General features: G+C 42.8%; 1 protein-coding gene across 1 annotated transcript; it reads right to left on the reverse strand.

Moving 5' to 3' along the window:
• Window positions 1-21849: 21849 nt before the first annotated feature.
• On the reverse strand, window positions 21850-41538 carry LOC129826807 (Golgi phosphoprotein 3-like). The gene is made up of 2 exons (XM_055887893.1): window positions 41055-41538; window positions 21850-22035 (listed from the first exon to the last, which is right to left on the reverse strand). The coding sequence occupies exons 1-2, from the start codon at window positions 41265-41267 to the stop codon at window positions 21865-21867; spliced, it is 384 nt and encodes a 127-aa protein (XP_055743868.1). The 5' UTR covers window positions 41268-41538; the 3' UTR covers window positions 21850-21864.
• Window positions 41539-52054: the final 10516 nt, after the last annotated feature.

The raw sequence follows: 52054 nt of genomic DNA on the forward strand, positions 1-52054 counted from the left end.
GAAAGAACGTTAGCCCGATTGTGCGGCGTTCAACTGCAAAAGTAGCTTATAAATATTAGGTTGTAGGAAAAACGTTTGCCCGATTGTGCGGCGTTCAACTGCAAAAGTAGTTAATAAGGTCAAAACATAAATCAGTAGTTAAATAAATATTTAATGGTTAACGCTCTGAAAGGAGGACTGTACGGATGAATATTTAGAACGTTTGCCCGATTGTGCGGCGTTCAAATACAAAAGAAAATCCTGCGAATAAAAAACCGCTCTGTCTAGCTAACAGGGTTTTGTAATTCAGTAGGTCACGCCACAATACTACTCTAACAAAAGAAGAAAAGATCAGTATTGGGGGTTTGGGTAGGATATATGAAGACAAGCTGATCCGATTAGACAGTAGTCTCTCGTCATATCGTAGAAATCCAATTAGCCTAGGCTTATGTTGAAGAAAGGGATTAAGTCAATAAAGACAGACTGCAAGTTGTTTTTAGGTGAAAACAAAGTGATTGAATGAACGAATGGAAAAATAAACGAATGTATGAAAATACTGTAAGAAAAATGAGTGTATCTGTGTAGACAGAACATAAGGAAAGACAGGTTGTGTGTGTGTGTAGGCAAACGTCCAGAAGAGGGAGCGCGCAGCCTTTCTGTGACAGAGTAGAAGGTTGAGGAAGGGTGCCTCTAACTACTTAGATAGAGGGAGCTGAATTAAGAAACGTTGAAGTAAAATAAGTTGTAAATCAAGGATAAAAACACAGATGTGACAAAGTAATAAGCGACCATAGTAGAATACTAAAAAAGGTGTCAAAACAAATAATAAATAAAAATACTTAAAAAGGCGTTAACCGAATATTATAAATACGGTTAGTACAGTGGGTAACAAAAGAGAAAACAGAATCGCCGATAAATTGAAAGTATACTATAAAGTTAAAAACGAATCTAGGTAGGTTAAGATAAATAGTGGAATCCAGGACATAAAGAATTCACGTACGGTGAAACAGGCCATAAATCACTCTGTGTCTACAGAAGTTACAGTCTAAAAATAGCCTGAAGAGCAGAGAGGGGTGCAAAATCGAGTGGCCAGAATATACAGGGGAGGCTTGACTCACTAATCAATTGAATATAGAATCAACCAATAAGGAACATGAAGTAGAGGTAAGAAAGTATAAACAATATAAATAAATAAAGGTAAAGATAAGGTATTAAAAAGAAATCATAAAAATTGATTAGAACTATAATAAAATGAATAGAACACCAGTAGAGATCTTAGGGGCAAGGCATCCCTTGAGTAAAAAAGAAATAATAAAAACTTCAATGAAATGGGAGAAACGCACAAGAAAACTAAGTACCAAATGGCCAGCGGTGGGAACATTGGATGTCTCTGTGTGTGAGGAAATGGAGACACTAATAAAGAACCACAAACCAAATGACAAGAAACAAAAAAGAAGAAATAAACGAGAAAGAGAGAATGAAATACTGAAAATGTTCAAAGAAGAAGGATCTGGTTTGTTGAAAAGCATGAAAACGGCAAGAGAAATGCTGAAGAAAGATGACAAAACAATGAAAAAGAAAAAAGAATGGATGCCTAACCCCCCACCTTATTTCAATGGACAATTTCCAATGATAAAGGGTCATTTGGATATACAAGGTGACATAGAAGTAACAGAAGGAGAAGAAAGTGAGGAGTCTGAAGCAGCATGTGCATCATCTTATTCAACAGAAAAGGACCAGAAAAAGACTACAAAAGAGTCTAGGATTGAGGGAGATGGCTTCAATTGTTATGGGGGTTTAAGAAAGGCTCTGGCAGCATTAGAAACAGCAAGAGTAGATAAGGAGTTATCGGAAGAAGAAGAGGAATATAGTGACAGACACTATAGGGACGGACTAGAAGAAGAGGGTCAATTACTTGGACAAAAAATAGATAAGGAATTGGAACTATTAAAGTCAAAACTAGAAGAAAGTAAGAGAAGACTAAAAAAACAAGAAAAAGCTCGGGCCCGCAGCACAAATAAGGACATAACTGATGATTTGTCTGAAGACTACCCCAGGGCTCGTAGAGAAGGGTCAAGAAAAGAATCTGGCTTTTATGGAAAACAATGTCCGATTCTGATAAAAGGCGATCAGGGACATTATACGCCATGGGCTACACAGGATTTAGAAGGTTTGGTTGTTCGTCTACCAGATTTACATGAGGGGGCAGGTAAATGGATCAGAACCTTTGAAGAACATACAGTGGGGAAATTGCTGGCGGTGGGGGACATAAGGGCACTACTGGCCAGGGTGACGAGTATGCATACTATGGGAGAGATCATGCAGGACGGTGGCATCGATGGTGCAGGTGGGGGAGTGATAAATGATGGATTACTGTTCGACAGATACAGACCAGCCATCTGGCGTGCTTTAAGAGAAACATATCCAACAAAAGTGGATCCCAAAGCACTAAGAGGTGAAGATATCGGAGCCACAGAAAACCCAGCTACCTACCTACATGGACAGTTGAAAAGGTGGAGGATGGAAACAGAGCAAGACCCTGAGGGCAATGAACTAATGACAACTATGTTCCGAAATTCAATAATAGAAGCCATGCCCCAGCCAGTAAAGAGCAGGCTGGAGGATGTGGTGGGACTCACATCAAAACCCTACAGGGAATTCTGTGACTACGTGGTCCATGCAGTAGAGAAACACAGAAAAGATGAACAGAGACAGATGGATCAAGGAAAAGACATTCAGAGAAAACTGATCCAGCTGCAGTTGGATGAACTAACCAACAAAGGGAAGAAGAAAGTCCAGGCTGTCGTCACTACCCCTGGGCCAAAGATGGGAACAATGGCTGCTGATTCCCCAGGAGAGCCACAGCTGTTCGGCCCTGGGCAGGCCCAAGTGTCAACTGCACCGCCAGTAGTAAATGTGTACACACAGCCCCCGATTTGGAATGGGGGGAAAAAACAACAGAAAACTGTACAATGTGATAAAGGCAAGGGATCTGTAGACTCTCGAGGGCCACCTGGCACCTGTTGGGGATGTAGGCAAACAGGACACAACAGGCGAGAGTGCCCTACACGCCCATGGCAGAATCGGACTGAGGGAAATAGAAATAGTAGATCGCCACCGACGAATAATGCCCCAAACTTCCAACAAAATCAGAATAGTTGGAATCAAAATAACGACTGGCGGGGCAACCCTAACCAACCTTCAGGTCCTGTGAACACATGGTCAGGGCCTAATCAACAAAACTAGGGATGCCCAGGGAATCCCAAAGGGGAGGGTCAGTTTCCAATAATAACAACAAGGGCTGATCAAGAACCTATACTGCAGGTTCAAATAGAAAACAGAGGTACACCCATGATGATAGATACTGGAGCTACTTACACATGTGTGAGTCCAAATTATGCCTCTCATCTCCCCATGTCTGGTAAATATGCCAAAACAATAGGATTCTCGGGAAATACGCAGTTAATTCCAATGACCGCTCCAGTTCGGCTAACGACTGATGGTAAATCAGTCACAATTCCAATTTTAGTGTCAGATCAAACACCAGTTAATCTATTAGGAAGAGACGCACTATGCAAGATGGGCCTACAAATTAAATGTTCTCCTGATGGAGTAATAATTGAAAAAACAGGATTACAATTACCGGTGATGGGTACAGAAGGAACAGCCAATGTATATTGGCTAGGAGGCATTGAAGCAGATGTAGATAGAACTGTCAGGAAATGGGGTAAATTCATCCAGGCCCAAATACCTAAAGCAGTTAGAGCTAAATCTGAGTATCATTGCACAATGCAATTTGACCCACATCAGGACCCATTGCTTGAACAACTTTGGGTTATGGGGGCATATGGAAGGAAAGCACCAATAATGTCTCAAATCATAGTTATTGGAAAGCAGGGAGCCGCAATGGATGTGATGGATGGAGACGGGTCTGAATTTGTGCAGAAATGGTTCAATGTCTCTGACTCTGTTCCTCACATTACATTACTGGTAAATCAGGGTTATACATCTAAAGATCTAGGATCGATGATGAAGGAAGTTGGGAAAAAGAAGTGGGATAAAACTGACAATCCACTAATCTTTCATTCAAAAGATAAATCATTCATCAAAATAGTTACCACTACTATGTTGATAGGTGATCCAAGGGAGGTAGAGGTTAGTGCAGGCCAGCAGGTAGTGTTAGGTGAAGGAATAGGATTAATCAGTGAACTTAGAGCAGAAATGGAGAAAACCATACCAACTGAGGTATGGTCGCAACACGATACAGACGTAGGACTAGTTAAATCTGCTAGTCCCGTTTCTGTCAAAATAAAGCCTAATGCCAAACTTCCATGGAAAACCCAGTATCCTATGAAGCCTGAGGCTGAAGAAGGAATAAGATTGACAATAGAAGGACTGCTCAAGGCAGGAGTATTGATAGAGATGCCCAGTGGTTGCAATACACCCTTGCTACCTGTTCTTAAAGCCGATGGTAAAAAATGGAGACTGGTCCATGACTTAAGAGCTGTTAACGATATAGTGCAGGATTGTCCTGCTGAAGTCCCAAACCCTCACACACTGCTGACTAATTTTCCCCCGGAGGCCAAATACTTCACGGTTATTGACCTATGTGGAGCGTTTTTTAGTATACCCCTGGCGGAGGAGTGCAGACATTTGTTTGCATTTAGATATAGGGGCAAAACTCTGTCTTATACTCGGACCCCACAGGGTTTTAAGGATAGTCCGCATTTTTTCAATCAGATATTGAGAGCAGACCTGGAGGAATTAATGTTAGATGGTACATTGATCCAATATGTGGATGACCTGTTGATCTGTGCTTCAACTTTGGAACAATGTCACTCTGACTCACTAAAAGTACTGCGGCGACTAGCTGAGGGGGGACACAAAGTCTCTAAAACAAAACTACAGTACTGTCAACCACAGGTTGAGTACTTAGGCAGAACAATAGCTCATGGAACTAAGGCAATAGCTCCTGGACAGCTAGAGGGTATTAGCAAAGCACCGTTACCACAAACAGTAGCCCAAATGATGACCTTTTTGGGAATGACAGGATTTAGTTCTGATTGGATAGAAGAGTATGTAGTTAAAACAGCTCCTCTGAGAGAAATAATGAAAGAAGCAGGACAGCTTAATCTAAGAGCAAGACTAGATTGGAACACTGATGCGTTGGTTGCATTTGAAACACTTAAAACAGAAATGCAAACCGCACCAGCTCTAGCCACCCCAGATTACACTAAACCATTCTTGTTATACGTCTCAAACAGGTGCAACAATTATGCAGCAGCTGTTCTTATGCAAGAAACTTGTAGTGGTAGGAAGAAACAACCTATTGCCTATTATAGCTCTAAATTAGATCCGGTAGCTCAGGGATACCCACCGTGTTATCAGGGATTAGCTGCATTGCATTATGCATATGACAAAGCATCAACTATAACCATGGGGTATCCGGTAATTATCAGCACCCATCATAAAATAGTGGAGTTGATAGAACAGGGTAAATTTGTGTTAACTAATGCAAGGACGATGGATTATATGAGCTTACTCACGTATCCAGACGTTCTCATTAAAAGATGTAGCACTGTGAATCCAGCAGAAAGGGTTCCATTTGATTTTGAAGGAGAAGCACATGATTGTGTAGCTGAGGCTTTAACTTTTACCAAACTACGTCCTGACTTAGAATCAATTCCATTAATAGATCAAGAGGGATATAATCTGGAAAATTACTTTGTAGATGGTTCTTGTTTTAAAGATTATATGGGTAATCATGCAGGGTTTGCAGTAGTTAAGCAAAAGGGGAAAGCTTTCACTGAGGAAATATTAGAGCATTGTCCTCAGCCTTGCTCTGCCCAGCTAGCTGAATTGCAGGCTCTGACTGCAGCATGTGGGCTGGGAAGAGGTAAAACCGTTAATATCTATACTGATTCCGCTTACGCACACGGCGTATGCCATTTGTTTGGTACAGTCTGGAAACAGAGAGGATTTCAAAAGAGTGATGGAACTCCCATCCAACATCATGCACAAATTGTTAAATTAATGACAGCATTAATGTATCCTCGGAAACTAGCAATAATCAAGTGTCAAGCGCACAGAAAAGGCAATGATTTTGTAATTAGGGGCAATAATGCAGCAGATGAAGCTGCCAAGAAAGCATCCAAATGCATTGTCCCAATTCTCATTGCACCATTAATGGACATGGTTGCTATTGCACCTATTACATCTCCTACTGAGCTAATTCAAATTCAGGCTCGTGCTGGAATTACTGAACAAAATACCTGGCTACAGAGGGGGGCCTCTGTAGATAGACATGGGATATGGAGAACACATGATGGTGCCATATTAGCTACCACCACTCTACTGACGCTACTTATTAATGATGCACATGATCTAGATCATTGTGCAAGGGGGGAGGTGATAAGAAAAATCACAAAACAAGGTTTTTGGTCACCTTATCTACAGGCAACAGTAGATGAGATTTTGTCAAAATGTGAAATATGTGCAAAAAACAATATACGTAAAGGTATAGCTACGCCTATAGGTCACATACCGGTTCCAGAAGGCCCGTTTAGACATATTGTGATGGACTATGTAGACATGATAAAACCTATACGGGGTAAAAGGTACATGTTAGTTATCATAGACAGGTTCAGCAGATGGGTAGAAGCAGTACCATCGGTGGATCAGGGGTCAGGAACAGTGATAAAATTCTTATCAACAGAAGTAATTCCCAGATTCGGGATTCCGTCCGAAATTAGCTCAGACAATGGTTCAGCGTTTATACAAAAAGTTGTAAAAACAATAATACAGCAGCTAAGGATGAAACAAAGGCTGGGATGTGTTTATCATCCCCAATCGCAGGGGATGGTTGAGAGAGTTAACGGTTTTCTGAAAAACAAGATAACAAAGATTTGTAGATCTACAGGGCTTAATTGGGTGGATGCTTTACCGCTTGCACTAATGAGTTGCCGCATGGAAACTAACAGAAACACGCATCTATCGCCGCATGAAATGCTTACGGGTCGACCCATGCCTATACCAATGTTAGGAGGACTGTATAAAGGTCCCTCCTTGGATATATTGCAAAGTGAATTAAAATCGTATGTGATGTACCTAACCAAAATACACAAAGCTATATATTCACAGGAGAAAAAGACGGTGCCGGAGCCTGGACCTGAGGGACCTCTCCCAGTGATACCAGGGGATCTGGTCTACGTTCGAGTGTTTCGAAGGAAGTGGGATCAGCCGAGGAGAGAAGGACCCTACGAAGTGGCCGCAGCCACAAAAACAGCAGTCCAAGTGAAAGGAAGCAAGACGTGGTACCATCTAAACCACTGCACACGAGTCCCAACAGAGAAAAGGATACAACCACATAGAGATGAGAACACAGAGGATGCTGATACACCAGGCGGGAGCCCGGAGGGAGCAGGAGCAGAGGAAACGATCGAAACGCCAGGGAGGAGTCAAGAAAATGGCAGACCAGATACAAGCCAAGATACGACGAGTGCATCAACTAAAGCTCTCAGAAGAAGTACCAGGGGAAAAAAGTCTGAACAGGAAAGGGAAAAACAACCAAAGCTTCCTCAGGTATGGTCAGAAAGCCCAGAAATGGGGGGGAGTAACATGCCTGTTGCTCCTGATGACATACCTGCTGTGGCAGACCTCTTTGACAGAAGCCCTCCACAGTGGGATCCCGAAGTACCACTTGCAGAATGGGAACATCTCTTCCCTGAAATTGATACCCTTCCAGATGAAAGCCCAGTCCGGCCTGAGGAGGGAGCCTCAGGGGAAGAAAGAGGAAGAGAAGCCTCACGAGAAAGGGAAGGGGATTTCCCCACAATTGACTTGTCAACTCTTGAAGGGTCCCCCTAACAAACAATTGAAGTTAGAATGGCAGAAAAAAGACATTGACATAGCAAAAGTAATAATGAATACTAGTACAAAAATAACAGACTCACACATGATCAAGAAGTATGGTGGAAGCAGGAAAAGAAGAGAGGAATCAGCTGAACAATTAAAAAGGACTGACCAGGTTAGAATCTCTGTTCCACCTCAACTCATAACTGAAATAGGAGAGCAGAAGACAATCTCAATCAAAAGGATCAAGCCTCTACCTGAGATTGCATTCTGTGGATGGACACATCACCAAACAAAGGGAGAAGTCATTTGGGACCCAAAAGGATGTGACCTGACAGTAACCAAAGAAGCAGACGAGTGGGTGCTCACCATGAATCAGATTGAACCAGTTGAAGGTGAAGAATTAATAGTTGAAATAACAAGAACCAGATGGACCGAAGGGAGTAGCACCACAGTCATTAGAATTGGTCCTACGCCAATACCTAAACAGGAAGAGCCGGTGATAACTAAAACGACAACAACAGTGGAAACTGCTGCAAGGATTACAGCAGTTACTACCAAGGTATCATCCATTGCCATTAACAAACAGTCCAATGTACCCACAAAGAAACCTGAGGCATCAGAACCAGAAGGGTTTTTTACTGACATTTGGAACTTTCTAAAAAACACTAACAATCGGCCTCGAGAAAAGGACAATGTGAATTCAACTGATGCTTTAACTTCAGAACTATACAAGGACAAATCATTGAAGAAATTAGTAGGAAATGAATGGTATGAATGGGCTCAATATACAGCAATGAAATTAAAATTGACAAATTGCTTACTATGTGCACCCTCTCCGCTGACAGAATTAGTGGTGGTACCAAGTCCTTATGATTACAAGGATTGTGCTGATTTTAATAAGAACTTTTGTCATTTGAGTAGACCAGAAAGGCCTTATTGCCCAGCTGAATGTTTGTCATATTTGGGTAATCCATATTATCATCAGTATTACAATCAAACTGGTTGGGGTAAGTGGTGTAAAGAATTGGATATAAGAATGGAAGTACAGAAGCTAGAGGTCCCACATAAATATCGGATAGATTATCAACAAACATATGAATGTTTTAACAGCACAAAAGGACAGAATGGGATAGGGAAGTTTAAAGGTAAGTGTGAGATCACATGGCACTTAACTACGGATACCACATGGAATGCAGACACTCCAAGAAGGGCTACTTATCAAGCAGCTGGAAGTTGGGTGGGAAAAGTAGTCATTCATGATAGTTGTCAAAATCAAACTCTAGCACTACCCTTAATTGCACCGTATGAAGAACAGACCAAGGTAGTTGCAGATTTCTTCTGGATATGTGCGGGGAATAGATTAAGGGCAACATTGCCAAAGGGATGGACAGGCCTCTGTGCAAGAGTTAGGTTGATTCAACAGATAACTATCACTGAATGGGATCCTAGTGATGCTAGGCAACTAAATACTAAAAATAGAGTAAAAAGAGAATATAAGTCTGACCCCAAGGTCTATTTGGATGCAATAGGTCAACCTAGAGGTGTTCCTAATGAGTACAAAGCAAGAGATGAGATTAAATCAGGATTTGAATCAATCTTTTTGTGGATAACACCAAATAAGAATTTAGAGTGGATTAATTATATTTACTATAACCAACAGAGATTCATTAATTATACTGACTCGGCTCTAACAGCATTAGGGGAACAGGTACAGGCTACCAGTAAAATGACTTGGCAAAACAGACAGGCTCTCAATTGGCTATTAGCAGAGAAGGGTGGAGTTTGTGTTATGTTTGGAGATGATTGTTGCACTTTTATTCCCAATAACACTGCGCCTAATGGATCCTTCGCAATTGCTATGGCTAAACTTAAAGGTTTACGAGCAGAGGTTAAGGCAAATGCTGGGTTTGACTCTCATGTTTGGGATTGGTTGGATCTAGCATTAGGAAAGTGGGGAGCTATGTTTGCTAAAATGGCTATTATGCTGGGAGGAGGGTTATTGGCTCTGGGTATTGTATTTTGTTGTGTTTTACCCTTGGTAAAATCACTTGTGGTCCAGACAACAGTCAAACAGATGTCTGTAAGGAGTGCTGACCCTCCTGTGGTAATTAATCCTGTACCTGGAAGCCCAGGTCATTATACTAATAGATATGGAAAGCCATGTAATGCGGTTGGTGGACCTCTGGACTGCCCCTTTGGCAATCCAAACTGTCTTTATGGAGTGATGCCGGGAGGTGGTTATGCTTGCCATGATTTCAGTAAGGATGGTCTACCTGTATATGCTGTATTCCCAAATTCAGACGAATGTCTAATTGGTACATGTCCACAAAGAGTGTCATTTGCGCCGTAAGTGCAAGTGGTGCACAAAATTTAATGTGGAAGGCCATAACCATCACGGAGACCCCGTGTTTTGCGCAAAATGTCAAAGAGGTGATTGTAGAATCTGTCAGGATGAGGATTGTGCTCCTATGTAAGGATTTTAGTATATCTATTTTTGTTTAAGGCCTTGTGTTTTTGTATGTTTGGTTGAATTTTTAGATATGTATATCAATGAATATATATATGGTTTCTTTAATTAAAGCTAGTTATGCCTTCTAAAAACTAGGTTAATTTCAAAAACATGTTAGGTAACAGAGGGTATTCCGGTTACAAGTGTCTATGGACCATGTCCTTAATCTTCTAAACAAAGGTTGATATCATTGATATCACTTTATTAGAGAGGTGTCTGCGAGGGAGGATCATGTTGAAATGCTTAAATTTAGAATGATGTTGTGTCAATTTTCTTTTGTAACTGCATGTAGGTCTTTGATTTTTTTTTATTATGTTTTTATTATCATATTCATTGTATTATTTTCTTTATTCCACATAACTGAGATAACCTCAGGCAAGGCTACATACTACATGCTCATTGCTTCGTCAAAATATAATGGTTGATTATAAGTGTTTCTATACTAACTGGATCTTTTACTCCTATCTGTATTCACGTTTGGAGATGTTTGGTCCAGTTGACCTATATGCTTTATTCACAGTTAACCTGTATGCTTTATTTACATTTGATAATCTTTTTGCCCATCTTTGGTATTGGCTTTCACTCTTTATATGTCTCTTTAGTGAAGTATTTGAGGCTAATTAGCCTCAAGAGGGAGGATTTGTAGGAGTAAATGCTTAGACATATAAAAAAACATATCACACTATTGAGTAAGGAGGAGAAGGAGAAGGGAACACGTGAATGCATTTGCCATTCTGGTAAAATACAGGAAACCAAAGATTAGCAGATGGCCAAAGTCATACGTGCTGTAACGTGTATGTATGGAAAAAGCAGGACACCATTATGAAGATAAAATTGACAGGAACAGCCATAAGTGCTTAGGGTAAAGGTCATAAGTGCTTAGGGCAAGATAGACATATATTAAATTTAGGGGACAAGGGGGTCCTGCCCCCATTATAATCTAATCAAGAGCGGATACAGGCGTTATTGGGCGTAGACAAGCAGGAAGCCTGAAATGAAGGATAATGGTGGCAGATGACCATAGGAGAAGTAATTTAATTAATGTATGTAATGATCTCATGTGTGTGGATGGGTATAAATAGCGAACCAGTGCTCTGGGAAGGTGTGTGTTCCGCGGACATTCCAGATTGCAATACAATTGTAATAAAAACATTTATTTGAGTTCACAAAAGTTCTTGTAAGAGTTATATTTGAAGTGATTTTCCACGACAGGTTATATACAGTCAGAATCCAGCTAGGGTATAGGTTATATACAGTCAGAATCCAAATAGGGTATAGGTTATATACAGTCAGAATCCAGCTAGGGTATAGGTTACATACAGTCAAAATCCAGCTAGGGTATAGGTTATATACAGTCAGAATCAGAATCCAACTAGGGTAGAAGCTACATACAGTCAGAATCAGAATCCAACTAAGGTATAGGTTACATACAGTCAGAATCCAACTAGGGTATAGGTTATATACAGTCAGAATCAGAATCCAGCTAGGGTATAGGCTACATACAGTCAGAATCCAACTAGGGTATAGGTTATATACAGTCAGAATCCAGCTAGGGTATAGGTTACATACAGTCAGAATCCAGCTAGGGTATAGGTTATATACAGTCAGAATCAGAATCCAACTAGGGTAGAGGCTACATACAGTCAGAATCAGAATCCAACTAGGGTATAGGTTACATACAGTCAGAATCCAACTAGGGTAGAGGCTACATACAGTCAGGATCAGAATCCAACTAGGGTATAGGTTATATACAGTCAGAATCCAACTAGGGTATAGGTTACATACAATCAGAATCCAGCTAGGGTATAGGTTACATACAATCAGAATCCAGCTAGGGTATAGGTTACATACAGTCAGAATCCAGCTAGGGTATAGGTTACATACAGTCAGGATCAGAATCCAACTAGGGTATAGGTTACATACAGTCAGAATCCAGCTAGGGTATAGGTTACATACAGTCAGGATCAGAATCCAACTAGGGTATAGGCTACATACAGTCAGAATCAGAATCCAACTAGGGTATAGGTTACATACAGTCAGAATCCAGCTAGGGTATAGGCTACATACAGTCAGAATCCAACTAGGGTATAGGTTACATACAGTCAGAATCCAACTAGGGTATAGGCTACATACAGTCAGAATCAGAATCCAACTAGGGTATAGGTTACATACAGTCAGAATCCAGCTAGGGTATAGGTAACATACAGTCAGGATCAGAATCCAACTAGGGTATAGGCTACATACAGTCAGAATCAGAATCCAACTAGGGTATAGGTTACATACAGTCAGAATCAGAATCCAGCTAGGGTATAGGTTACATACAGTCAGAATCCAACTAGGGTATAGGCTACATACAGTCAGAATCCAACTAGGGTATAGGTTATATACAGTCAGAATCAGAATCCAACTAGGGTATAGGTTACATACAGTCAGAATCCAGCTAGGGTATAGGTTATATACAGTCAGAATCAGAATCCAACTAGGGTATAGGTTACATACAGTCAGAATCCAGCTAGGGTATAGGTTGTATACAGTCAGAATCAGAATCCAACTAGGGTATAGGTTACATACAGTCAGAATCCAACTAGGGTATAGGTTACATACAGTCAGAATCCAACTAGGGTATAGGCTGCATACAGTCAGAATCCAACTAGGGTATAGGCTGCATACAGTCAGAATCCAACTAGGGTATAGGTTATATACAGTCAGAATCCAGCTAGGGTATAGGTTACATACAGTCAGAATCCAACTAGGGTATAGGCTACATACAGTCAGAATCCAGCTAGGGTATAGGTTACATACAGTCAGAATCAGAATCCAACTAGGGTATAGGTTATATACAGTCAGAATCCAACTAGGGTATAGGTTATATACAGTCAGAATCAGAATCCAACTAGGGTATAGGTTATATACAGTCAGAATCAGAATCCAACTAGGGTAGAGGCTACATACAGTCAGAATCCAACTAGGGTATAGGTTATATACAGTCAGAATCCAGCTAGGGTATAGGTTATATACAGTCAGAATCCAACTAGGGTATAGGTTACATACAGTCAGAATCCAACTAGGGTATAGGCTACATACAGTCAGAATCCAACTAGGGTATAGGTTATATACAGTCAGAATCCAACTAGGGTATAGGTTACATACAGTCAGAATCCAGCTAGGGTATAGGTTACATACAGTCAGAATCAGAATCCAGCTAGGGTATAGGTTACATACAGTCAGAATCAGAATCCAACTAGGGTATAAGTTACATACAGTCAGAATCCAACTAGGGTATAGGCTACATACAGTCAGAATCAGAATCCAACTAGGGTATAGGTTACATACAGTCAGAATCCAACTAGGGTATAGGTTATATACAGTCAGAATCAGAATCCAACTAGGGTATAGGTTACATACAGTCAGAATCCAACTAGGGTAGAGGCTACATACAGTCAGAATCAGAATACAACTAGGGTATAGGCTACATACAGTCAGAATCCAACTAGGGTATAGGTTATATACAGTCAGAATCCAACTAGGGTATAGGTTATATACAGTCAGAATCCAACTAGGGTAGAGGCTACATACAGTCAGAATCCAACTAGGGTATAGGTTACATACAGTCAGAATCAGAATCCAACTAGGGTATAGGCTACATACAGTCAGAATCAGAATCCAACTAGGGTATAGGTTATATACAGTCAGAATCCAACTAGGGTATAGGTTATATACAGTCAGAATCCAACTAGGGTAGAGGCTACATACAGTCAGAATCCAACTAGGGTATAGGTTACATACAGTCAGAATCAGAATCCAACTAGGGTATAGGTTATATACAGTCAGAATCCAACTAGGGTAGAGGCTACATACAGTCAGGATCAGAATCCAACTAGGGTATAGGCTACATACAGTCAGAATCCAACTAGGGTATAGGCTACATACAGTCAGAATCAGAATCCAACTAGGGTATAGGTTATATACAGTCAGAATCCAACTAGGGTAGAGGCTACATACAGTCAGAAACAGAATCCAACTAGGGTATAGGTTATATACAGTCAGAATCAGAATCCAACTAGGGTATAGGTTATATACAGTCAGAATCCAACTAGGGTAGAGGCTACATACAGTCAGAAACAGAATCCAACTACGGTATAGGTTATATACAGTCAGAATCAGAATCCAACTAGGGTATAGGTTACATACAGTCAGAATCCAGCTAGGGTATAGGTTATATACAGTCAGAATCAGAATCCAACTAGGGTATAGGTTACATACAGTCAGAATCCAACTAGGGTATAGGCTACATACAGTCAGAATCCAGCTAGGGTATAGGTTATATACAGTCAGAATCAGAATCCAACTAGGGTATAGGCTACATACAGTCAGAATCCAGCTAGGGTATAGGTTATATACAGTCAGAATCAGAATCCAACTAGGGTATAGGCTATATACAGTCAGAATCCAACTAGGGTATAGGCTACATACAGTCAGAATCAGAATCCAACTAGGGTATAGGCTACATACAGTCAGAATCAGAATCCAACTAGGGTATAGGTTACATACAGTCAGAATCAGAATCCAACTAGGGTATAGGTTATATACAGTCAGAATCCAACTAGGGTATAGGTTATATACAGTCAGAATCCAACTAGGGTATAGGTTACATAGTCAGAATCCAACTAGGGTATAGGTTATATACAGTCAGAATCCAATTAGGGTATAGGTTATATACAGTCAGAATCCAACTAGGGTATAGGTTATATACAGTCAGAATCCAGCTAGGGTATAGGTTATATACAGTCAGAATCCAACTAGGGTATAGGTTACATACAGTCAGAATCCAACTAGGGTATAGGTTATATACAGTCAGAATCCAGCTAGGGTATAGGTTATATACAGTCAGAATCCAGCTAGGGTATAGGTTATATACAGTCAGAATCCAGCTAGGGTATAGGTTATATACAGTCAGAATCCAACTAGGGTATAGGTTATATACAGTCAGAATCCAACTAGGGTATGGGTTACATACAGTCAGAATCCAACTAGGGTATAGGTTATATACAGTCAGAATCCAATTAGGGTATAGGTTATATACAGTCAGAATCCAACTAGGGTATAGGTTATATACAGTCAGAATCCAGCTAGGGTATAGGTTATATACAGTCAGAATCCAACTAGGGTATAGGTTACATACAGTCAGAATCCAACTAGGGTATAGGTTATATACAGTCAGAATCCAGCTAGGGTATAGGTTATATACAGTCAGAATCCAGCTAGGGTATAGGTTATATACAGTCAGAATCCAAATAGGGTATAGGTTATATACAGTCAGAATCCAGCTAGGGTATAGGTTACATACAGTCAAAATCCAGCTAGGGTATAGGTTATATACAGTCAGAATCAGAATCCAACTAGGGTAGAAGCTACATACAGTCAGAATCAGAATCCAACTAAAGTATAGGTTACATACAGTCAGAATCCAACTAGGGTATAGGTTATATACAGTCAGAATCAGAATCCAGCTAGGGTATAGGCTACATACAGTCAGAATCCAACTAGGGTATAGGTTATATACAGTCAGAATCCAGCTAGGGTATAGGTTACATACAGTCAGAATCCAGCTAGGGTATAGGTTATATACAGTCAGAATCAGAATCCAACTAGGGTAGAGGCTACATACAGTCAGAATCAGAATCCAACTAGGGTATAGGTTACATACAGTCAGAATCCAACTAGGGTAGAGGCTACATACAGTCAGGATCAGAATCCAACTAGGGTATAGGTTATATACAGTCAGAATCCAACTAGGGTATAGGTTACATACAATCAGAATCCAGCTAGGGTATAGGTTACATACAATCAGAATCCAGCTAGGGTATAGGTTACATACAGTCAGAATCCAGCTAGGGTATAGGTTACATACAGTCAGGATCAGAATCCAACTAGGGTATAGGTTACATACAGTCAGAATCCAGCTAGGGTATAGGTTACATACAGTCAGGATCAGAATCCAACTAGGGTATAGGCTACATACAGTCAGAATCAGAATCCAACTAGGGTATAGGTTATATACAGTCAGGATCAGAATCCAACTAGGGTATAGGCTACATACAGTCAGAATCCAACTAGGGTATAGGTTATATACAGTCAGAATCAGAATCCAACTAGGGTATAGGTTACATACAGTCAGAATCCAACTAGGGTATAGGCTACATAGTCAGAATCAGAATCCAACTAGGGTATAGGTTACATACAGTCAGAATCCAGCTAGGGTATAGGTTACATACAGTCAGGATCAGAATCCAACTAGGGTATAGGCTACATACAGTCAGAATCAGAATCCAACTAGGGTATAGGTTACATACAGTCAGAATCAGAATCCAGCTAGGGTATAGGTTACATACAGTCAGAATCCAACTAGGGTATAGGCTACATACAGTCAGAATCCAACTAGGGTATAGGTTATATACAGTCAGAATCAGAATCCAACTAGGGTATAGGTTACATACAGTCAGAATCCAGCTAGGGTATAGGTTATATACAGTCAGAATCAGAATCCAACTAGGGTATAGGTTACATACAGTCAGAATCCAGCTAGGGTATAGGTTACATACAGTCAGAATCAGAATCCAACTAGGGTATAGGTTACATACAGTCAGAATCCAACTAGGGTATAGGCTGCATACAGTCAGAATCCAACTAGGGTATAGGTTATATACAGTCAGAATCCAACTAGGGTATAGGTTACATACAGTCAGAATCAGAATCCAACTAGGGTATAGGCTACATACAGTCAGAATCCAACTAGGGTATAGGCTGCATACAGTCAGAATCCAACTAGGGTATAGGCTGCATACAGTCAGAATCCAACTAGGGTATAGGCTACATACAGTCAGAATCCAACTAGGGTATAGGTTACATACAGTCAGAATCCAACTAGGGTATAGGCTGCATACAGTCAGAATCCAACTAGGGTATAGGCTGCATACAGTCAGAATCCAACTAGGGTATAGGCTACATACAGTCAGAATCCAGCTAGGGTATAGGTTGCATACAGTCAGAATCCAACTAGGGTATAGGTTACATACAGTCAGAATCAGAATCCAACTAGGGTATAGGTTATATACAGTCAGAATCCAACTAGGGTATAGGTTATATACAGTCAGAATCCAACTAGGGTATAGGTTACATACTGTCAGAATCCAACTAGGGTATAGGCTACATACAGTCAGAATCCAACTAGGGTATAGGTTACATACAGTCAGAATCCAACTAGGGTATAGGTTATATACAGTCAGAATCAGAATCCAACTAGGGTATAGGTTACATACTGTCAGAATCCAACTAGGGTATAGGTTATATACAGTCAGAATCAGAATCCAACTAGGGTATAGGTTACATACAGTCAGAATCCAACTAGGGTATAGGTTACATACAGTCAGAATCCAACTAGGGTATAGGTTACATACAGTCAGAATCAGAATCCAACTAGGGTATAGGTTATATACAGTCAGAATCAGAATCCAACTAGGGTATAGGTTATATACAGTCAGAATCAGAATCCAACTAGGGTATAGGTTATATACAGTCAGAATCAGAATCCAACTAGGGTATAGGTTATATACAGTCAGAATCCAACTAGGGTATAGGTTACATACAGTCAGAATCAGAATCCAACTAGGGTATAGGTTATATACAGTCAGAATCCAACTAGGGTATAGGTTATATACAGTCAGAATCCAACTAGGGTATAGGTTACATACAGTCAGAATCCAACTAGGGTATAGGTTACATACAGTCAGAATCCAACTAGGGTATAGGTTACATACAGTCAGAATCAGAATCCAACTAGGGTATAGGTTACATACAGTCAGAATCCAACTAGGGTATAGGTTATATACAGTCAGAATCCAACTAGGGTATAGGTTATATACAGTCAGAATCCAACTAGGGTATAGGTTACATACAGTCAGAATCCAACTAGGGTATAGGTTATATACAGTCAGAATCAGAATCCAACTAGGGTATAGGCTACATACAGTCAGAATCAGAATCCAACTAGGGTATAGGTTATATACAGTCAGAATCAGAATCCAACTAGGGTATAGGTTATATACAGTCAGAATCAGAATCCAACTAGGGTATAGGTTATATACAGTCAGAATCAGAATCCAACTAGGGTATAGGTTATATACAGTCAGAAACAGAACACAACGATACTGCCATGTAATGGCTTCCAGATCACCTGCAGACAACTTAATGTGTCTAAAATGTTCCATTGGAAATGTGTCTTCTGCTCTGCTCTCAGCCCAACACAACACAACACATTGGAGGAGCACATTTTTGGGGTTAGGTGCCTTGCTCAAGGGCACAATGGTAGGAGATATAGCCTTACCTGGGGGGGCTCTCTACACGGAGTAAACTGGCTTGAATTTGTTTGGGGGGTAATTCACAGCCAGTGTTGCCTACAATTATTTGGTGAGATCCACTATGGGCGCCTTGATTTGTTGCTCGATGACATTTTGCATTGATGTCACAGCACCAAATGTGCCTTGCTGCGGCATAGCTGCGGTCCCTGACCTAGCGTTTTCAACCCCCTAATCCTGCCACACACACACACCCTCCTTGTGCTTCTATGCCCATGTGTGCGCCATTGACGTGACTTCTCGTCTCACGTGGGAGAACTTCCGCGTAGTCGTGCTGCTGTTCCGTTTGTTGCGACTTGGCTACCTGCTAAATCTTTCGTATTTAAAAAAAAAAACACTTTTAATAACCGTTTAAATCAAAAACATTTAACACATTAACCAACGTTGTCGTTTTTCCCCCCCCCCTCGCTTTATTTTTTCATTCAACGTTTTCACCCCACGCTTTAGTACCTGGCTACCAAGAGATCAACTCAGACAACGCTCTCTACAGTGCTAATAAAGGGAAAGTCCTTATTCCCAGCGTGTGAGTGTGACTCCATTTGTTGGCTAGTACATGCTGTAACTATATGTTTTGTATCCCCCGCAACTACAGACAACTGGAGACACGCCCGACACAGCTCTGAGAGGCTACACCAAAAAACCCAAAACACACAGCCGGGTTGGTGCGTAGCGAAGGAACAGCCGACGACCTGCCACTGACAACCGACCCAGCCATCACCCGTACCCCGCGCTTCTCTCTTGCTCTCCATATTCAACGAGAGACAGATAACAACACAGGTGCCGGTAGGGGTGTCCGCGGCGCCGGTAGGGGTGTCCGCGGCGCCGGTAGGGGTGTCCGCGGCGCCGGTAGGGGTGTCCGCGGCGCCGGTAGGGGTGTCCGCGGCACCGGTAGGGGTGTCCGCGGCGCTGGTTGGGGTGTCCGCGGCCATGGAGGGCGCATCTAAGTCCCCTTGGACTGTCAGTGTTCAGCAGTGAAAACTCCTTTGAATCTGCAGGAGACTGGCGTGCTATTAAGTGTATAACCTGCGATATGTTTATAGTTGTCACGGGAAAATGGCCGATGGATACCCTCATTTGTAAAAAATAAAAATTATAATAAATGATATTACTCTTCATGAAGCAATAAAACATTTGACCAAGTCATTTTGAATTCCTTAAAGTGTAGAAGAGGTGAAAAAAATTGTCTATCAACAATGACAAGCCACCGGGGTCGGATAACTTGGATGGAAAATTACTGGAGGATAATAGCGAACGGTATTGCCACATCTTCAATTTAAGCCTACTAGAAAGTGTGTGCATTCAGGCCTGTAAGGAAGCACAAGTTATTCCCCTACTTAAGGACAGTAAAGTCCCCTTTCACTGGCTCAAATAGCCAACCAATCAGCCTGTTACCAACCTTTTGGAAAAATGTTGGGGAAAAATGGTGTTTGACCAGATACAATGCTATTTCACAGTAAACACATTGACAGCAGACTTTCAGCTTATAGGGAAGGACATTCAACAAGCACTTACACAAAATGACTGCTGATTGGCGGAGAGAAATTTCTTCTTCTATGTCAAATGTTGTTGATTGTACTAATCAAATAATATGTTCTCCTAGCAATTGCCAATAAAATAAGTACTAAATTAAAAGGATCGTCATCTGTAGCCTCACGAAATCAGTTAAATTAAGCTGAATAACGCCAACACACTCCTATTGAATAATATGCATTCACCTGTATTTTAAATAGAACTGTGCTACATCTTGATTTACCATTCAAGTTAATTATTACCATTATATTGTTTTGTAGTTAGATTGGTATTAAAAAAAAACGAAGTTAAATTCATAGCATGATTGTTTAATTGATTAAATGAATGCATTTTTTTGGGCCTGTTTCTCCCCGCCAAAACTGGACATTACATTTTTTCATGTGCAATGATACTGAACTCAAAGATGCCCAACGATTAAACAGAACTGTAGCCGAGTTTCTGTGACTTTGGCTAATACGCATTTGTTTGTTTGTTTTGGTATCGTGAAACTAAACCTGGTATTGGTATTGAATAGAAAATGCTCTGGTATGGTAACACCACTAGAGACCATGCACCAGAGACGTTAACATTTCTATTTAGGCTACTGATAAAGTTGTCAATCAACTGTAAACAGAGCATAACGTGGTTTTATTTCCTTACCTCATCCAGCATAATGTGGTTTTATTTCCTTGCCTCATCCAGCATAACGTGGTTTTATTTCCTTGCCTCATCCAGCATAATGTGGTTTTATTTCCTTGCCTCATCCAGCATAATGTGGTTTTAATCCCTTGCCTCATCCAGCATAACGTGGTTTTATTTCCTTGCCTCATCCAGCATAACGTGGTTTTATTTCCTTACCTCATCCAGCATAATGTGGTTTTATTTCCTTGCCTCATCCAGCATAATGTGGTTTTATTTCCTTGCCTCATCCAGCATAATGTGGTTTTATTTCCTTGCCTCATCCAGCATAATGTGGTTTTATTTCCTTACCTCATCCAGCATAACGTGGTTTTATTTCCTTACCTCATCCAGCATAACGTGGTTTTATTTCCTTGCCTCATCCAGCATAATGTGGTTTTATTTCCTTACCTCATCCAGCATAACGTGGTTTTATTTCCTTGCCTCATCCAGCATAATGTGGTTTTATTTCCTTACCTCATCCAGCATAACGTGGTTTTATTTCCTTGCCTCATCCAGCATAACGTGGTTTTATTTCCTTACCTCATCCAGCATAACGTGGTTTTATTTCCTTGCCTCATCCAGCATAATGTGGTTTTATTTCCTTACCTCATCCAGCATAACGTGGTTTTATTTCCTTGCCTCATCCAGCATAACGTGGTTTTATTTCCTTACCTCATCCAGCATAATGTGGTTTTATTTCCTTACCTCATCCAGCATAATGTGGTTTTATTTCCTTACCTCATCCAGCATAATGTGGTTTTATTTCCTTGCCTCACCCAGCATAACGTGGTTTTATTTTGTTTGCGCAACACAGGACAGGAGTGTTGTAAATGTCATGTAATCCGACTATAGATAAGAATGTGCAACACCTCGCTGACAACACACACAACGATCATTGGTTAGTGAACATACACACAGTCACAAACATAGAGCAGCCAGTTGGTCAGGATTCCCTACCTTCCTGGCGAGCAGGCTTTTCCTCCTCATGCCACAGGCCTCCAGCTGTAGTCGTCCTCTGATGGCCAGCTCTATGAGCATGCAGCCACGCAGCCCCGACGAGATGCAGTCGTTCCAGAACGACGTGTAGCCCTGAGAGAGAAGGACAGGGGTGAGCGTGTGTGTGTGTGTGTGTGTGTGTGTGTGTGTGTGTGTGTGTGTACGTGTGAGAGCATACAGCCACAGAGCCCTGATGAACGACGTGTAGCCCACAGAGAGAGAACAGAACAGTAGGCACTCCACTGTAGAACTGGGCGATCGGGACAAAAATATCCACATCAAGATAGACTGAATTATCCTAACGATAAATAGAACAATATGTATCTAACATTAATGTGCACCGCTTAGAATACGTTTGTATATTACCATACCATTAGAACTACTATTTTGAATGTTGTAAATATTAAAAGTTGTACTGTTAGCAATATTGGCAGACGTTTAATTTCAAACTTCGTATTTCTCTAGTATCGGCTACTTCCCCTGATTATCGATATCAGTAACAATGTCCTTGATAAATTGTTGGTATGGTCACGGTTTAGCAGCCGGGCTTTACTTCACTAGCTACATTCGCTAGCTACACACACTAGCTACACACACTAGCTACACACACTAGCTACACACACTAGCTATATTCTGGAGGAGGACCTGTAGCCCTGTCGCAAAGACAAGAGGACAGGGAGCACAGTCATTACACCGTTGGTTCAATTAGTGTCCCCCTTTCCTGATCCGAACATTTACGAGTAGGCTTGCGCGGTATATACCTTATACAGGGGTATTAGGAATGGGCTGGTTGGGCTGGTTTTTAAATACTACTGAAAATTTCTAAGAAGTTTTTCCTATATATGGTAATATTTGTAGCTACTTTGTTAAGTGAAGGAGATTTCACCGGTCACATTATGAAGCTTACTGTTGTTCTCCAGAACAGTTGAGCCAGTCACATGTTTTCGTTTGTAAATAGCACAACGGGAGAAAGAGGCAGCGGGGTAAGTCCAGCTGTGTATTGACAGGTGTCGGGTTTTATATTGAATGTGATTTTTTTTGTTTTGTTTCAACAGACTGTTCAGGGACATAGAACATATAGTTGTTTTTCTTCACAGAAAATACATAAGTGCAACACATTCGGACAGAAAATTGCTTCATTTTTCATCAGATGACAACTGAAGTGCAACACTATTTGACTGGTAGCCACACAAGTAGTCTAAATGATCTTACAATGGAGAAGAAGAAAAAAGCAAGGTATTTTTTGTTGTTGCAGAAACTAGGTATAGTCATAATATTTATGTTTATCATGGAAAGAATGTAGCCAGCTACATTTCCTGGAAGTTTATCTTCCATTTTACCAAAGAAAATAGTAAAAAAACAAGTAGCTACACATTAGTCAAAGCGCTGTCTGCTGATAGAATGTCTGTTCCTGAATTCTCATCCGGGTGGAGAAGTGCAACCGAAGCACAAACATTTGTCTGATGCAGAGCATAAATGACATTAAAAGAAGCGTTTTATATCTTCGTTTACAAAAACGCAGGAAGACATTTCTTATGTGTTTTTTCTTCTTCTTCCCCTGCATGGAAAAAATGCTGAATTCTGTGTTAACGCGACCCCTAAGTTTAACTTGCTAGTTATCTAAGTGGATGAATGAATAAGGTGACAGGAGATCATATTGTGTTAGCTTTCTGTTGTGTTTGAGAAGTCAAAGCCCTTTCGATGAGTTATCTCTTGATTTCCTTGCGTTTTTGCTTCTCTTGTGTTCTCGGCCCGTCTGCCACATCTTCTCCGAGCAGGCAGGGTCCGATGCCATCCACACAGACACAAGCTGCTCTAGAGCCAGTACAATTAGCACAATGTCTCTCGTAAATATACAAACTCACCAAAAATGACATTCGGAAGCTCGTATATATATATATATACAGTTGAAGTCGGAAGTTTACATACACCTTAGCCAAATACATTTTAACTCTGTTTTTCACAATTCCTGACATGTAATCCTAGTAAAAAGCCCCTGTCTTAGGTCAGTTAGGATCACCACTTTATTTTAAGAATATAAAATGTCAGAATAATAGTAGAGAGAATGATTTATTTCAGCTTTTATTTCTTTCATCACATTCCCAGTGGGTCAGAAGTTTACATACACTCAATTAGTATTTAGGATCATTGCCTTTAAAATTGTTTAACTTGGGTCAAACGTTTTGGGTAGCCTTTCACAAGCTTCCCACAATAAGTTGGGTGAATTGGCCCATTCCTCCTGACAGAGCTGGTGTAACTGAGTCAGGTTTGTAGGCCTCCTTGCTCGCATACGCTTTTTCAGTTCTGCCACAAATTATCTATAGGATTGAGGTCAGGGCTTTGTGATGGCCACACCAATACCTTGACTTTGTTGCCCTTAAGCCATTTTGCTACAACTTTGGAAGTATGCTTGGGGTCATTGTCCAGTTGGAAGACCCATTTGCGACCAAGCTTTAACTTCCTGACTGATGTCTTGAGATGTTGCTTCAATATGTCCACATAATTTTCCTACCTCGTGATGCCATCTATTTTGTGAAGTGCACCAGTCCCTCCTGCAGCAAAGCACCCCCACAACATGATGCTGCCACCCCCGTGCTTCACGGTTGGGATGGTGTTCTTCGGCTTGCAAGCTTCCCCCTCTTTCCCTCCAAACATAATGATGGTCATTATGGCCAAACAGTTCTATAAGAAGCTTCTAAAGCCATGACATGATTTTCTGGAATTTTCCAAGCTGTTTAAAGGCACAGTCAACTTGGTGTATGTAAACTTCTGACTCACTGGAATTGTGATTCAGTGAATTATAAGTGAAATAATCTGTCCGTAAACAATTGTTGGAAAAATTGTGTCAGGCACAAAGTAGATGTCGTAACCGACTTGCCAAAACTATCGTTTGTTAACAAGAAATGTGTGTTTGAAAAACGAGTTAATGACTCCAACCTAAGTGTATGTAAACTTCTGACTTCAACTGTACATATAAACTCAGCAGTCTTTCAAAGATAATTCGTAAAAATCCAAATAACTTCATAGATCTTCATTGTAAAGGGTTTAAACACAGTTTCCGATGCTTGTTCAATGAACCATAAACAATTAATGAACATGCACCTGTGGAACGGTCGTTAAGACACTAACAGCTTACAGACGGTAGGCAATTAAGGTCACAGTTATGAAAACTTACTTTCTACTGACTCTGGAAAAACACCAAAAGAAAGATGCCCAGGGTCCCTGCTCATCTGCGTGAACGTGCCTTAGGCATGCTGCAAGGAAGCATGAGGACTGCAGATGTGGCCAGGGCAATAAATTGCAATGTCTATACTGTGAGACGCCTAAGACAGCGCTACAGGGAGACAGGAGGGGCAGTTGATCATCCTTGCCAGCAGCATACCACCCTACATACCCCTGCTGGCTTGCTGCTGAAGCTAAGCAGGGTTGGTCCTGGTCAGTCCCTGGAAGGGAGACCAGATGCTGCTGGAAGTGGTGTTGGAGGGCCAGTAGGAGGCACTTTTTCCTCTGGTCTAAAAAATATCCCAATGCCCTGGGGCATTGGGATTGGGGACACTGCCCTGTGTAGGGGGATGTTAAACGGGTGTCCTGACCGAGGTTATTGAAGATCCCATGGCACTTATCGTAACAGTAGGGGTGTTAACCCCGGTGTCCTGGCCAAATTCCCAATCCGGCCCTCAAACTATCACGGTCACCTAATCATCCCCAGTTTACAATAGGCTCATTCCTCTCCCCTGTAACTATTCCCCAGGTCGTTGCTGTAAATGAGAATGTGTTCTCAGTCAACTTACTTGGTAAAATAACGGTAAAATAAATAAAAAAGACCACGTGTAACAACACCTGCACAAGATCGGTACATCTGAACATCACACCTGCGGGACAGGTACAGGATGGCAACAACTGCCCGAGTTACACCAGCAACGCACAATCCCTCCATCAGTGCTCAGACTGTCCGCAATAGGTTGAGAGAGGCTGGACTGAGGGCTTTGTAGGCCTGTTGTAAGGCAGGTCCTCACCAGACATTGTTCTGTGCGTGCAAGACAGGAATGTCAGTGTTCTGCCATGGCCAGCAAAGAGCCCGGATCTCAATCCCATTGAGCACGTCTGGGACCTGTTGGATCGGAGGGTGAGGGCTAGGGCCCCCAGAAATGTCCGGGAACTTGCAGGTGCCTTGGTGGAAGAGTGGGGCAAGATCTCACAGCAAGAGCGGGAAAATCTGGTGCAGTCCATGAGGAGGAGATGCACAGCAGTACTTAATGCAGCTGGTGGCCACACCAGATACTGACTGTTACTTTTGATTTTGACCCCCCCCCCCATTTGTTCAGGGACACATTATTCCATTTCTGTTAGTCACATGTCTGTGGAACTTGTTCAGTTTGTCTCAGTTGTTGAATCTTATGTTCATACAAATATTTATACATGTTAAGGTTGCTGAACATAATCCCAGTTGTCAGGACGTTTCTTTTTTTGCTGAGTTTTATATAAAATATATATAAACAAAATTATGAGATGGATTGATCTTTGCTTTTTTGTTTTGGTGCTGATTAGCATATTTAGCTAACAGCCTCTATGGAAATTCACTATTACTTGTGCTAATTGTGTTAGCATTCTGGTAATAGACACCCTTTATTTTTGTTTACAATTGTTTTTATTGGGTCAGAAGAGCAATACAAACCATCAAAAAACATTACACTGGGCCTCCAGAGTGGTGCAGCAGTCTAAGGCACTGCATCACAGTGCAAGAGGCTTCACTACAGATCCGGTTAAGGGAGCGGGTGTTAAGGCGGGCGGTTTGGCGGGTCATGTTTCGGAGGACGCCTGACTCGACATTCGGCTTCTGAGCACGTTGGGGAGTTGCAAGATCGAAATTGGGGGAAGAAAACCATTCCACTCCCCCCCCCCTTTTTTTTAACTCCCACCCCAGCTATCCCAAACATTCAAAAGTTTGGGGTCACTTAGAAATGTCCTTGTTTTTGAAAGAAAAGCACTTTTTTGGCCCATTAAAATACCATCAAATTGATCATAAATACAATGTAGACATTGTTAATGTTGTAAATGACTATTGTAGCTGGAAACGGCTGATTTTTAATGGATTATCTAGATAGGCGTACAGAGGCCCATTATCAGCAACCATCACTCCTGTGTTCCAATGGCACGTTGTGTTAGCTAATCCAAGTTTATCATTTTCAAAGGCTAATTGATCATTAGAAAATCCTTTTGCAATTATGTTAGCACAGCTGAAATCTGTTGTTCTGATTAAAGAAGCAATAAAACTGGCTTTCTTTAGACTAGTTGAGTATCTGGAGCATCAGCAGGTTCGATTACAGGCTCAAAATGGCCAGAAACAAAGAACTTTCTTCTGAAACTCGTCAGTCTATTCTTGTTCTGAGAAATGAAGGCTATTCCATACAAGAAATTGCCAAGAAACTGAAAATCTCTTACAGCGATGTGTACTACTCCCTTCACAGAACAGAGCAAACTGGTTCTAACCAGAATAGAAAGAGGAGTGGGAGGCCCCGGTGCACAACTGAGCAAGAGGACAAGTACATTAGAGTGTCTAGTTTGAGAAATAGACACCTCACAAGTCCTCAACTGACAGCTTCATTAAATAGTACCCTCAAAACACCAGTCTCAACGTCAACATTGAAAAGGTGACTCTGGGATGCTGGCCTTCTATCAATGACCCAAGCCCAGCCCAATTTAATCCCTACCATTGTGTCGCTGAGTTGTACATTATACCAGGGGTGCTGGAAGACACAATGTAAGTAATGAAGTCAATAACTTGCTGGTAACAGATGACATTCATCTCTGAAACTCACTTAGATAATACCTTTGGTGATACAGTGGTAGCAAGAATACATGGTTATAAGATCTACCGTAAAGACAGAAATGCAAAAGGTGGAGGTGTTGCTGTTTATATTCAGAACCACATTCCTGTAAAGCTTAGAGAGGATCTCATGTTAAATACTGTTGAAGTAATATGGCTACAGGTTCACCTGCTTCACCTAAAGCCCATTCTGGTGGGACGCTGCTATAGACCACCAAGTGTTAACAATCAGTGTCTGGATAACATGTGTGAAATACATGATAATGTATGTGATATCAATAGAGAGGTATATTTTCTGGGTGATTTAAATATTGACTGGATTTCATCAGGCTGCCCACTCAAGAAAAAGCTTCAAACTGTAACCAGTGTCTGCAACCTGGTTCATGTTATCAGTCAACCTACCAGGGTCGTTACAAACAGAACAGGAATGAAATCATCAACATGCATTGATCACATCTTTACTAATGCTGCAGAAATTAGCTTTAAATCAGTATCCAGATCCATTTGATGTAGTGATCACAATATAGCAGCCATATCTAGGAAAACCACAGTTCCAAAAGCTGGGCCTAATATAGTGTATAAGAGGTCATACAATACGTTTTGTAGTGATTCCTATGTTGTTGATGTAAAGAATATTTGTTGGTCCATAGTGTGTAATGAGGAACAAACAGACGCTACACTTGACACATTTATGAAAATGCTTATTCCAGTTACTAATAAGCACGCACCCATTAAGAAAATGACTAAAAACTGTTAAATCTCTGTGGATTGATGAGGAATTGAAAGATCGTATGGTTGAGAGGGATGAGGCAAAATAAATGGCAATTAAGTCTGGCAGCCCAACTGATTGGCAAAAGTACTGCAAATTAAGAAATCATGTGACTAAACTGAATAAAAAGAAGAAACTACACTATGAAACCGATAAAATGACAAAGAAGGATAGTAAAAAGCTTTAAATGACATTTAAGGGATAAAAAGGCAACCTCCGCTCCATCATTAATTGAACCAGATGGGTCATTCATCACAAAACCCACTGATATTACCAACTACTTTAATGATTTTTTCATTGGCAAGATTAGCAAACTTTAAAATGAATTAACTGATGGTTTGGGTTCTTTGAGTGAAATATATTTCTCCCAGACAATATCCTCATCGACAGGCAAATCCTTTACCCATGCTTTAATAACCATTCAAAAGATCTTTCTGCTTTAATAGTTGAAGATAAGAGTAAATTGCAGAGACAAAACCTCTGGCATTTAAAAAAATACACTTCGTCACCGGGTGCCTTCTCAAACTTGTACCCCACGGGACACCATAGTCGAAGATAGAAAAAGAATGAAGACCCTGGCAAATCAAAATAAAAGACTGTTCCTGGAAACCAAGGAGACCCTTTGAGTTGAATATATCTCCTAGATTGACCCATTTTGCAAACCAGGCAAACTAGACTCAAAGGCTTTATTACCTGTTCCCCTACCACCAGTTCCCCTACCACCAGTTCCCCTACCACCAGTTCCCCTACCACCAGTTCCCCTACCACCAGTTCCCCTACCACCAGTTCCCCTACCACCAGTTCCCCTACCACCAGTTCCACTACCACCAGTTCCACTACCACCAGTTCCCCTACCACCAAAATAACAGCCTTGCTGTGCCACAGAGCGGTACGGCGATGTCATTTCCTGCAGTAACAGCCTTGCTGTGCCACAGAGCGGTACGGCGATGTCATTTCCTGCAGTAACAGCCTTGCTATGCCACAAAGCGGTACGGAGATGTCATTTCCTGCAGTAACAGCCTTGCTGTGCCACAAAGCGGTACGGCGATGTCATTTCCTGCAGTAACAGCCTTGCTATGCCACAAAGCGGTACGGCGATGTCATTTCCTGCAGTAACAGCCTTGCTATGCCACAAAGCGGTACGGCGATGTCATTTCCTGCAGTAACAGCCTTGCTGTGCCACAGAGCGGTACGGCGATGTCATTTCCTGCAGTAACAGCCTTGCTGTGCCACAAAGCGGTACGGCGATGTCATTTCCTGCAGTAACAGCCTTGCTATGCCACAGAGCGGTACGGCGATGTCATTTCCTGCAGTAACAGCCTTGCTGTGCCACAAAGCGGTACGGCGATGTCATTTCCTGCAGTAACAGCCTTGCTATGCCACAAAGCGGTACGGCGATGTCATTTCCTGCAGTAACAGCCTTGCTATGCCACAAAGCGGTACGGCGATGTCATTTCCTGCAGTAACAGCCTTGCTGTGCCACAGAGCGGTACGGCGATGTCATTTCCTGCAGTAACAGCCTTGCTGTGCCACAGAGCGGTACGGCGATGTCATTTCCTGCAGTAACAGCCTTGCTATGCCACAAAGCGGTACGGAGATGTCATTTCCTGCAGTAACAGCCTTGCTATGCCACAGAGCGGTACGGCGATGTCATTTCCTGCAGTAACAGCCTTGCTATGCCACAGAGCGGTACGGCGATGTCATTTCCTGCAGTAACAGCCTTGCTATGCCACAGAGCGGTACGGCGATGTCATTTCCTGCAGTAACAGCCTTGCTATGCCACAGAGCGGTACGGCGATGTCATTTCCTGCAGTAACAGCCTTGCTATGCCACAGAGCGGTACGGCGATGTCATTTCCTGCAGTAACAGCCTTGCTATGCCACAGAGCGGTACGGCGATGTCATTTCCTGCAGTAACAGCCTTGCTATGCCACAGAGCGGTACGGCGATGTCATTTCCTGCAGTAACAGCCTTGCTATGCCACAGAGCGGTACGGCGATGTCATTTCCTGCAGTAACAGCCTTGCTATGCCACAGAGCGGTACGGCGATGTCATTTCCTGCAGTAACAGCCTTGCTATGCCACAGAGCGGTACGGCGATGTCATTTCCTGCAGTAACAGCCTTGCTATGCCACAGAGCGGTACGGCGATGTCATTTCCTGCAGTAACAGCCTTGCTATGCCACAAAGCGGTACGGAGATGTCATTTCCAGTTACACACTTCTCAACCTTCCTAAAATTCTCTATTGTATTATAAATAATAGGATCAAAATAAAAATACATTTCTTATTAGATTTACCAGAAAATAACCTCCTGCAGTCTCATAAGAAACAAGTCCTTCCTCAATAGTTCTAAGAGCCTGATGTAGACTGACCAAACCATGATCTAAGCACGAGTGACTGGAAAGACTGCTGGTAAATACTAACATTTTGGTAAGTCCACCATTACACGTCTGTCATTGTAACACCTCAAACCTGATCTTTGGAAGTTTGCCATTCCAAAAAAGGTATTTACGTAGACGTTTATCAATCATTCCCCAATAGCAGAATGGGATCATGATGCTCAGGAAACAAATACAAGGCAACACATTCATCTTTTAAGGAAGCGACCCTAGTTGGTAAGGAAGCGACCCTAGTTGGTAAGGAAGCGACCCTAGTTGGTAAGGAAGCGACCCTATTTGGTAAGGAAGCGACCCTAGTTGGTAAGGAAGCGACCCTAGTTGGTAAGGAAGCGACCCTAGTTGGTAAGGAAGCGACCCTAGTTGGTAAGGAAGCAACCCTAGTTGGTAAGGAAGCAGGCTGAAACTATGCGGCCAAATGTTTAAATCTCGTTCCCAACCTCCTCCTAGTAAACTTCACCAGACCATGCAGAGATGTTTGTATACTAATACGCAAATATTGACGGTTATTTTGTAGAATTTATCAGATATAGATAGATAGATAGATAGATAGATAGGAGGATATCATCCACATATAGTGACATGATATGATTGGATGATTTAAATCAGTATAGGAGAAGAAATTCCATTCTGTCTCAGATGTTGGGATAAAGGCTCTAGCGACAGAATGAATAATGTTGGGGATGGGCCGCTGTCGCGTCTACATCCCCAAAGAAAAGGGGACGGGACCTCTGAGAGTATGGCGTCACTAGACACCATAGCAACAGGGTTACCATCTCGATAACATTCTTTTCCCAAACAAAATGTATCCATGTACTGCCATTCAAGCCTGTCAAAAGCTTTCTCAGCATCTATAAATAAAATCAAATTTTATTGGTCACATACACATGGTTAACAGATGTTAATGCGAGTGTAGCGAAATGCTTGTGCTTCTAATTCTGACCGTGCAGTAATATCTAACAAGTAATCTAACAATTTCACAACAACTACCTTATACACACAAGTGTAAAGGAATGAATAAGAATATGTACATATAAATATATGAATGAGCGATGGCCGAACGGCATAGGCAAGATGCAGTAGATGGTATAGAGTACAGTATATACATGCCAGCAGCATACCACCCTGCATACCACTGCTGGTTTGCTTCTGAAGCTAAGCAGGGTTGGTCCTGCTCAGTCCCTGGATGGGAGACCAGATGCTGCTGGAAGTGGTGTTGGAGGGCCAGTAGGAGGCACTCTTTCCTCTGGTCTAAAAAAAAAAATATCCCAATGCCCCAGGGCAGTGATTGGGGACACTGCCCTGTGTAGGGTGCCGTCTTTCGGATGGGACGTTAAACGGGTGTCCTGACTCTCTGAGGTCATTAAAGATCCCATGGCACTTATCGTAAGAGTAGGGGTGTTAACCCCGGTGTCCTGGCTAAATTCCCAATCTGGCCCTCAAACCATCATGGCCTCCTAATCATCCCCAGTTTACAATTGGCTCATTCATCCCCCTCCTCTCCCCTGTAACTATTCCCCAGGTCGTTGCTGCAAATGAGAACGTGTTCTCAGTCAACTTACCTGGTAAAATAACGGTAAAATAAAAAAATAAAAAACAGTATATACATATGAGATGAGTAATGTGGGGTATGTAAACATAAAGTGGCATTGTTTAAAGTGGCTAGTGATACATGTATTACATAAAGATGGCAAGATGCAGTAGATGATATAGAGTACAGTATATACATATGAGATGAGTAATGTCAGGTATGTGAACTTCAAACTGCACACTGTAAACTGCTGTGTTTAATGCATTACATTCACTTATCATCTATTATGCATTCAATTCGACGGACATTGTCAGGTGCCCCCCCTTGTGTTGTAAGCCGGTAATACGGTAAATCTCAGGATCAGAGAAGAACGGTATGACTTTATGAAACATCTGAATGACCACAGTCCAACCCTGTCTTAGGAACCAAACAAGTTTTGGTTTACCGTCATCAGATCTCTGCTTGAGAGAAATGTTCATCCTACAACACATTCTTAGCCAGCTATTTCCTGTCTGAGAAGTCCTTCAGGGCTATGCCATTAACTGGTTCAACAGGCCTCATATCCGTAACATAGAAGATGCTATGTCCTGTCTGAGAAGTCCTTCAGGGCTATGCCATTAACTGGTTCAACAGGCCTCATATCCATAACATAGAAGATGCTATTTCCTGTCTGAGAAGTCCTTCAGGGCTATGCCATTAACTGGTTCAACAGGCCTCATATCCATAACATAGAAGATGCTATTTCCTGTCTGAGAAGTCCTTCAGGGCTATCTGACAGGTTCTCATATGCATCCATTTTCCTGAACCAGGAGAATAATTCTACACACCGTAGATATACTGATGATTTCTGCTTGTTTCCCCCGGGCAGCCACATGGTTTCAATTCAACATCAAACTAGGGAACCCATCGGGCTTGGCTTGGGGCGGAACTCAGGGAAACCCTGCATCAACATCATCTAAAGACTACTCTGTCATTAAAAGGAAAAACAAGATGGGCCTACATCGCCACCAATACCCAGCAAAGACAGCTGGTTACCATTCCCTCCCTCTGTGTAGGGGCCTGGAGAATCCAGAGGGGGGGGTAAGGTCTGAATGGAGAAAGGAGAGAGGGCTATGGAGTTGATCAGAGCAAAGAGCTGTACCTCACTACTGCTTATTCACTGATGAATGAGGCCCTTTAGTGTTTTAAATACGGTTATAATGCTCTCCAATGCCGGGGGCTGAGTGAAAAGGTTTGGGAACCCCTGTGTTCAATTAATGGGCTGTGTTCATCTCATGTTAGACTAGAGGACTGTGTTCATCTCATGTTAGACTAGTGGACTGTGTTCATCTCCTGTTAGACTAGTGGACTGTGTTCATCTCATGTTAGACTAGTGGACTGTGTTCATCTCCTGTTAGACTAGTGGACTGTGTTCATCTCCTGACTAGTGGACTGTGTTCATCTCATGTTAGACTAGTGGAATGTGTTCATCTCCTGTTAGACTAGTGGACTGTGTTCATCTCATGTTAGACTAGTGGACTGTGTTCATCTCCTGTTAGACTAGTGGACTGTGTTCATCTCCTGACTAGTGGACTGTGTTCATCTCATGTTAGACTAGTGGTCTGTGTTCATCTCATGTTAGACTAGTGGACTGTGTTCATCTCCTGTTAGACTAGTGGACTGTGTTCATCTCATGTTAGACTAGTGGACTGTGTTCATCTCCTGTTAGACTAGTGGACTGTGTTCATCTCCTGTTAGACTAGTGGACTGTGTTCATCTCCTGTTAGACTAGTGGTCTGTGTTCATCTCATGTTAGACTAGTGGACTGTGTTCATCTCCTGTTAGACTAGTGAACTGTGTTCATCTCCTGTTAGACTAGTGGACTGTGTTCATCTCCTGACTAGTGGACTGTGTTCATCTCCTGACTAGTGGACTGTGTTCATCTCATGTTAGACTAGTGGTCTGTGTTCATCTCATGTTAGACTAGTGGTCTGTGTTCATCTCCTATTAGACTAGTGAACTGTGTTCATCTCCTGTTAGACTAGTGGACTGTGTTCATCTCCTGTTAGACTAGTGGACTGTGTTCATCTCCTGTTAGACTAGTGGACTGTGTTCATCTCCTGTTAGACTAGTGGACTGTGTTCATCTCATGTTAGACTAGTGGACTGTGTTCATCTCATGTTAGACTAGTGGACTGTGTTCATCTCATGTTAGACTAGTGGACTGTGTTCATCTCATGTTAGACTAGTGGACTGTGTTCATCTCCTGTTAGACTAGTGGACTGTGTTCATCTCCTGTTAGACTAGTGGACTGTGTTCATCTCCTGTTAGACTAGTGGTCTGTGTTCATCTCATGTTAGACTAGTGGACTGTGTTCATCTCCTGTTAGACTAGTGAACTGTGTTCATCTCCTGTTAGACTAGTGGACTGTGTTCATCTCCTGACTAGTGGACTGTGTTCATCTCCTGACTAGTGGACTGTGTTCATCTCATGTTAGACTAGTGGTCTGTGTTCATCTCATGTTAGACTAGTGGTCTGTGTTCATCTCCTATTAGACTAGTGAACTGTGTTCATCTCCTGTTAGACTAGTGGACTGTGTTCATCTCCTGTTAGACTAGTGGACTGTGTTCATCTCCTGTTAGACTAGTGGACTGTGTTCATCTCCTGTTAGACTAGTGGACTGTGTTCATCTCATGTTAGACTAGTGGACTGTGTTCATCTCATGTTAGACTAGTGGACTGTGTTCATCTCCTGTTAGACTAGCGGTCTGTGTTCATCTCCTGTTAGACTAGTGGACTGTGTTCATCTCATGTTAGACTAGTGGACTGTGTTCATCTCCTGACTAGTGGACTGTGTTCCTCTCATGTTAGACTAGTGGACTGTGTTCCTCTCATGTTAGACTAGTGGACTGTGTTCATCTTCTGTTAGACTAGTGGACTGTGTTCATCTCATGTTAGACTAGTGGACTGTGTTCATCTCCTGTTAGACTAGTGGACTGTGTTCATCTCCTGACTAGTGGACTGTGTTCATCTCCTGTTAGACGAGTGGACTGTGTTCATCTCCTGTTAGACTAGTGGACTGTGTTCATCTCCTGTTAGACTAGTGGACTGTGTTCATCTCATGTTAGACTAGTGGACTGTGTTCATCTCCTGTTAGACTAGTGGACTGTGTTCATCTCCTGTTAGACTAGTGGTCTGTGTTCATCTCATGTTAGACTAGTGGACTGTGTTCATCTCCTGTTAGACTAGTGAACTGTGTTCATCTCCTGTTAGACTAGTGGACTGTGTTCATCTCCTGACTAGTGGACTGTGTTCATCTCCTGACTAGTGGACTGTGTTCATCTCTTGTTAGACTAGTGGTCTGTGTTCATCTCATGTTAGACTAGTGGTCTGTGTTCATCTCCTGTTAGACTAGTGAACTGTGTTCATCTCCTGTTAGACTAGTGGACTGTGTTCATCTCCTGTTAGACTAGTGAACTGTGTTCATCTCCTGTTAGACTAGTGGACTGTGTTCATCTCATGTTAGACTAGTGGACTGTGTTCATCTCCTGTTAGACTAGTGGACTGTGTTCATCTCCTGACTAGTGGACTGTGTTCATCTCCTGTTAGACTAGCGGTCTGTGTTCATCTCCTGTTAGACTAGTGGACTGTGTTCATCTCATGTTAGACTAGTGGACTGTGTTCATCTCCTGACTAGTGGACTGTGTTCCTCTCATGTTAGACTAGTGGACTGTGTTCCTCTCATGTTAGACTAGTGGACTGTGTTCATCTCCTGTTAGACTAGTGGACTGTGTTCATCTCCTGTTAGACTAGTGGACTGTGTTCATCTCATGTTAGACTAGTGGACTGTGTTCATCTCCTGTTAGACTAGTGGACTGTGTTCATCTCCTGTTAGACTAGTGGACTGTGTTCATCTCCTGTTAGACTAGTGGACTGTGTTCATCTCATGTTAGACTAGTGGACTGTGTTCATCTCATGTTAGACTAGTGGACTGTGTTCATCTCATGTTAGACTAGTGGACTGTGTTCATCTCCTGTTAGACTAGTGGACTGTGTTCATCTCATGTTAGACTAGTGGACTGTGTTCATCTCCTGTTAGACTAGTGGACTGTGTTCATCTCATGTTAGACTAGTGGACTGTGTTCATCTCCTGACTAGTGGACTGTGTTCATCTCCTGACTAGTGGACTGTGTTCATCTCCTGTTAGACTAGTGGACTGTGTTCATCTCCTGTTAGACTAGTGGACTGTGTTCATCTCCTGTTAGACTAGTGGACTGTGTTCATCTCCTGTTAGACTAGTGGACTGTGTTCATCTCCTGTTAGACTAGTGGACTGTGTTCATCTCCTGTTAGACTAGTGGACTGTGTTCATCTCATGTTAGACTAGTGGACTGTGTTCATCTCATGTTAGACTAGTGGACTGTGTTCATCTCATGTTAGACTAGTGGACTGTGTTCATCTCCTGACTAGTGGACTGTGTTCATCTCATGTTAGACTAGTGGACTGTGTTCATCTCATGTTAGACTAGTGGACTGTGTTCATCTCATGTTAGACTAGTGGACTGTGTTCATCTCCTGACTAGTGGACTGTGTTCATCTCCTGACTAGTGGACTGTGTTCATCTCCTGTTAGACTAGTGGACTGTGTTCATCTCCTGTTAGACTAGTGGACTGTGTTCATCTCCTGTTAGACTAGTGGACTGTGTTCATCTCCTGTTAGACTAGTGGACTGTGTTCATCTCCTGTTAGACTAGTGGACTGTGTTCATCTCCTGTTAGACTAGTGGACTGTGTTCATCTCCTGTTAGACTAGTGGACTGTGTTCATCTCATGTTAGACTAGTGGACTGTGTTCATCTCCTGTTAGACTAGTGGACTGTGTTCATCTCATGTTAGACTAGTGGACTGTGTTCATCTCATGTTAGACTAGTGGACTGTGTTCATCTCCTGACTAGTGGACTGTGTTCATCTCCTGACTAGTGGACTGTGTTCATCTCATGTTAGACTAGTGGACTGTGTTCATCTCATGTTAGACTAGTGGACTGTGTTCATCTCATGTTAGACTAGTGGACTGTGATCATCTCCTGTTAGACTAGTGGACTGTGTTCATCTCCTGTTAGACTAGTGGACTGTGTTCATCTCCTGTTAGACTAGTGGACTGTGTTCATCTCCTGTTAGACTAGTGGACTGTGTTCATCTCCTGTTAGACTAGTGGACTGTGTTCATCTCCTGTTAGACTAGTGGACTGTGTTCATCTCATGTTAGACTAGTGGACTGTGTTCATCTCCTGTTAGACTAGTGGACTGTGTTCATCTCCTGACTAGTGGACTGTGTTCATCTCCTGTTAGACTAGTGGACTGTGTTCATCTCCTGTTAGACTAGTGGACTGTGTTCATCTCCTGTTAGACTAGTGGACTGTGTTCATCTCCTGTTAGACTAGTGGACTGTGTTCATCTCCTGTTAGACTAGTGGACTGTGTTCATCTCCTGTTAGACTAGTGGACTGTGTTCATCTCCTGTTAGACTAGTGGACTGTGTTCATCTCATGTTAGACTAGTGGACTGTGTTCATCTCCTGACTAGTGGACTGTGTTCATCTCCTGACTAGTGGACTGTGTTCATCTCCTGACTAGTGGACTGTGTTCATCTCCTGACTAGTGGACTGTGTTCATCTCCTGTTAGACTAGTGGACTGTGTTCATCTCCTGTTAGACTAGTGGACTGTGTTCATCTCCTGTTAGACTAGTGGACTGTGTTCATCTCCTGTTAGACTAGTGGACTGTGTTCATCTCCTGTTAGACTAGTGGACTGTGTTCATCTCCTGTTAGACTAGTGGACTGTGTTCATCTCCTGTTAGACTAGTGGACTGTGTTCATCTCCTGACTAGTGGACTGTGTTCATCTCCTGACTAGTGGACTGTGTTCATCTCATGTTAGACTAGTGGACTGTGTTCATCTCATGTTAGACTAGTGGACGGTGTTCATCTCCTGTTAGACTAGTGGACTGTGTTCATCTCCTGACTAGTGGACTGTGTTCATCTCCTGTTAGACTAGTGGACTGTGTTCATCTCATGTTAGACTAGTGGACTGTGTTCATCTCATGTTAGACTAGTGGACTGTGTTCATCTCATGTTAGACTAGTGGACTGTGTTCATCTCATGTTAGACTAGTGGACTGTGTTCATCTCATGTTAGACTAGTGGACGGTGTTCATCTCCTGTTAGACTAGTGGACTGTGTTCATCTCCTGTTAGACTAGTGGACTGTGTTCATCTCATGTTAGACTAGTGGACTGTGTTCATCTCATGTTAGACTAGTGGACTGTGTTCATCTCCTGTTAGACTAGTGGACTGTGTTCATCTCATGTTAGACTAGTGGACGGTGTTCATCTCATGTTAGACTAGTGGACTGTGTTCAGCTCAACACACCTAGTTAAGGAAACAAGAGTCCCACCACTCCAGTACTTCACTGTTGGGATGAGACCTGCATCCAAAGCTGTTGGCAATGGACTGTCACCTCTCAATGCATTGAACCTCCGGTTCAAATCTTTACTGTGCTCTACTGCAGTGTGTGGGCTCAGCTGCAATCAGAGACACAATCATATGATAGTTGCTGAATAAGACATGTTTCCTGGTATAGGACGGAGTTCAGCGCAGCATGGGAGAGGGTTGTGTAACTTTCAAATATGCATTACGGCACTTCTCTTTCACAGCAGAGCCGCCTCAGCTAGTTACAGTGAGAGATGTCACTCATTTCTGCCACACTGGATTTATTATATTCAGATGGAAATACTTTTGCTCCAGTGAACCTCATACCCAAAGCATCAAGCCTGAAGCATTTCCAGGACTAAAATATACGCTCAATGGAGAATCTCCACTTAAAGTATTTCTTAGACCCGGACTTTAGAAGCCATGGAAACTTGGAAGTAATGAGAAACATATCCTGACTAAAACAATGACAACAGGAGACCGGTACAAGCATTCCAATTAGAGCAAGATGGGCAACTTTGATGGGGGTGGGGGCCACAAAACAAATCATTAGTCATCATGGGGGGGCTCACATGTCTGCATATCCATACCCACACATGTAGTCAGAGCCAGCCCTAAGAAGAACCTCCTCAACTGCCCAAGGACCCGGTTAGAAGAACCTCCTCAACTTTCCAAGGACCCGGTTAGAAGAACCTCCTCAACTGTCCAAGGACCCGGTTAGAAGAACCTCCTCAACTGTCCAAGGACCCGGTTAGAAGAACCTCCTCAACTGTCCAAGGACCCGGTTAGAAGAACCTCCTCAACTGCCCAAGGACCCGGTTAGAAGAACCTCCTCAACTGTCCAAGGACCCGGTTAGAAGAACCTCCTCAACTGCACAAGGACCCGGTTAGAAGAACCTCAACTGCCCAAGGACCCAGTTAGAAGAACCTCCTCAAATGCCCAAGGACCCGGTTAGAAGAACCTCATTTCAGGCTATTGCGCGATGATGCTGATAAGCTGTGGGCCCCGGGTTGCACGATACATTGTGAGTTCGAAGCACTTCATCACCAGTAAGTGGCAAGCACTTGTTTGTATCTAACGAGCTATGTGTATTGCATAAAGCTTGCTAGTTAGCTTGTCGTAAGGACTAGTGAGATGTAGCCATCTAAATAACAGCTATAATATTCTTCTGCATTGTGATATTTATGCAAACCCGCAGATTCCACCAAGTAGATGTAGATATCACCATAGGCTACTTTGAGCCATTTGGTAGGGTTGTCTGCACAGCTGGTCTCCAGGAAGTTGAAAGAACACACACACACACATACATACACACATACATACATACATACATATATATATATATATATATATAGCAAGCCAACAACAAATCAACGTTTCTAAATACCTAGAACGTTCAAGGGTAGTGAAAAGACTAAGTTGTAACGAGACATATCCAAGACTAGCGAATTAGATCGAGATTAACTTCTCTCGCTAGCTAACTAACTAACGTCAGTTTACTGGCAAAAAAAAGAAGCTAGGTGGGTAAACAAACAGTGACGTAGATATGGCGCGACAGTTTTACTATATTCACTGTCAATGTCAGCAGGTCGAGTAACAAATTCGAGTGTCAGAATTAAGTATCATGAAATGAATGGATGAAAACGTTAATAGAAACAATAGTAGTTTGCTTAGGATGCCGCCAAAAATTAGGGTAATTACACGGGTAATTACATGGGAGTACTCTATTGCTGTACCTTACTCGGGGGGCGTGGAAAAATTAAACCATGCCTCGCCGTGTGTATCTTTAAAAAGGTATCAAGTTTAACATCTAGGTTTTTATTATCGCTGATATTATGAAAGTTCCTTATGCTTCCAAAACCTTGATCATCAAGGTCTCTTTTTGGCACTAAACTACCTAGTTTAAACCTTGTCAATGTAGCCAGCAAGTCGATGTAAACCTAACTAGTTAACTAAATAGGTAAGTAGTCAGCTGTGCAGTTAACTAGTTAGCATTAACTAGCAATAATTATGTTTACAATATGTAACTAGTTAACGTTAGCTATCGCCTGTTAGTACATGTTATTTTGACGTCTTTGAATAACGTTACCTAACCACCTAAATATGGTTTTAGTTACAAAATAAATACACATATACCTCGCGGTCCTTCAATCCCAAGAGTAGTACTTCTTCCATCAACGTGAGTCGAGTTTCTTTGGAGTCTCCCTTCTCTTGCTCCTCTTGTTCTTCCCCGCGGCGGGGCTCGAAGTCCTCATCCCCGGACCCTCTGTCCTTGTCGGCGGCAGCCGTACGAGAGGCCTCGGTCCGTCTCTGCACTAGGCCAGAGCTCCGCTGTGTCAGGGAAGTCATGTCTACAAGTTCCAACAGCAACGACGAAAACCACCCAGCTCGCCTCGGCCTCTCACTACCCGGCCGTGATTTTAAAACCACTTTAATTTGCCCGATACACACAGCTACGGACTCCCAATGATTGTTTTTATCTCTGGTAATGACAACTATACCACAACCAATGTAGCGACATATAAGCAGTGTTTCCCTCAGCCTCCACTCTCCCCGTCCGCTGGTAGTTTATCCAATATGGCGGTGAGCGATGACGAGAACAGTGGATGTGGCACTTGAGTTGAGCTAGTTGGCGCGTCCCACAGGTAAAGACAGGGGAGGAGAAAAGTACATGTCAAGAACAGTGGACAGATTCCCATTTGGCTGACGACAGTCATTGTGTGACTTTCTCCAAAGTGCTAATTTTGTGATGAAATAAAGTCAAATATTTGAACGTTTTCAGGTATGATGTCCCTACTCCCTAGGTCAACCTACAGGTATGCCCCGGCCTAGCGCAACATATATGGGGAGTATACACTGAGTACACAAAACATTAGGAACACTTGCTCTTTCCATTACAGACTGATCAGGTGAAAGCGATGATCCCTTCTTCTTCGTTACTGGGTTGGCCCGATCGCATCCAACTAAAGGTGCATTCACTGCCAACTACTGTGCTAAAGTGACAGGCCAGTCACGGCCTACCTACATTCAATTCTCTTCATTATTCCTGTTCCTAAAATAATTAATTACACCACCCACTAGGCCTACACCTATATACCACTATTTCATAAAAATCACCACCCCATTAACTCTTCTGCAGTAAAATCTTATACACCCAGGTACTTCTCTGCAGTTTCAACTTACACTCCATTAAAACCCACCACCCCATTCCACTACTGAACCTATCTGTTCCTGCCCATGCTAACAGCCTTGGCATACGGGATGCCCCCACTAAACACACCCTGTCCCTCTTCTGGAGTCGTATACCCAAATACTTTTCTGCAGCTGCCACCACAACATCTATTCTCTGTGATTTACATTCCATTTCTGTGGTACAGTTGATAACCATGGCTATGAATGGTAAGAAGCCAACCTTACTGAAGCATAACTCACTCTGTACTGGCACAGATCTACTACTCACAGGGATCCTCTCGGGATCCCTCACCCTTGACCCATCCTCCTCTACTTTCTTCACTGCCTCAGCATACGACACCTTCTGCACTACTCTGACTCTAGCCACCTCAACCTGCCTCTCTCGCACCGGACACTTCCGATCCCCAGCAACATGAGCACCCCTACAATTGACACACACAACTTCATCCACTGAAACAACACAATCCTCTGTCCCATGCCCTCCTGCACACTTCCCACATCTTGGAATTTCCCCCCTACACTGCTGCAACATGAGCATAAACGTGGCACCTGAAACAGCGCAATGGATTCGGCACAAAAGCGCTAGCAGGATTTTTTCATTTGTTTTTTATTTCACCTTTATTTAACCAGGTAGGCCAGTTGAGAACAAGTTCTCATTTACAACGGCGACCTGGCCAAGATGAAGCAAAGCAGTGTGACACAAACAACAACACAGAGTTACACATGGAATAAACAAATGTACAGTCAATAACACAATAGAAAAGTCTATATACAGTGTGTGCAAATGAAGTAAGATCAGGGAGGTAAGGCAATAAATAGGCCATAGTGGCGAAATAATTACAATTTAGCAATTAAACACTGGAGTGAAAGGTGTGCAGAAGATGAATGTGCAAGTAGAGATACTGGGGTGTAAAGGAGAAACAACAAAAATAACAATATGGGGATGAGGTAGTTGGGTGGGCTATTTACAGATAGGCTATGTACAGGTGCAATGATCTGTAAGCTGCTCGGACAGCTGATGTTTAAAGTTAGTGAGGGATAACTGATAACGGATATATCCTAACATGACTTTGTCTGGTACAGACTCACTCAAAACTCCTAAAGGACTGACAGTGGGCTTCACAAACACCAGGAATTTCAATTGCTCAACCTCCACACGTAACACTACCCCAGAAACCCCTCCTTTCACTGACACACTGTTCCTAAGAGCAAAGCAAGAAACAGATCTTGACCCAAGTTGTGTGACACGAAGCGCCTTCTCACTCTGGTCAGAAGTAACACAAACAAATAACAGTCCACTACAGGTTACCTTCACTGATTCAACTGCACCCAACTCTTTTCTCACCCCACCTGAAACCACAAATGGATCGGCCAAAAGGCAAGGGTTCACTTTCTCCAAAAATTTCACTCGTCCAGATTCTTCTTTATCATGTCATTCTTCCTCAAAACACATCTTCCCACTACACTCGGCTCATCTTCTTTCTCACTGTCCATAACAACGTCTATCTGTTCACCACGCTCTTGCCCCGCCTTCATCCGCTGCATTGCTTGCAGAGCACACACCGATTGTGTTTCTCCAAAGACCAACCTCTGTTCCTTAGCCCACTTTACAAGTCTCTGACTTCTCCAAGTATCCTCCGTCTTTTTTCCGAGCGCCTACAAACTCCTAACTCAACTACCAAGCAAAAAACATGGTCACAGCAGCTATGATCACTTATTGATGTCACTTGTTAAATACACGTCAATCGGTGCAGATGAAGGATAGACAGGTTAACTTCTCTTTGGTACGGGGGCACTTCTGAAATATTTTGGAGCCCCCTCTGGCACTGGCCAGGATGAGGAGCCATCCACCTCCTCAGCCACACAGGCCACTTCAGAAATGTTGTCTGAGGATGAGGATGAAGACCCATTTGCTTCCACTTCTCCCCAGCAGGATACTTCAGGTGTGTTTGTGCGCATGTGTGTGTGTGTGCGTGTGTGGGTACACGCATATGTGTTTGTGTGCATCCCTGCATAACATAAACAAAATAAATAATTTCAAATTTGCAAAGATGTTAAGTTTCCATATTGTAGGTAACAACGATTTTTATCATTACTGGGTATGCACAGTGCCTTGCAAAAGTATTCATCCCCCTTGGCGTTTTCTCTTTTTTGTTGCATTACAACCTGTAATTTAAATGTATTTTTATTGGGACTTCATGTAATGGACATACACAAAATAGTGCAAATTGGTGAAGTGAAAAAAAATTACTTTGTTGTTGTAATATCACCAACAGACGTGGCAGTTTCACCATTAAGGATTACAGTTTTAATTTCATTGGTCCACAAGAAAATAAAGTTTTCATATTTTTCTAAATAGCTTTATAACTATGGTAAAAGTGCATAAAGATTGTGGGCGCAGGACATTATCAATGCCTTCTTGAAAAGGACGTGTTAAACATGACAATGGATCACATGTAAAATGCATGTATTCAACATGGACATTTACAGTGCATCAATATTTTAGGCATCAGTTTCAATATAGTTCAACCACCATTTATTGCCACATCCCAACCTTCAAATACAAATCTAATTATTATTCTCATAAAAATGAACAGAAGTTTGCCATTAACAGTTAAGATTCTCATCTTGGTTGTGCAGCCACTAGAGTTTTCCTGAACTGACCGTTTTTCAGTCATCAAGCTTATCTACTGTGGGCGAAAACAGTGCTGCTTCCTCCTGACGTTACAGAGCGCAATTATTCTAGTCACCAGCAGAGGGCACTGCATTGCAATAATAACCAAACATATTGTAAATTTTCCTGAAGAGGAAATCATCAAACCAGCCCAGAGCAATACAGTCATCAAGCCCAGAACATTACAGTCATCAAGCCCAGAGCAATACAGTCATCAAGCCCAGAGCATTACAGTCATTAAGCCCAGAGCAATACAGTCATCAAGCCCAGAGCATTACAGTCATCAAGCCCAGAGCAATACAGTCATCAAGCCCAGAGCATTACAGTCATCAAGCCCAGAGCAATACAGTCATCAAGCCCAGAGCAATACGGTCATCAAGCCCAGAGCAATACAGTCATCAAGCCCAGAGCATTACAGTCATCAAGCCCAGAGCATTACAGTCATCAAGCCCAGAGCATTACAGTCATCAAGCCCAGAGCATTACAGTCATCAAGCCCAGAGCATTACAGCCATCAAGCCCAGAGCAATACAGTCATCAAGCCCAGAGCAATACAGTCATCAAGCCCAGAGCATTACAGCCATCAAGCCCAGAGCAATACAGTCATCAAACCCAGAAAAATACAGTCATCAAGCCCAGAACAATACAGTCATCAAGCCCAGAGCAATACAGTCATCAAACCCAGAGCATTACAGTCATCAAGCCCAGAGCAATACAGTCATCAAACCCAGAGCAATACAGTCATCAAGCCCAGAGCAATATAGTCATCAAGCCCAGAGTAATACAGTCAAGCCCAGAGCATTACAGTCATCAAGCCCAGAGCATTACAGTCATCAAGCCCAGAGCATTACAGTCATCAAGCCCAGAGCATTACAGTCATCAAGCCCAGAGCATTACAGTCATCAAGCCAAGAGCATTACAGTCATCAAGCCCAGAGCAATACAGTCATCAAGCCCAGAGCAATACAGTCATCAAGCCCAGAGCATTACAGTCATCAAGCCCAGAACATTACAGTCATCAAGCCCAGAGCATTACAGTCATCAAGCCCAGAGCATTACAGTCATCAAGCCCAGAGCATTACAGTCATCAAGCCCAGAGCAATACGGTCATCAAGCCCAGAGCAATACGGTTATCAAGCCCAGAGCAATACAGTCATCAAGCCCAGAGCATTACAGTCATCAAGCCCAGAGCATTACAGTCATCAAGCCCAGAGCATTACAGTCATCAAGCCCAGAGCATTACAGTCATCAAGCCCAGAGCATTACAGTCATCAAGCCCAGAGCATTACAGTCATCAAGCCCAGAGCAATACAGTCATCAAGCCCAGAGAAATACAGTCATCAAGCCCAGAGCATTACAGTCATCAAGCCCAGAGCAATACAGTCATCAAACCCAGAAAAATACAGTCATCAAGCCCAGAACAATACAGTCATCAAGCCCAGAGAAATACAGTCATTGAACCCAGAGCATTACAGTCATCAAGCCCAGAGCAATACAGTCATCAAACCCAGAGCAATACAGTCATCAAGCCCAGAGCAATACAGTCATCAAGCCCAGAGCAATACAGTCATCAAGCCCAGAGTAATACAGTCAAGCCCAGAGCATTACAGTCATCAAGCCCAGAGCAATACAGTCATCAAGCCCAGAGCAATACAGTCATCAAGCCCAGAGCATTACAGTCATCAAACCCAGAGCATTACAGTCATCAAGCCCAGAGCAATACAGTCATCAAGCCCAGATCATTACAGTCATCAAGCCCAGAGCAATACAGTCATCAAGCCCAGAGCATTACAGTCATCAAGCCCAGAGCAATACAGTCATCAAGCCCAGAGCAATACAGTCATCAAGCCCAGAGCAATACAGTCATCAAGCCCAGAGCAATACAGTCATCAAGCCCAGAGCATTACAGTCATAAAGCCCAGAGCATTACAGTCATCAAGCCCAGAGCAATAGAGTCATCCAGCCCAGAGCAATACGGTCATCAAGCCCAGAGCAATACGGTCATCAAGCCCAGAGTAATACAGTCAAGCCCAGAGCATTACAGTCATCAAGCCCAGAGCATTACAGTCATCAAGCCCAGAGAAATACAGTCATCAAGCCCAGAGCATTACAGTCATCAAGCCCAGAGCATTACAGTCATCAAGCCCAGAGCAATACAGTCATCAAACCCAGAGCAATACAGTCATCAAACCCAGAGCAATAGTCATCAAGCCCAGAGCATTACAGTCATCAAACCCAGAGCATTACAGATATCAAGCCCAGAGCAATACAGTCATCAAGCCCAGATCATTACAGTCATCAAGCCCAGAGCATTACAGTCATCAAGCCCAGAGCAATACAGTCATCAAGCCCAGAGCAATACAGTCATCAAGCCCAGAGCAATACAGTCATCAAGCCCAAAGCAATACAGTCATCAAGCCCAGAGCATTACAGTCATCAAGCCCAGAGCAATAGAGTCATCAAGCCCAGAGCAATACGGTCATCAAGCCCAGAGCAATACAGTCATCAAGCCCAGAGCATTACAGTCATCAAGCCCAGAGCATTACAGTCATCAAGCCCAGAGCATTACAGTCATCAAGCCCAGAGCAATAGAGTCATCAAGCCCAGAGCAATACGGTCATCAAGCCCAGAGCAATACGGTCATCAAGCCCAGAGTAATACAGTCAAGCCCAGAGCATTACAGTCATCAAGCCCAGAGCATTACAGTCATCAAGCCCAGAGAAATACAGTCATCAAGCCCAGAGCATTACAGTCATCAAGCCCAGAGCATTACAGTCATCAAGCCCAGAGCAATACAGTCATCAAACCCAGAGCAATACAGTCATCAAACCCAGAGCAATAGTCATCAAGCCCAGAGCATTACAGTCATCAAACCCAGAGCATTACAGTCATCAAGCCCAGAGCAATACAGTCATCAAGCCCAGATCATTACAGTCATCAAGCCCAGAGCAATACAGTCATCAAGCCCAGAGCATTACAGTCATCAAGCCCAGAGCAATACAGTCATCAAGCCCAGAGCAATACAGTCATCAAGCCCAGAGCAATACAGTCATCAAGCCCAAAGCAATACAGTCATCAAGCCCAGAGCATTACAGTCATCAAGCCCAGAGCAATAGAGTCATCAAGCCCAGAGCAATACGGTCATCAAGCCCAGAGCAATACAGTCATCAAGCCCAGAGCATTACAGTCATCAAGCCCAGAGCATTACAGTCATCAAGCCCAGAGCATTACAGTCATCAAGCCCAGAGCATTACAGTCATCAAGCCCAGAGCATTACAGTCATCAAGCCCAGAGCAATACAGTCATCAAGCCCAGAGCAATACAGTCATCAAGCCCAGAGCATTACAGTCATCAAGCCCAGAGCAATACAGTCATCAAACCCAGAGCAATACAGTCATCAAACCCAGAGCAATACAGTCATCAAGCCCAGAGCAATACAGTCATCAAGCCCAGAGCATTACAGTCATCAAGCCCAGAGCAATACAGTCATCAAGCCCAGAGCATTACAGTCATCAAGCCCAGAGCATTACAGTCATCAAACCCAGAGCATTACAGTCATCAAGCCCAGAACATTACAGTCATCAAGCCCAGAGCATTACAGTCATCAAGCCCAGAGAAATACAGTCATCAAGCCCAGAGAATTACAGTCATCAAGCCCAGAGCATTACAGTCATCAAGCCCAGAACATTACAGTCATCAAGCCCAGAGCATTACAGTCATCAAGCCCAGAGAAATACAGTCATCAAGCCCAGAGCATTACAGTCATCAAGCCCAGAGCATTACAGTCATCAAGCCCAGAGCAATACAGTCATCAAGCCCAGAGCAATACGGTCATCAAGCCCAGAGCAATACAGTCATCAAGCCCAGAGCATTACAGTCATCAAGCCAAGAGCATTACAGTCATCAAGCCCAGAGCATTACAGTCATCAAGCCCAGAGCATTACAGTCATCAAGCCCAGAGCATTACAGTCATCAAGCCCAGAGCATTACAGTCATCAAGCCCAGAGCAATACAGTCATCAAGCCCAGAGCAATACAGTCATCAAGCCCAGAGCAATACAGTCATCAAGCCCAGAGCATTACAGTCATCCAGCCCAGAGCAATACAGTCATCAAACCCAGAAAAATACAGTCATCAAGCCCAGAACAATACAGTCATCAAGCCCAGAGAAATACAGTCATCAAACCCAGAGCATTACAGTCATCAAGCCCAGAGCAATACAGTCATCAAACCCAGAGCAATACAGTCATCAAGCCCAGAGCATTACAGTCATCAAGCCCAGAGCATTACAGTCATCAAGCCCAGAGCAATACAGTCATCAAGCCCAGAGCAATACAGTCATCAAGCCCAGAGCAATACAGTCATCAAGCCCAGAGCAATACAGTCATCAAGCCCAGAGCATTACAGTCATCAAACCCAGAGCATTACAGTCATCAAGCCCAGAACATTACAGTCATCAAGCCCAGAGCATTACAGTCATCAAGCCCAGAGAAGTACAGTCATCAAGCCCAGAGCATTACAGTCATCAAGCCCAGAGCATTACAGTCATCAAGCCCAGAACATTACAGTCATCAAGCCCAGAGCATTACAGTCATCAAGCCCAGAGAAATACAGTCATCAAGCCCAGAGCATTACAGTCATCAAGCCCAGAGCATTAGTCATCAAGCCCAGAGCATTACAGTCATCAAGCCCAGAGCGATACAGTCATCAAGCCCAGAGCGATACAGTCATCAAGCCCAGAGTAATACAGTCATCAAGCCCAGAGTAATACAGTCAAGCCCAGAGCATTACAGTCATCAAGCCCAGAGCAATACAGTCATCAAGCCCAGAGCATTACAGTCATCAAGCCCAGAGCATTACAGTCATCAAGCCCAGAGCTTTACAGTCATCAAGCCCAGAGCATTACAGTCATCAAGCCCAGAGCATTACAGTCATCAAACCCAGAGCATTACAGTCATCAAGCCCAGAACATTACAGTCATCAAGCCCAGAGCATTACAGTCATCAAGCCCAGAGAAGTACAGTCATCAAGCCCAGAGCATTACAGTCATCAAGCCCAGAGCATTACAGTCATCAAGCCCAGAACATTACAGTCATCAAGCCCAGAGCATTACAGTCATCAAGCCCAGAGAAATACAGTCATCAAGCCCAGAGCATTACAGTCATCAAGCCCAGAGCATTAGTCATCAAGCCCAGAGCGATACAGTCATCAAGCCCAGAGCGATACAGTCATCAAGCCCAGAGCGATACAGTCATCAAGCCCAGAGCAATACAGTCATCAAGCCCAGAGTAATACAGTCAAGCCCAGAGTAATACAATCAAGCCCAGAGCATTACAGTCATCAAGCCCAGAGCAATACAGTCATCAAGCCCAGAGCATTACAGTCATCAAGCCCAGAGCATTACAGTCATCAAGCCAAGAGCTTTACAGTCATCAAGCCCAGAGCATTACAGTCATCAAGCCCAGAGCATTAAAGTCATCAAGCCGAGAACAATACAGTCATCAAGCCCAGAGCATTACAGTCATCAAGCCCAGAGCATTACAGTCATCAAGCACAGAGCAATACAGTCATCAAGCCGAGAACAATACAGTCATCAAGCCCAGAGCATTACAGTCATCAAGCCCAGAGTAATACAGTCAAGCCCAGAGCATTACAGTCATCAAGCCCAGAGCATTACAGTCATCAAGCCCAGAGAAATACAGTCATCAAGCCCAGAGCATTACAGTCATCAAGCCCAGAGCATTACAGTCATCAAGCCCAGAGCAATACAGTCATCAAGCCCAGAGCAATACGGTCATCAAGCCCAGAGCAATACAGTCATCAAGCCCAGAGCATTACAGTCATCAAGCCCAGAGCATTACAGTCATCAAGCCCAGAGCATTACAGTCATCAAGCCCAGAGCATTACAGTCATCAAGCCCAGAGCATTACAGTCATCAAGCCCAGAGCATTACAGTCATCAAGCCCAGAGCAATACAGTCATCAAGCCCAGAGCAATACAGTCATCAAGCCCAGAGCATTACAGTCATCAAGCCCAGAGCATTACAGTCATCAAGCCCAGAGCAATACAGTCATCAAACCCAGAAAAATACAGTCATCAAGCCCAGAACAATACAGTCATCAAGCCCAGAGAAATACAGTCATCAAACCCAGAGCATTACAGTCATCAAGCCCAGAGCAATACAGTCATCAAACCCAGAGCAATACAGTCATCAAGCCCAGAGCAATACAGTCATCAAGCCCAGAGTAATACAGTCAAGCCCAGAGCATTAGTCATCAAGCCCAGAGCATTACAGTCATCAAGCCCAGAGCATTACAGTCATCAAGCCCAGAGCATTACAGTCATCAAGCCGGGAACAATACAGTCATCAAGCCCAGAGCATTACAGTCATCAAGCCCAGAGCATTACAGTCATCAAGCCCAGAGCAATACAGTCATCAAGCCGAGAACAATACAGTCATCAAGCCCAGAGCATTACAGTCATCAAGCCCAGAGAATTACAGTATCAAGCCCAGAGCATTACAGTCATCAAGCCCAGAGCGATACAATCATCAAGCCTAGAGCGATACAGTCATCAAGCCCAGAGCGATACAGTCATCAAGCCCAGAGCAATACAGTCATCAAGCCCAGAGTAATACAGTCATCAAGCCCAGAGTAATACAGTCAAGCACAGAGCATTACAGTCATCAAGCCCAGAGCAATACAGTCATCAAGCCCAGAGCATTACAGTCATCAAACCCAGAGCATTACAGTCATCAAGCCCAGAACATTACAATCATCAAGCCCAGAGCATTACAGTCATCAAGCCCAGAGCAATACAGTCATCAAGCCCAGAGTAATACAGTCAAGCCCAGAGCATTACAGTCAAGCCCAAAGCATTACAGTCATCAAGCCCAGAGCAATACAGTCATCAAGCCCAGAGTAATACAGTCATCAAGCCCAGAGTAATACAGTCAAGCCCAGAGCATTACAGTCATCAAGCCCAGAGCAATACAGTCATCAAGCCCAGAACATTACAGTCATCAAGCCCAGAGCATTACAGTCATCAAGCCCAGAGAAGTACAGTCATCAAGCCCAGAGCATTACAGTCATCAAGCCCAGAGCATTACAGTCATCAAGCCCAGAACATTACAGTCATCAAGCCCAGAGCATTACAGTCATCAAGCCCAGAGAAATACAGTCATCAAGCCCAGAGCATTACAGTCATCAAGCCCAGAGCATTAGTCATCAAGCCCAGAGCATTACAGTCATCAAGCCCAGAGCGATTCAGTCAT

The sequence above is a fragment of the Salvelinus fontinalis genome, chromosome 28 (genome assembly GCF_029448725.1).
Source record: "Salvelinus fontinalis isolate EN_2023a chromosome 28, ASM2944872v1, whole genome shotgun sequence".
NCBI lineage: Eukaryota > Metazoa > Chordata > Actinopteri > Salmoniformes > Salmonidae > Salvelinus > Salvelinus fontinalis.

What these genes read in the sequence shown, in the direction of transcription:
- LOC129826807 (XM_055887893.1), bottom strand. Translation starts at nt 41,267, where the DNA reads ATGACTTCCCTGACACAGCGGAGCTCTGGCCTAGTGCAGAGACGGACC. An exon ending in TGGGATTGAAGGACCGCGAG is followed by an intron (nt 22,036 to 41,054) that starts GTATATGTGTAT and finishes CTTCTCTCTCAG; the next exon opens with GGCTACACGTCGTTCTGGAA.